Source organism: Alligator mississippiensis, chromosome 10 (assembly GCF_030867095.1).
Source record: "Alligator mississippiensis isolate rAllMis1 chromosome 10, rAllMis1, whole genome shotgun sequence".
NCBI classification, from domain to species: domain Eukaryota; kingdom Metazoa; phylum Chordata; order Crocodylia; family Alligatoridae; genus Alligator; species Alligator mississippiensis.
Window position 1 is genome coordinate 49,147,043 of NC_081833.1, and position 72,089 is coordinate 49,219,131.

At 45.6% G+C, this 72,089-nt stretch overlaps 1 long non-coding RNA gene across 1 annotated transcript; it reads left to right on the forward strand.

Moving 5' to 3' along the window:
- Nucleotides 1-20,757: 20,757 nt before the first annotated feature.
- On the forward strand, nt 20,758-44,788 carry LOC109285680 (uncharacterized). The gene is made up of 3 exons (XR_009455263.1): nt 20,758-20,967; nt 39,896-39,975; nt 44,086-44,788. It is a non-coding gene; the product is annotated as an uncharacterized LOC109285680 (long non-coding RNA).
- The last annotated feature ends 27,301 nt before the right edge of the window (nt 44,789-72,089 follow it).

A 72,089-nucleotide genomic window follows, 5' to 3' on the forward strand; every position in this document is an offset into this window, starting at 1 on the left:
AATCTCAATCAAATACAGTCCATTTTGCACACCCCTACTGGGTACTAACTGGCTAAGGATCAGCTTTGCAGAAAAGGATCTGGGGCCTACAGTGGACATTAAGCTGAATATGAGCCAACAGTGTGCCCTTGTTGCAAAGAAAGCTAATGGCATACTGGGCTGCATTAGTAGGAGTATTGCCAGCAGTTCAAGGTGTAGTGGAGCTGGCTGTTGAGATCCGCTATTAGTGATCACCCAGAGAGTTACCCTCTCCAACTCATCTGCCACGCCTTTCATGTCAAAAGAAAAGGGGAGGGTCCAGTTGTCTAAGATCATTTCCTCTCTTATCGGGTCTACTCATGTCACAATGGGTTGATGGCCTGGGGTTCCACCTCCCCTACACCCCATCCAGGCACCAAACATGATGTTGTTTGGGAAACAGTTGTCACTCAAGCTGAGCCCCAGGGTCTTCTGAAATAAACTCTTCACATGGATTCTTACAATTCTTGGTGCATAGTCATCATGGGTGACTTCAAGTACCCTGGCATCTCATGGGAAGAGCATTCAGCCACATGTGATTGGTTATGAAATTTCCTCACATGTATTGATGAGCTGTATTTGACTCAAAAAGTCTACAGGCTGACAAGAGGTAAGGCACTGCTGGATCTGGTACTGGCCAAAGGGGATGATCTAGTCATTGAGGCTGAAGCTGAATTCAAACTGTTTATGGGAATCAAGGACAATAAAATGTCCTTCTTCAGATACATGGGAAATTGGAAAAAAAAAGAGCAACATTGGACCCTTGCTGAACCAGATGGGGCAGCTGACAACTGACACCCAGGAGAAAGCTAATCTCCTTAATGATTACTTTGCATTGGTTTTCCACTAGCCCAAAGGGATCACCCTGCCTGACAGGATGCAGGATTACCAGGGTAAGGGTGATCATACACCTATAATTGGTGAAGATCTTGTGAAGGAACAGGTTGAGAAGCTGGACATCCACAAGTCAGGTGGCCCAGATGAAATGCACCCAAGAGTGCTAAAAGTTGGCTGAGATCATAGCATGACCATAGTGAGGATATTTGAGAACTTGTGGTGCTTGAGAGAGGTTCCTGAAGATTGGAAAAGGACCAATGTGGTGCCTATCTTCAAGAAAGGAAGGAAGGAAGATCCAGGGAACTACAGGCCAGTCAGTTTGGCCTCAATCCCTGGAAAGATCTTGGAAAAGATCGTCAAAGAAACCATCAACAGCAGGCTATCAGAAGTCAATGTTCTGAGAATTATCTAACATGGCTTCATTGTGGACAGGTCTTGCCTGATCAACCTCATTTCCTTCTATGACCAGGTGACACATTACTTGAACAAAGGAGAAGAGTTTGTCATATATTTAGATTTCAAAAAAGCCTTTGACTTGGTTTCCAACAATGTCCTTATGGTAAAATTGGGGAACTCCAGGCCTCAACAATCTTACTGTCTGTTGGCTGGGGAACTGGCTCCATGGTTGGATCCAGAGAGTGATAGTTGATGGAACTGAGTCAACATGGTACGTGGTGACCAGTGGTGTCCCCCAGGGCTTGGTACTTGGACCAGTACTCTCTAATATATTCATAAATGATCTGGATTTGGGTGTTAGAAGTGGACTGGCTAAGCTCACAGATGACACCAAATTATGGGGATGTGCGGTCATGCTAGAGGATAGCTTGGCAATTCAGGCCAATCTAGACAGGCTCGCAAGGTGGGCGGGTCAAAACCTGATGACATTCAACACAGAGAAATGCAAGGTGCTCCACCTCAGGAGAAAAAACCCCACATTACACTTATAGGTTTGGCAGTGCTATACTCACTAGCACCACAACTGAAAGATGCTTGGGGGTCATGATTGGCCACAAGATGAACGTGACCCATCAATGTGATGCTGCACTGAGCAAAGCAAATAAAACTCTGGCTTGAATCTACTGATGCATCTTGAGCAAGACCCAAGAAGTCATCCTCCTGCTTTATTTGGCCTTGGTGAGGTCACAGCTGGAGTACTACATCCAATTCTGGGCTCCACACTTAAGAAAGGATGTGGAGAAGCTTGAGAGAGTCCAGAGGAGAGCCATGCACATGATTACAGGTCAAGAGAATAGGCCTTATGAGGAGAGGCTGAGAGGCATGGGACTTTTCAGCCTGGAGAAGCAAAGGCAGAGGGGTGACTTGATGGTAACCTATAAGTATATAAAGGGTGTTCATCAGGAACTGGGAGAATGTCTGTTCACCAGGGCACCCCAAGGGAAGACAAGGTCTAATCGTCACAAACTGCTGTAAGACTGTGTCACAGGCGGGGTCCTACAGGAGGGCCGTGATCTTCTTAAGGCTCCTTCCCGTGCCAAGTTGGCCCAAGGGCATCCTCGGTTTCTCGCCCACCACGTCTTTGATGTTAAAATATGTTAGGGAGGCTGCCTTTTTATGGCCTTTTGGTCACTTTTTGTTGTAGTCTCTGCCTGTGGACTCCCGGACCTCTGGTGGGTCCAACTCTACAAATGGGTGCTTCCAGAGCACCCTACCACCCCAATACCATGTGTGGCTCCTACAACCCCAAAACCATGCCCCAAGCCTCGCAGGTGGAATGGACGTTGTTCTGTCCAGGTCTACAATCTCTCTGGCGCTCGGGCCCTCGGTGGCCCTATCTCTCTCCCCGCCCTCTCTCTGGGGCCTTCTCCACAATGCTGCGCCTCCTCAGTATTGCTGCCCTCCTCTGAGCCTTCACTATCGCGCCGCCCTCTCACAGGGCCTTCACTATCGCGCCGCCCTCTCACAGGGCCTTCACTATCGCGCCGCCCTCTCACAGGGCCTTCACTATCGCGCCGCCCTCTCACAGGGCCTTCACTATCGCGCCGCCCTCTCACAGGGCCTTCACTATCGCGCCGCCCTCTCACAGGGCCTTCACTATCGCGCCGCCCTCTCTCTGGGGCTTGTCTGCAGTGCTGCGCCTTCTCTCAGGGCTCCTAAGTAAAGCCGCCCCTTCTCTCTGGGGCCTCCTTAGTAATACTGTCCCCTTCTCCAGCGTTCGCTGCAACGCTACGCCCTTCCTCAGGGTTCACTGCAATGCTGCTCCCTTCTCCGGGGCTCACTGCATTGCTACCCCCTTCTCCGGGGCTCACCCTGCCCACGCTGGGGCTTCTCAACTGCCCCTCTCTGGGGCTGGGGTCAACGTACCCCAGATGCTGCGCCTTTACTGGCGCTGGGGTCCCCACTCGACTGTGAGTCCCCGATGCGGCCTCCTACAACCCCTAATAGCCTCACCCAAACCACCGGTCATAAACGGCAACACAAAATACAAGCCAATCGGCTATAACTTAAACAGAAGCCACCTGGCCATAACAATGCTTAAGCCTACCAGGAAATACTCCATCCCTTCCGTGAGCGAGCTCCTTCCTCTTTGACAGCTGGCAGAGAACTGCTAGCCTGGCCTCAGCCCCTGGGCTTTATAAGGACCAGGCCCTGCCCCTTCCGGTCAGCTGACCTTCCCTGGTTGCCCCGGCAACCCACAGCTGGGCTCCTTATTCACTCACTGCTAGGGTCCCTTCCCTAGCAGTTTCTCCTCCTTAGGAGCAGGGCACCTCAGTGCTCTGCGACAGACTGTTTTAGGCTGGACATAAGGAAAAACTTCTTTACCACCTGAGTCTCCAGAGTCTGGAATAGATTTCCCCCAGAAGTGGTGCAAGCACCTACTCTGGATACCTTTAAGAAATGCTTAGATGCTTATCTTCCTGGCGTGATCTGACCCCTGCTGACTTCCTGCCCCTTGGGCCAGGTGCTGGACCCAATGATATTACAAGTTCCCTTCCAGCCCTAATATCTATGAAATCTATTCTTTGACTTATACTGAAATAGAGTGCTGGCAAAATAGGCTTTTCTGTCTTGGCTCTTCAGCTCAGTGCTGGGTCCTTTCTCTTGGCTCTTCAGTCCTGCCGCTGTACCCAGCAGCCATCCTTTTTAAGCTCCCAGCATGGTGTATCTTTTTTACATCAGCCAGTGTGTCCTCTTCAAGCTGAAAGGAGCAGGAGCTCAAAAATTGTTGCGGCGGCACCACTGCACTGCCACCTCCTGGAGTAGGCAGCGTGTCTCCAGGTAAGTTTCCCAGGCACTCAGTCCATTTTGAGGTGGGTTTTATGTAACTGTGACTTCCAGCTGCAGTTACAGTTTTGCAGGTTGATGTCTCACTGCCACAAAGTGAAGTGATTCTTCCCTTCTATTCAGTAGTGGTGAGGCCACATTTGGAGTATTATGTCCGGTTTTGTTAGTAATATTTTGAAATGCTGTAACAGAATGGTAGACTAGACACAACACCTGTTTGAAAACTAAGCAGGTATTTAGGTGTCCTGTATCTTGAGCTTTAAACAAGTGAAGTATTGCAAGAGAGCCATCACTGGCAGTGGCAGCAATCCCTGATGGTTGAGGATGATCACTCCCATGGATCAAGTTAAGGGTTGTAAATGAGTCTGCTGGTGGCTAGGAAGGCCAATCCTAGACTGTAGACTCTCTGGCAAACACCACAGGTTGTGGTTAAAGGGAGGGTCGGACCACAAATTTCTTGGTCTTGTTTGCTTTCCTTCCCTTTCTGTCATTTTCCTGCCCCTAGGGTGAGATGGTTTTCCTCAAAGTAAGATTTAACTTCTCTCACAAGGCGTCACCATGTAGCCTTGTTCTGGGCTATTTTTCCCAATTTGTGGTATCAATGCCATGCTTCGTAATATTTGCCCTGAGGGCATTCTGGAAACATTTCTTCTGGCCCCCATGTGTCCTTTGTCCTTGGCTGTATTGGGAATATAGTGCTTGTTTTGCTAAGTGTACATCAGGCATACGCACACAGTGCCCTGTCCACGATAGCTGATTTTGAATAATCAGCACTTCCACAGTGGTGGTGTTAGCATTGGTGAGGACACTGGCATTTGTGTGTTGATCCTCCCACTTTATGCCAAGGATCTTCTGGAGGTAGCACTGGTAATGGAGTTCCATCTTTTCAGGTGGTCCTTGTAGGTCACCCAAGCTTCACAGCCATAGAAAAGAGTTGGGGTTACTACAGCCTTATATAGTAGGAGCTTTGTTCAAGTCCTGACATCATGATAATTGAACACACAATGATTCAGTCTTCTGAAGGCAGAGCTGGCACATCAGATCTTATACTGGATCTTCTTATCAATGTTGGCCTTCTTAGAGAAAGAACAGGCTGAGCTAGAATTCACAAGAAAACTAGCAAGGTAGGGGGTTGTGGCCAAGATATATCTGCAGGGGTGAGATTTCTTACACCAAGAGTGATCTACAATCAGGGAAAGATCCAGGGGAGGCACAGTGGTACAGTTGCATCCTGCTTTGATTCCTGTTCCACCCAAACTTTAAAGCAAATGCCTGAAGGGGCAGCGGCATTTCTATTCAGGCAGTGCTGAGAGAGTCTATTGAGTCAATTGAAATGGTCCAGGTACCAGAAGACTGGAAAAAGGCCACCATTAGTGCCCTTCTTGAAAAAAAGTAAAAAGGAGGATGCGGGGAACTATAGACTGCTTAGTTTCACCTCAATACCTGGGAAATTACTGGAGCATATCCTACGGAAGTCCATTTGTGAGCATGTGGAGAAAGAAAGGTTGATCCCAAGCAGCCAGCATGGATTTATGAAGAACAAATCATGTCATCTAAACTTGATCTTCTTTGGTAAAGTAACTACTTGGATGGGTGAAAGGAATGCTGTAGATATTGTGTATCTAACCTTGAGCAAGGCTTTTGTCAAGGTACTGCACAACCTTCTCATAAACAAATTGGAGAAATGTGGGCTAGATAAAATTACTATAGGGTGGATAGATAACTGATTCAATAGCTGCAAGCAAAGTGTAATTATTAATACATGTCAGAATGACAAGATATTTCGATTGGAGTCCCATAGGGGTCTATTCTGGGCCCAGTGCTGTTCAACATGTTTATGAATGATTTGGATGCTGACACAGAAAGCTTCTTGAGCAAGTTTGCAGATGACACAAAACTGGGAAGGATTGTGAACATGAAGGAGGATGTGAGCACAATTCAGAAGGATCTCACTATATTTGAAATTTGGGCTAAAGCTAACAGAATGAAGTTCAACGTGGACAAACACAAGGTGCTACACCTCAAGGGGAATAATCAAAAACACAATTATGAAATGGGTGACATCTGGCCGGATAGTAGCACTATCTAAAAGGACTTGGGACTTGGGTCTTGGTAAACCATAGATTCAATATGAATCTGCAGTGTGATTTAGCCGCACAAAAAGTGAATGTGGTTTTGGGATGTATCAATAGAAGCATTAGGTGCAAGTCCTGAGAGATAATAATCTCTACTCTACCTCTCTACCTCTCTACTCGGCACTGATTACGCCTCATCTAGAGTACTGCATGAAGTTCTGGGCTCCACATTTTAAAAAGGACATGGAGAAGTTAAAAAGGACATGGAGGGTCCAGAGACGGGCACCATAAGATGATAAAGGGCTTGGAAAGCAAGTCATATGAGGAGAGTCTGAAGGAACTAGGAATGTTCAGTTTACAGAAAAGGTGCTTTAGAGGGGACATGATAGCAGTATACAAATACTTGAAGATAAAGAAGAGGGAAAGCACCTTTTCTCTCTTGCTGCAGGGAAGAGAATGCAAAGTAAGTCTAGACTGGATATCTAGAAAAACTTTTTCACTGTTAGGATAGTGAAGCAGTGGAATAGACTACCTAGGGAAGCTGTGGACTCTCCATCACTGGAGGTGTTCAAGAAAAGGTTGGACAGCCACTAGCTGGGGATGATCTAGGTGTAGATATGCCTATGTTCTACTAGGAGTATTTCCCATGTTTCTGGGCTTCGTTGGTTGCCCCTGCACCACCCCCATCCCTTTTCTGCTACATGAGTTTAAGCCTGGGGTGTTCCAATGCTTCTGCTGAGACAAAACCTGGAAGATCTTGTCCCTCTGCTCAGGCTCAGACCAATTGCCATATTTGAGCCCAGGAAGGAATTTTACCTCATGGTCAGATTGGAACAGACTTGGTTTTAATTTTGCTTTCCTCTGTAGCCAGGCATGTGGCCCTTGACTCAGGATTTCTTGAAGACATATTGACACCATTTCATAAAAGCAGGCCATTGGCTACCATGGTTCCCTTGCTTTATCTGTGGCAGGTTAGGGTGTTATGTCTGTGTTGTGTCAGGGTTGATTGTAGATTTATAAAAGTTTAGATTATGGATTGTATAGGATGGTTTGAATAAGTATCATCCTGCCTCAGGCAGAGGGTTGGACTAGATGGCTTCTGGAGGTCCCTTCCAGCTCTACTTCTCTGTTTCATGGCTCATTATCTCCCTGATTCCTGCTTATCTCTCCACTCCAGAGGTGTCAACGACCCTCTATTCTTTTTTAATGGTCTTGATATTTCACTATTCAAAATATCCTTTCTTCTGCAGTGATGCTCTCTGTTAGCCCTTCCTGGTAATGTCTTGCTTATATTTCACAGCACAGCAGATTGCTTTTAACTGTACCTAAAAACCTTAACTCAGGTATGGTAATATTAACTCAGGTATAGACCTGACTAACAATGAAGTATTGGAGGTAGCATCAAGGCACTCAAGAAGGCTAGATTTTATTGTATATACTTGAATAAAAGACATATGTTTAATTATAATAACTATAGGACTAGTGACAGAATGACTATTTTAACTTCTTTTTACCTAATTTCTTGGGTTTTTTAAACTTAATATATAATCTAGCAAATTAATGCACATTCCAATAGTTATCGGTTATTGCTTTGATCTTAAACTGAATAATATAGCATTAGCCTTAGCATATTATTAAATCATCTAGTTTATGTTTTAACCGTGTGACCGCCTGGCCTCGAACATCCAGTCACATGTGGCCTTGGCCCAAGTGGCTGGTAGTGATCACACTACGGTCTCCTGTAGGTCGTTGAGTAAATGTTTATTCCCGGAGCAGCCTCCCCCAGTCTCACCTGCCACGACTTTGAATGTTATACCAGTGGGGGGGCTGACCACACGGGGTTCCTCTGTGGCATGGCGTCCATCCGACGGTCGTCTGTGGGGCTTCACCTCCCCTACACTCCAGCCTCACGCCAACCCTTGGCGGATCACTGCGTCTTCTCGGCTGTACTCCCAATACAGTCGTACTCCTGGTTTCAGTAGCCTTTGTAACTCTCTCCCCTCCTAAGTACTACTCCCCAAGGGTGACTCACTTAGTTAGCCTTGAGTTCCCCATGATCCCCTACTCCGGTCCTGAGCCAGACTCCACCTGGGTCGCAACACCTAGCCAGTGCCCCCAAGACAAAGATGGAGTACAAAAAGAGCTCCAATGCAGCTATCTAGTCTGCATTGCCTTGCCCTACTCCTCAACCCTTCCAAAAGGGGGAAACACAAGAAACAAAAACACAACTATATCACGGGGAACCCATACGGTCCCCTCCCTGGTCCTTCTGCTAGTGGAACAGGGCACCTTTGCTCGCTATGAACCTCCCTAGGGGTTAGGCCCTATGTGTGGCTGGGGTAGCCCATGGCCTCTCGCCCCGGGTTGTCTCCCCCTTTACTCTGCCCTGTGAGGTCTGTGGCACCACTCCTTTTCTCCCCTGTTAGGGATGTCTCTTTTCCAGTGCCTCATGGTACCTCCCGAAAAGACTGGCTGCTTCTTGCATTTAAAGGTCAGCACCCAGCCTCTTGCTGTCTTGCTTCACAGCCCCTCTTGCTGCTCTCATCTGGTATGTCCCAGAGGGAGAGCCTCCTCCACCTCCTGGGTGCCCCCCGATGCTCCCACCTTCAATGGTGTAGAAAGCCTCTTCCAGCTCTCCCATCCCTTTGGTGCTGCCGCCTTCGCTGGTGCCAAGAGCCTCTTCTGACTCCTCGACCCTATCAGCGAGCTGTCCTCCGCTGGAGCAGAAAGCCCCTACAAGCTCTCTCTCTCCGAGAGAGTATCCTGGGCGGTGTCCCGTGCCGGTGCCTTCCCGGTTCCGCTTTCTCCTCCCCTCCCCTCCACCTTCCCAGGTGGTCCACTTTATCCCCGCCAGCTGGTGATTGACGATGAAGTCACCGGCCGGCTTCAGCTGGATGAAGGCGTGGCTTATGACCCGTGCAAGTTTTTTTCCTCGCTCCAGCTGTGCCACGGGTCCTGTTGCTGGTAAGTGTTTTTCTTGTGTTATTTTTGTGTTTACTTCCCTTTTTATGTGCGGTTCCCATCCCAGGGGTTCCCTGTTTATTGTTTGGGGTCCTTTCCACTGCTCTCCCCCAGGACAAACTGGATAAAAATGTGTTGTATGTGCCACATGGTCTGCATCCCCTTTTCAAAATCCTAGATCCGCCCATGTCTGCAATGAACAAGAACATGAAATCTGAGCTACTAAAGTAGGGAGAACCTCTGGGGTACCACATAAAGTAACAACATGTAAAAGATCAATATTTTAATGGTGGACCATGTATCCCAGATTTCCACTGGGATGTTGCTGGAACACAGTCAGCTACTAAAGGGCCTTCTATCGTAAGGTGAGCCATGCTCAGGGTGGGAGGCGCAAAATTCCTGAAGAGGAACAACACAAAAAAATCACTTTACAGGATATAATTTAATGAGTTCTAGTGAGAATCCTGTAGTTCCCCTATTAACTATGAAAGTATAAGCCTTGAGTGGCTAGTCTACTTAAGGTAAAGGGTGTTGTATCAAAACAATTTTAAATACAGGTAAAACTCACCAGCCCAGGCTCAAAGCACCATGTGGTTTTAGATTTATTTCTCCCTCTCTCACTCTCTCTCCTATCTCTCTGAGGCAATCATCTGAACCTAAAAGTTAAAGCTCAAGAGAACTGGAAAAAATGGACATTTCTCCTTTTTTCATTTTCTTTTCTCTTTTTTTAATTTTCTGATAGCGTCTATTTTTTGCTGGCTCTGAGAACCCTTTAGATCAGGTATGTAAGTGAACCCATCTGCTGTTTATTAACACAGCCTCCAGCATTTTTTATTTCTGCTTTCAATTTAATGAACATAAGTAAATAAAGGAAAATAGGGTACCAGAGATTCCATCCCTTCAAATACTTAAACTAGTTAAGACTCAAGGTGAATAAAGCTTTTCCTCTGTGTGTTTGACTAAAGAGCCATGTAAAATAGTAATGGTCTTTATGGCAAATATCTGTTGATCAGTATAACATAGTTCAGAAGTTTATAAGCTACAAGTGTAAATATTACTTATTGAGGGAAAATATTTGAATATTTTAAAAAGTATATATGGGAATGATTTTTAAAATTTGAACTGGCATAGAGGATATTAATATTGTGTGTGCATGTGAGAACATTTTATCATTATATTTTAATAATATAATAATTATATTATTGGGAGCCAATAACTTCTCTGTAATTAAGATTCCAACTAGAATTCATTATGAAGGGTGAGAACCAAAGGCTAATTTGAGGAAACTGATCAGCCTTTTAAATTGACTGTCTGACGTACAGCCATGTTCTCAAAGGGCAGATTTACACGTGCTCCGACGCATTCTGATTAGAATGTGTTGGAGCAGACTTGAGTCTTCAGGAGTGTTCTAATCAGAATGTTCCAGCATGCTGCAGTGTCTCATGTATTCAGCATCCTGTGTTTCAAAATGGCGGCAGGGGTGCTTTAACTAAAGCTTGTTGAATGAGCTTTAGTTAAAGCACTTCCACCACCATTTTGAAACATTGGGTGTTGAATACATGAGATGCTGTGGGAGTTTTAATTAGAGCAGTTCCCAAGACCCGCTCTAATTGAAATGTCCCTCCATCCTGGAGCACCTATATAGGTGTCCAAAGGTTCTAGGCCCATGTTGCTTATATTAAGAAATATTAATTTCAGTTTTATACATTGTATTATAAACATTATTAAACAGAAATGGAATAAAGAAAACACATTAACCCACCCAACCATTGTTAACAATGCTAATAATAAAAGCAGCACAACAACCAAATCAAGGCCAAATCAATATTTGTATGGATTTAGTTAAATCATCAGAATGACACCAAAAACAGGCAAGGTTTATAAAGGGTTATAGCTTTATAAAGGTGTATAATGGGCTCTATACATGTGGTTGGCCATTTTGGTACAAGCATCAGAATAAAATATAAAAAATAAATAAATTGGAGCTTGTTCAGTAATTTAATATTGAAACCAAAGTACTGTCTAATGTTTGAATTACAGCTCAAAGCAAATTCTAAAATGGTCTTCTTTGATTCTAGTTCTTCTGCCGTATCTAACCCTGCCATATCCAACCCTTTACTCCTTCCTCCATAACAAAGATAGTATAAGGTGTGCTTTAAACCCCCTCCACTTCCTCTATAAGCAAAGTTTGACAACTATCCTTGACTGAAAGTTATAGATGACAATTATCTTTCAGGACTTTTAGGTGTAGAACACATCTAAAGCTCTTGACCTGTGGAACTTTTCCTTCAGATACCTTTTTTTAATGGACATTACAGATGCTCACATATTCATGTATATACACAACCACCCTTTCTTTGAACTGTCTAATATAATGTCTAAATGTGTCTCCTCATTATTATTATTATTACTGATGAGAATAAAATGACAAAGGTCTTAACAAAGGTGTTAAACTCTTACAGCCTTCTGCTCTGGCAACATAGTCAAGGAAACAGATAGTGAGACTCAACTGGCACAGTACTCTGTCTCAGGGCACTAAGGTGCCTGCTCTTTTATGGGCAGAAACTGCCTAGAGACAGGGCCCTAGCAGTTAGGCAGGAACCCCACAGATGCAGGTTACTGTGGCAGCAGGCTAATGAAGGAATTAGCCTGCACTGCAGCTGGTCAGATGACCAGAAGAGGCAGGGCCCTGAGCGCACATAAACTCCAGGGCTGGGACTAGAAAGTCAGTTCTCTGTCAGCAGGCTAAGGGGGAAGGAGTTCTCATAGTAGATGCTAACTCGAGATGCTTGAGTGCCTGTTCTGCTTCAGGTAGGATTAAGGGGCTCCAGGAGTTCACCAGGGACCCTGGCCTACAAGGCATTTAGTGCTGGGGCGGGGCGGGGGGGGGTTGATTCTCTTAAAGGGACAGAGCACACCTGAACTACTTGCATTATGTTATAGCCCAGGGGCTCATATTTTGATTTCTGTGTATAAACTGGTGGATCGGGCTGAGGCTACTGGGAAAGGAGGAGGCCGCATTGGGGGGCCTACTACAGTGTGGGGACCCCAGCACCAGAGAGGGCGTAGTGATAGGAAGAGAGCAGGGCCCACTGACAAGAGGGTGCAGTGACAAGGGAGACAGCAGACCCCAGCACCAGAGATCTCAGTGATAGGGGGGAGAACAGACCCCAGTGCCAGAGGGTGTAGGTACTGAGGCCAGACTAAGCTGAGACCTCAACACAAGAACAGGGGGGAGCGGACCCCATCACCAGAGAGGGCACAGTGACAAGGGGGGGAGCAGACCCCAGTGCCAGAGAGGGCTCAGTGATAGGGGGAGAAGAGATCCCAGTGCCACAAGGTGCAGTGATATGGGGAGAGCAGACCCCAGTGCCAGAGGGCGTAGGTCTGGGGGATAGTGATCATCACCGGCTGGAATTCACCATTCAGCACAGGGTGTCAAAGGCCTGCAGCAAGGCAGCAGCCCTGGACTTTAGAAGGGCAGATTTCGATGAGGTAAGGAGACTAGTCAGGGAGACACTGAGGTCCCAGAGGGGAGGGGATTTGGGAGTCCAAGAAGAGTGGTTGTTCCTGAAGGAGACGATCCTCCAAGCCCAAAGGGTGACAATCCCCACGCGGATCAAAGGGGACAGGAATGCTCAAAAGCCCCCATGGCTCACCAAAAGCATCCAGGAATGTCTCAAAGACAAAAAAGAGGTGTACACCAAATGGAAGGGAGGGGCCATCACCAAGGAGGATTATACCTTCATTGCTCAAGATTTTAGGGGGGCTGTAAAGAAGGCTAAGGCAGAGATGGAACTGGGACTAGCGACCCAGATCAAGGATAACAAGAAGTCCTTTTTTTAAATACATAGGGGGTAAAAAGAAGGTACTGAGTAATGTGGGGCCTCTGCAGGATACACTTGGAAATCTGGTGGTCGCACCAGATGACAAAGCTAACCTCTTTAACAGATTCTTTGCTTCCATTTTTCTGAGCAGGGACAGGGACATTCCCCCCCCCCCCCCCCGGGATCCTGGAAGGACCCAGGGGAGGCACAGCCAGGCCCAGGGTAAGTGAGGACCTAGTCAGAGAACTTCTGAAGGAACTAGACGTGATCAAATCAGCAGATCCTGATGATCTCCACCCCAGAGTGCTGAGGGAGTTGGCAGAGGTCATTGTGGGACCCCTGGCACAGCTTTATGAGCACTCGTGGTGCTCTGGCAAGGTGCCAGAAGACTGGAAAAGGGCCAAGGTGGTCCCCATTTTCAAAAAAGGAAGGAAATAGGACCCAGGAAACTATAGGTCTGTTAGTCTTACCTTGGTCCTGGGAAAGCTCTTTGAGAAAATTATCCAGGAGCACATCTGCGAGGGCCCAGCAGGGGAGATTATGCTTAGGGGCAACCAACATGGGTTCATTAGAGGCAAGTCCTGTCAGACCAACCTGGTGGCCTTCTATGACCAAGTCACAAAAGCCTTGGACGCAGGTGTTGCGGTGGACTTAGTCTTTCTGGACTTTACGAAGGCCTTCAACACTGTCTCTCACCCCATCTTCATTAAAAAAATAGGCAACTGTGGTGTCAACATCTACACAGTCAGATGTGTCGCAAATGGCTGGAGGGCTGCACCCAGAGAGTGGTGGTGGATTGGTCATTTTTGACCTTGAGGGATGTGAGCAGTGGGGTTCCCCAGGGCTTGGTCCTCAGGCTTGCACTGTTCAACATCTTCATCAGTGACTTGGACAAGGGGGTGAAAAGCACCTTGTTCAAATTCATAGATGACACTAAAATGTGGGGAGAAGTGGGCATGCTGGAGGAAGGGGACAGGCTGCAACTAGATCTAGACAGGTTACAGAGGTGGGCAGATGAGAATAGGATGGGTTTCAATATGGACAATGCAAGGTACTACACCTGGGGAGGAAGAACCAGCAGCATACTTACAGGCTGGGGAACTCCCTTCTTGTCAGCACAGAGGCAGAAAAGGATCTCGGAGTCACTATTGATTCCAAGATGAAGACGGGCTGCCAATGTGGAGACGTGGTCAGGAAAGCTAACCGCACCTTGTCATACATCCATAGATGCATCATAAGCGGGTCCAAGGAGGTGATTCTCCCCCTCTGTGACGTTGGTCAGATTGCTGTTGGAGTATTGTGTCCAGTTCTGGGTGCTGCACTTCAGGAGGGTGAGGACAGCATCGAGAGGGTCCAGAGGAGGTGTCACGGTGGGGTCCTGCAGGAGAGCCGTGATCTCCTTAAGGCCCCCTCTCCGTGTCAAGTTGGCCCAAGGGCACCCTCTATTTCTCGCCCGCCACGTCTTTGATGGTCTAAATTGGTTGGGAGGCTGCCTTATGCCCTCTTGGACATGCCTCTATGTTTATTCGGACCCCTCGTGGGTCTTGTCGTGTAAACGGGTGCTTCGGAGCACCCTAGCGTTATGGGCTATGTGTGGCTCCAACCACCCCTGATACCACACCCCAAGCCTTGCAGATGGAATTGACGTTGTTCTGTCTCTCTGTCTATATTCACGCCCGTCTCCTGGGCCTTCTCTGGTGTGCGGCCCCCTTCTCTGGGGCCTTCTCTGAGTGCTGCCCCCTTCTCTGGGGCCTTCTCTAATAAGGCGCTCCCCTCTTTGGGGCTCGCCATGCCCACCTTGGGCTTCTTAAAATGCTGCCCTCCTCCTGGGGCTCACCACGCCCACACTAGGGCTTCTCAAAAGTGCGCACCCCTCTCTGGGGCTTGCCACACCCACGCCGGGCTTCTCAATAACGCCCCATCTCTGGGGCTCGTCATGCCTGCACTGGGCTTCCCAATCGTGCCCCTTCTCTGGGGCTGGGGTCTAAGCACCCTGTAAGCTGCGCCCTCCTGGGTGCCGGGGTCCTCACCCTCCGCTGTGAGGCCCCTTTAAGGATACTGCGCCCTCACTGGCGCCGGGGTCCTCACAGTCCGTTGTGAGTCCCCGATGAGGCCTCCTCCAACCCCTTATAGCCTCACCCAAACCACCGGTGTAATAACAAAACAAAACACAAGCCCCTAGGCTACAACATAACTATAAGCCGCCTGGCTGTAACCACATTGCTCCGACATCTTAGAGCTGCCTTCTGTTATCTGGCTTAGGCAGTACCTGCGGTTCCCACTGCTTCTTGTATCATGGCTGAGGGAGCTCCTGCCTCTCTGGCTGCTGGCAGGGAACTGCCAGCCTGGCCTTAGCCCTGGGCTTTATAAGAGCCAGGCTCTGCCTCCTACAGGCAGCTGACCGCTGGCAGGTGTGGGTCATTTGCTCCCTCCAGTTGCCCTGGCAACCCACAGGTGGGCTCCTATTCCCTGCTAGGGCTCTTTATGCACTGCCAGAGCTTTTCCTCTGGCAGTTTCTGCCCTCTAGGAGCAGGGCACCTCAGTGCTCTGCGACAGGAGGGCCACTCGTATGATCAGGGGGCAGCAGGGCAGGCCCTACGAGGAGAGGCTATGGGATCCGAACCTGTTCAGCCTCCACAAGAGAAGGCTGAGAGGGGATCTGGTGGCCATCTACAAACTTGCCAAGGAGGACCAGCAGGCAGTGGGAGAGTCACTGTTTCCCCGAGCACTACCGGGACTAACGAGTAATAATGGCCATAAGTTGACTGAGAGTAGATCCAGGCTAGACATCAGGAGGCACTACTTCACAGTCAGGGTGGCCAGGAGCTGGAACCAAATTCCAAGGGAAGTGGTGCACACTCCTACCCTGGGGGTCTTTAAAAGGAAGCTAGACATTCACCAACCCAGGGTCGTTTGACCCCTGCATTCTTTCCTGCCATGGCAGGGGGGTGGACTTGATGATCTGCTTAGGTCCCTTCTGACCCTACCAAGTATGAAACTAGGTTCTGAGGCTGGACTAAGCTGAGGGCTCAACACAAGAAGGCAACATCTGCATAACATCTGCAAGGCTTGGAGCGTGGTAAAGGGGTGGTTTTGGAGCCACGCATCTAGTCCATAAGGCTTAGGGGTATCGTAAGGCACCTCCTGTGCGTGGAACCCAATAAAGGGGTCTAGCTACCCACAGGGTTTAGAAGAGACTTTTAGAACTGTGTCCAAGCAGCAGCACGAGGGCAGCCTCCCAATCCATCATTTATAACAGCAAGACATGGCAGGTGAGATTAATAGGCACCCATAGGGTGGACCTGGCATGGTCATTGTACCCTAGGGACATCACAAGCATCCCAGGGGTGGCCATACCCTGGCATACTCCTCAATAGCAGGCTTCCTTTGAGTGCAAAGAGAATGTGGTCCAAAGAGGGAGGTAGCTTTTCTATTGTCATGACCCTTGTCTTGCATGATCAGTCATGAGGCTCTTAGAATACCAGTCTTGCCTCATTGCTGGATTGCTGGCCCAAAGACTAAGGCTTTTCAGTCTTCCTCTGGATTCTTATATCTTGCAAGCTTTGTTTATTTCACTCATGTCTCTTTTCAAGGCTTTGGACAAATAATCTGAAAGGCTTACCTTGCATACCTGCATCTTGATTCAAATTAGAACACTGATTTAGAAAAGTCTTGTTTAGAAAGCAATTTTACATACATTTAGGGTCAAATCCAAAAGTACATTTCAGTATGATTTTGGATCTGGGCCTTAGTGTTTTGTATACTATAAAAGTTAGGATTTTTTCCTAAAAGAAAATTAAATACAATATATTAAAAAAGACGCATGAGAGAGCTTGACCTTATTCAGAAGAAAAGCTTTTCATGACTGTTACTAAAAAAATTGAGACACAAGTCCTGCAAAAATAGCCAATTGGTAGGGTTGTTCTTCAACAGTGACTCGACCTAGAACCATCAGAAAAAATAAAATGTAATTGAAATACCTGATGACTGCTGTAGTCATTATTTCCATGAACAAGACAGTTTACAGTAATCTTGCTATTTGACAACTGTATGATATATTTTAATAGTTGATAGATGAGAAATCTTCTTTAGCTGGTATGTTAAAAGCCTGTCTTGCAGCTGGAGCCCAGAGATCTAGGTCCAGACCTGCAAGTATGGTACATGACAGTTAACAGTACACCCAGAATCCTATTTTAATGATATTTATACACCTTCATAAGTTTCAAAAATACCCTTCTTATTTATAATATGTTGTTGACATCTAGAAAGTGTTCTGAAACATGAGAGAAATGTAAAAACAGCACTTTTCTATACTTTTGCGAAGCGTAAATTTTCTTTGTGCTCAGTGAAACCATGTCACCCTGCAATACTTGAAGCAGGGAGATTTTGTTACCGGGCTTCTGCTGCAGCTTTTAAAGACAGGAAGGGTAAAATGTTTAAGAAATTATTTGAAAATGAAACATGATTCTCTATCATTGAAAATCCATCATTGAGGCTGACAAAGAAAAGGAAAAAGCCAACAGAGAATGTGTTTTGTTATAGCCCTTGTCAGCAATAAATCCTCACAATGACCAAAACAAAGGTAATGGGGTGTTCTACTGCTTGTACACAGCACGCTTGCATCAGTGACCATTACAGAGCTAGTGGGGTGCTTGTAACAGTGGGCTTCAGCAACGGGTTCTTTCCACAACATTTTAAAACTGTTAAGAAGATCTGGGTGTTGGTGCCTGCATCTCATCTCTTTATTTCAATAACTGGATTGCCCCTATTTCATTTACCTAATATGTAACATACTATACTGTTTGTTTGTTTGTTACATAAAAGAAAAAAAGACAGTTGTTCTAAAAATACCCACCTATGCCCTAGGGAGGTTATTTTGTTGTGATGAAACATGCATTTGTGTACACTAGATTAGAATAATGGTTTTATTATTGTGGCAGTATAGGATTTATGATTTTCCTACCTATTCATTTCCTTACTGGTAAAACATGGTTACTGGTTTTGTAAATGATGTGCTAGTTAGTACACTGTTGTAACTCAGTAACGTTAACTGATTTTTGAAATGTCTGATTGCTTATGGAACCTTTTATGCTTAGCACACAGAGAAACTGTTTTGTATCTTGCAGTGCATTATTCTACCTACATCATAGGTAAACTGTGTCTCCTTTTGTCCCTGAACCAAACTATTTTTATTTTAGTGCTGTTGGAATTATTTCCATATATTTTCCATCTATTGTTCTGAAATAATGGTGGGACAGACTTTATCCTAGTGCAGGGGTGGGCAATTATTTCAGGTGGAGGGCCATTTACTGAGTTTTGGCAAGCCATCAAGGGCACATGACAGGCAGCCAGGGGTAGATAAATATTTATTTTCTAAATTTTTTTAGGGCCTCGCAGGCCAGATAGAATGGCCTAGTGGGCCGCATCTAGCCCATGGGCTGCATTTTGCCCACCCCGTCCTAGCATATCTCCAATGCCTTTGACAGATTAACCTCATGCCATCGTTAATTCCAGCATTCAGAATTCCAGTGATGATATAGTCTTCTGTTTCTCTTTCTACCCCTTCCTCTTCTTCAGGCTTGCCTCAGGAGCAAGTTGCAGTTGCTTTCTGCCTGAACCAAGTTGTGGTATCAAGAGGACACCTACAATATCAGATGGTGGGATACAGAGGAAACTTTTTTAATATGAATATTGTCTGACTGTGGTGAGACCATGAGTTGTTTTTTTTTAGACTTTAAACTGCTTTCTTTGGAAGTGTATTTAAAATTCTCTTACTCTTCAGTTTTTCAGAAGCTGATTTGGTAGGGGTTTGGTAGTTTGACTCTAGGGTGATTCCCTTCCACAGGGCCAGCCCACAATTTTTGGGGGCCCCCTGCAAGACATAGTTTGGGGGCCCCCTGCTCCATTGGCAGAGATGACTGTAGCAGGGTGGCAGGCCCAGGGAAAATCAGCCTGTGCGGGGCCCCCTTTCCCATCCCACAGCACACTTATGCCGGTAAACGAATGTCCCAGCACACCAGACATGGGGGGAGGGGTTGTGGCCAGAATTTCTGGCTCGACTAGTTACACAAACATCCAACCTGTTGGGTGGGTGGGCAGGCTACACGGCAAGCACAGCAGCCACTGCCAAATGCAGGAGGGGCCATGGCCTCTCTGCCTGGCTATGTGGGGCCCCTTGGATGCGGGGCCCCCTGTGACCACAGGATAGGACAGTCTGGCCCTGCCCTTCCAATCAGCAGCATTTATTAGGAGGGCTTTATCTGCTGTTGGGGGTTCATATTTGGTATTTTACTTATTAGCACCATTGAAACTGAGGGAATTAATCTGGCTCATAATCTTTTGAGGAAACTGATCCTGCAAACATAGATGCACTTTTTTTTTATAACAAATGAGGCTATTTGCATGTTGAACTTTTAAAGCATATGCTTTAGGTTTTGCACTGCAAATGAGTAGCATGGAATTTTGATGCATTGGTGTGCATATTTTGTGTGTTGTTAATATATTAACAAGTAGAAAATGTTGTATTTTTATATAACATATCAAACCCACCATAAATTAAAACTTTGCTTTGCTGAGATGCTTACTGTTTTGCAGTCCTGAAGAATAATGCAGCTGCAAAAATGAACAGCAAATGATAAGTGCTTAAATGGTACCATAAATCACATTTTAGAAGACTGCCAATATGTTTTACAAAATGGATTTCTCTGGAAAAATGTAAAATACAAAAACACACTGTACAAATTTCAGTAATAGAACAGCATCTCTACTGCAGTACATATTGCAGCTTAAATTGGGGCAAACTATAAAATGAAGTTATCCTGAGAGCAGCAATGCTCTGTGATGCTGCTGCACTTCTTGAACCAAGTCAAAAAGGGCACGTCTGTAGAAACACAAATTTCTCGATCCAAACTGACACTTGCACAGAGAAACATGCAGTGATTAGCTTTTTATCTTGTGATTTATACATTTGCATATGCAAATAGAGAGCTTTGCTGATGTGATGGGTCTTCATTTATTTTTCATGAGTTCAGCTGGATTCTGATGCCACTCTCATAAGCATCCCTAAGGATTATAATGGTTAGAGCAAGAGACTCGGGAGCTAGGACTCTGGAGTCCTGTTTCCAACTCTGTTATTAGTCTGCCATATCGTCTTTGACACGCCATTAATCCTTCTGTGCCTGTTTCATTATCCCTGAATTGGGTTGCCAATACCTTCCTCATAGAATTGTGAAGTTTGACTAAATTTTTAAAGCCCTTTGAATGTATCAGATGAAAGGATCTGTATACATTCAGTGTGTTATGATCAGGCACACCTAAATGAGCTAATTGGCAAACATCATTAAAAATAAATGGGGAGCTATGTGCCTAGCTCCCTAAAACTCGAACATTACATCCTTAAGTCTACTCAACTAGCAGTTAATCAAGCATATCTAATTATTTATTAACATTACTAGAGGGCCAAAATTATTTCTTGGGGAAAGCATTTGTTTATACTGAGGCAACTGGATGGATAGGCAAGCTGCTGGGTATTTCACTCAGCTGACCTTCACTGTTCTGATTTGCTAGAAAAATCTGCCTCCTGAATACTTCTGGCAATAACATCACAACCTCAGGCAGGTGTGACTTAGTTGATGATTTTTTCTAACTCCCGCCTTCCAGAGGTGGGATTTACTAGGCAAGATGCCAAGAGGATTGTAGCCAAAATCCTTTTGTATAGAGCAGTTGGGCTCACTTCCTTTCTTATAAATACAAACCAGGGCTGTTCTGTTTATTGGATTTAACCTGATATATTTAAAGATCATGAACTTAACCTCCTTATTTATGTAAAGACTGGGTTTCAAAACTATTCATATTTCTTCTTATAATGAAAGCAGAGGGCTCCCATTCAGTCTAAAATGTACATTTGCTCACAGAAAAGCTACAGGAGATGTTTCTACCCTCTTGGGACTCTTGAACAGAATGCTGGTCTGTGTGCAGAAGATGCTGTTGGCTAGTTTCGAACAAAGGTGAGTATGTGCAATGAAGTTGGAACTAAGTCAGAACTTTGCCAGGGCTGAGCAGTGTCTGGAGCTGAAATGCTATTGAAAAAATCAAATCAGGATCAGAACTTCTTTCATGCTTAGTACTCTGTGATTTCAGCTTGGGCCTCTATCTTTTTATACAGAAGATTTGGATAGAGTTCAGGTAGATGCTTAGGTTCAGTAGAATATTTTGTCTTGTCAACTTTTCCAGGAGATTTTAGAAAAATTGTAGATCGAGGACAGATATAGTTAGGAGCAAAGCAAAATTGTCTTTGATAAAGAAGGCAGAAATATTTTTTTTTCTTCAAAGGATTTCTGTTGCTTTTTTATGTATAATAGTTTTAAAGTTCATATGGTGAGAACCTGAGGCACTTAACTATGTATTAGATAAACACAGTATATAGTGTTTATACAGAACTATTTGAAAATAATGTTTTTAATTACAGCTGGCATTTCTGAGCCTTAATTGCCTATTCATCCTGGTTTTACTGCAGCAGAATTCTAACAAGTAAACAAATATTTTGTTAAAGTATTACATGTGAAAGCTAATACATATGTATATGTCTATACTACATCAATAAGCATGTTTATACAGTGATGCAAACTCTATTCCGTGTGTAGTCATTCCAACTATAACAATATAATGACTACCTTGAGGAAAAAAAGAGACATAATGTCTCTTAATTTTGATATTTCGTAATTTTTCTTATTTTTAAATGGTATTAAAGCATCTTGGAAACTGTTTTGTATTTTTCTTAAAGTACACCTGGCTTTCAAGCTTTCCAGATCAGTGGAATCTTGAGTAGAGAGAGCTATAAAAATGGTTACATTTATGGGACAGGGACAAGGACAAGGTTTCCATATGAGATGAGGCAAGTTTCACAGATCCTCTTTTTTTTAACGGAAGTTCTGCCTAGGCACTCCACATAAAGCCTGTCCAGTCTCTCTTGCAGGACCCTCTTCATCCTGTCTTGGTGTGGCTTCTAGAGGAGTCTGATGCCTTTGAAACTCTGTCTGGCTCTCCCAGCTTTCCGTAGCACCTCCACCTCAGAGAGCATCTTTTTTGCTCAGGTCCTAGGAAGGGGCCAAGTCAGAATGCAGACATCCCAGACAGCATCACTTCACGCCAAAGAATCTTTATTGTACCACTGAAGGTCCCACCAGCCTCCAAGCACCCCGACATCAGCTCAGCTGTTCGCGTGTGTTACCTGGTCTTTCCCTGGACTCCTGCTTTTTCTCTTCCTCCAGCTTCTTCAGAGCCTCCTTTTCTTCTCTTCAAGCACAGTGTACTAAGGTTGTGCGAGGCTTTGGATTCGGAGAAGCTTTAGATGCTTTGGAGTCTGAAGCAGCATGTCTGGATCGAAGCACTGGCTTCCTTAGGCTTTCTAAAGTGCTTCAGAAAAGCTTTGGAGCCGCTTTGGAGATCCAGCCATAGGGTATAATGGGGAAACAATGAAATATTTATAACTTTGTTTTTTTTCGTCTGATTTGGATGAAATTTTCAGAGATTGTAGCCTCTGCTGTGAACATGAAGCCTGCCAAGTTTCAGGAAGTTTGGTGCAGGGGTTCAGGAAGAATTGCACCCCAATTTCTTGAAAGTAAAACTGATGTCACGTATATGTGTTACATCACAGCGGGGTGAAAACTTCAGGGGTGGTTGCCCTGGCTGAGGCCACAAAGTCTGCCAAGCTTCAAGAAGATTGGTGCAGAGGGTTGGGGGGAACTGCACCTCAAGCTGCGGACAAGCAAAACTCGTGCCATGGGTGACACTGTGTGTTCAGGTGCAGCGGGGTGAAACACCTGCCAGCTGTCGAGATGGGTGCAGGGGTTCTGGCTTCTGGGCCCTACACCTCTAGCTGCTGACAGACAAAACTCATGCCATGGGTGCTTGTGCAACTGACTGTCTCTGTTTTGGGGCATGGGAGACACTACTGCAGGCCTGGCTGCTAAATTACTGTGTTACCAGTTACCAATCGATCATGATTCACTCAGGGACCAGCTCAATACACAGTACCTAGCTAATTAACCAATTAATTACCATCAATTAACACCTACAAAAGCAGAGACTAAGGAGAGTAAATAATCAATACAGACAATCAGCTGTCCCAAGACAGACACAGTCAGTTGCACAAGCACCCATGTTGTGAGTTTTGTCTGTCAGCAGCTAGGGGTGCAGGGCCCCAGAACCCCCCTGCACCAATATCCTTGACAGCTGGCAGGCTTCATGGCTGCAGCAGGGGCCACCATCCCTTCAGCTTTCACCCTGCTGCACCTTAACACACACAGGGTCACCCTTGGCATGTTTTGCTTGTCCACAGCTTGAGATGCAGTTCCCCCCCAAGCCCCTGCACCAATCTTCTTGAAACTTGGCAGGCTTTTTGGCCTCACTAGCGGCCACCACCCCAGCAGTTCTCACCTCCTGTATTGTAACACATAGATGTGACATGGGTTTTTTGCTTTCAAGAATTTGAGGTATAGTTTCCCCAAAACCCCAGCACTGATCTTGAAACTTGGCAGAAGTCATACTGCATCAGGAGCTACCGCTCCTGCAAGTTTAATCTGAATCAGACAAAAAACTCCCAAAGTTATAGATCTTTCATTTATTTCCCCATTATACCCTATGGCCAGATCTCTGAGGTGGCTTCGGAGCCGCCTTGGCCAGATTGAAGCAGAAACCCTGTCTGGAGCTCCACATCAGATCCCTGGCATCCAAAGCGGTGGGATCAGATCGCTGATGACTGGCACAGGCCTACAGTGTACCACATTTCAGTTTTGTTATACTTTGTTGCTAATAGTTAACCTGGGGGTTAACAGTCACCCAGTACAATCAAACTTTGTCATGTACCAATTAGAAAGCAATCTACAGCACCTGCTGCTAGGCCCAAACTGTTATCTTCCCCTGTGGTGAAAGACATCTAGATGCCCTACTATGTAACTGTCTACAGCAGAAGATGCTCACAATGAGTTCTCCAAAGTGTTTACCACAAGAACCCTAGGCCAGAACTCAGCACACTTAACTTTTTTGGCAATCCAGGGTGTTAGCTAGATGTCTAGTGGCCTTTTAAACTGTTCAAACAACTTCATGTTTTGTAGCCAGGACTTAAAATCTGACAGGGTATTTATTGCTGCTATGCCTTTTGCCACCCCTACATAAACCTGCCTAATTTGGGTCAGGTTTTTTTTTCTTTTTTTTCTTTTCTTTAATTTAATCTTCTTAAAGACCCAGAAGTCATCATGCTTGGATAGCTCTCAGTTAGTGCTATGGTTTTTTAGGAGAAGAGAATTTTAATCTCAGAATTTTCTGTTAAGCATACAAAATGTGATTATTTTTTGGTAGTGTTTTTAATAATAGAGCAATTCCTTTGTTACAGAGTTTGAAAGAATACAACAAGTCAGAAATATTTTTGACACTAGATTCATAGTTGAAATTTCTGGGTTTATCTTGTGGATCATGGTTGCATATGTATCAGTGCTAATATTGCATGGTGCCCTTTGAAAAGGATCTTATAGCCTAAAACAGTGGTTGTCAACCACAGGGTATGAGTACCCCTAGGGGTACTTAAAAAGGTCATAGGGGGTACACAGAACTGATGCAGCTGATAATGTGGATGACAAATGCCATGTGCATTTGTGCAGCCACAGCACAGCATGCCAGCAGCCAGGAGCACAGCCCAACAGTGTGGAGAGCAGCTGGATCTAGCTGGTAAGTCTGTGTCACAGGGCACCTTGGCGCCCTACTCCTAGAGAGGGGAAACTGCCAGGGAAAGAGCCCTGGCAGGGAATAAGGAGCACAGCTGTGGGTTGCCTGGGGCAACCAGGAGGTCAGCTGACCGGAAGGGGCAGGGCCTGGCCCTCATAAAGCCCAGGGGCTGAGGCCAGGCTGGCAGTTTCCTGCCAGCAGCCAGAGAGGCAGGAGCTCCCAAAGCAAAGATGTGAGAAGCAGCCTGACTGCAGGTACAGCTTCAGCTGAGCAAAGGGTGGCAGCTCTAAGATGTCCAAGCAACCTTGTTATAGCCAGGCGACTTATGGTTAAGTTGTAGCCAAGAGGCTTGTGTTTTGCTTTGTTGTTATTTATTACACCGGTGGTTTGGGTGAGGCTATTAGGGGTTGGAGAAGGCCTCATAGGGACCCACAGTGGTGTGGGGGCCCCAGCGCCAGTAAGGGTGCGGCGTACAGGGTGCATAGGCCCCAGCCCCAGAGAGGGGGTACTACTGAGAAGCCCCAGTGCAGGTATGGCGTGCCCCTGAGGAAGGGCGTAGCATTGCAGTAAACCTCAGAGACGGGTGTGGCATTGCAGTAAACCCTGGAGAGAGGGGGTAGTAGTGCGGTGAGCCCCGGAGAAAAGGGGTAACTGTGCGGTGGGCCCGAGAGACAGGCAGCTTGACCGAGAAGCCCCAGAGTGCAGAAACAATTGGTGACAGACAGGGGGGACAAGGCTGAACTCCTCAATGAGTTCTTTGCCTCGGTGTTCCTAAGTGAGGGACAAGTCTCTCACTGGGGTTGTAGAGAGGCAGCAGCAAGGCACCAGACTTCCATGCGTAGACCCTGAAATGGTGCAGAGTCATTTGGAAGAACTGGATGCCTTTAAGTCGGCAGGCCTGGATGAGCTCCATCCAAGGGTGCTGAAGGCACTGGCCGACATCATTGCAGAGCCACTGGCGGGAATATTTGAAAGCTTGTGGTGCACGGGCCAAGTCCCGGAGGACTGGAAAAGGGCCAATGTGGTCCCCATTTTCAAGAAGGGGAGGAAGGAGGACCCAGGAAACTATAGACCTGTCAGTCTCACCTCCATCCTTGGCAAAGTCTTTGAAAAAATTATCAAGGCTCACATTTGTGAGAGCCCGGCAGGACAAATTATGCTGAGGGGAAATCAGCACGGGTTCGTGGCAGGCAGATCATGCCTGACCAATCTAGTTTCTTTTTATGACCAGGTTACGAAACGCCTGGACACAGGAGGAGGGGTGGATGTCGTATACTTAGACTTTAGGAAGGCCTTCGAGAGAGAGCTGCAAGAGAGGGGCAGTATTCTTGAGGAGGCTCAGAGTGGGCACGGAGGGGGCGGCAGCACTTAAGAAGGCCCGGAGAGAGGGCGGCAGTACCAAGAAGGCCCAGAGTAGGCATAGAGAGCCTCAGGAGGGGGCGGCAGTACAGAGAAGGCCCGGAGAGGGGGCGGCAGTACAGAGAAGGCCCGGAGAGGGGGCGGCAGTACAGAGAAGGCCCGGAGAGGGGGCGGCAGTACAGAGAAGGCCCGGAGAGGGGGCGGCAGTACAGAGAAGGCCCGGAGAGGGGCGTGAGAGGGGACCGAACAACGTCTAGTCCAACTGCGAGGCTTGGGGCATGGTATAAGGGGTGGTTGGAGCCACGCATAGCCCATAAGGCTAGGGTGCCTGGGAAGCACCCATCATACAGTGAGACCCACAGAGAGTCTGGGAAACCATGGGGATGGAGGTCCCAACGAACTGTGTCCAAGAGGGCATAAGGCAGCCTCCCAAACTTATATAAACATCAAAGACATGGCAGGCGAGAATCGGAGGGTGCCTTTGGACCGGCTTGGCATGGGGGAAGGGGCCTTAAGGAGATCACAGCCCTCCTGGAGGACCCCCGCCTGTGACAGTCTGTTATGAGGGAAGGGGCATGGGAGGGGTAGATCGAGGCCCCAGAAGTGGGGGAGGGAGTGGGACTGGGGTAGGGGCTGCCTGGCTGGGGCTGGGGTAGGGGCTGCCTGGCTGGGGTGGAGTGCAGGACTGAACCGCGTGTGGGGGGGGGGAGAAGGGGCTGGTTCCTGCTGCTATGTGCACCCCCAGGAGGGCATGGGGGGGTGTGCCCCTAGATCTGCACACGTGGCGGGGGCTGGCTCCTGTTGCAGGCTGGGGCAGTGCTAGGCTCTTCCCAGTGGGTGTGTTGGGCTGGGCTGTGCTCAGGGTGGGTGGTGGCAGTGCTGGGAAGGGGAACTGTGGGGAGGGCTATGGTGAATTCTGGAGTGGCTGCAGCCCCTCCCATAGCCCCCCCTCCCGTAGGCCCCCATGATGAGGGAGGGAGGGCATGGGGCTGGGTCTTGGGTTGGGGCAGCAGCAGGTGCTGCCCAGCCAGGGCAGAGCGTGGGATGGAGCCACAATCAGCTCCTCCAGGAGGGGGGTGGGGGGCATACACTCTGAGAGGGCACGTGTGGGGTGTGTGCCCCTGGACCTGTATGTGGGGGGCGGGTGGGCTGCAGGCTGCTGTGGGCTGGGGCTGGGGCAGTGCTAGGCTATTCTCGGTGGGGGTGTTGGCCTGGGCTGCAGTGGGAGGCGGGATGGGAGGGCTATGGCAAACTCTGGAGTAGCTGAAGCTCCTCCCAGCGCTGCTGCTGCCTGCCCTGTGCCCAGCCCAGCCCCATGTAAGGAAGAGCCTGGCACTGCTCCATCCACAGCCTGTAGTGGCAGCCTGCCCTCACCCTGTGCACAGCTCCAGGGGCACCCCACCCCATGCCCTCCTGTTGGTGTGCGTAGTGGTGGAAGCTGCCTTCCCCTCCCTGTATGGCTCAGTCCTGTGCTATGCCCCAGCTGGGGAGCCCCTGCCCCAGCCCCACTCCCTCCCCCACTGCTGGGGCCTTGATCTGCACCCCCTACAGCAGTAGCCTGCTCTCACTCTGCATGCAGATCTGGGACCACAGGCCTCCTATGCTCTCCTGGGGTGTGTACCCCTGCTGTGCCCCCCCCCCCCCCCCGATGAGCCACTTACAGCCCTGTCCCACGCCCCACCCCAGTTGTGCAGCACCTGCCCCAGCCCCACTCCCTCCCTCACTTAAGGGGCCTCAATCTGCCCCCCTGCCCCTTAAAAACAAGAAAAAATATAAAGGGATACATGGGCTGAAACTTTGAGACAGAAGGGGTACACTTGTTAAAAAAGTTTAAAACCCCTAGTCTAAAAGATTGTGTATCATGTTTAGCTTGATCATTTCCCCTGTACTTAAGGGACAAGACTAGAAGTAATGTGTTTGAACTGCAACAAAGGAAGTTTTGTTTGAATATTAGGACAAACTTTCTAACAAGGCAGGTGTCTATTGGAGCAGATTACCTATAGGAGTTATGAAATCTCCATTACTGGAAGTTTGTAAGTGCAGGTTAGGCAAATGTTTGGTGGGGTTGAGGTAGGGAGCAGGTAGATAATTTCTGGACTTGCTTCTAGCCCTGTTTTTCTGTGATTCTATATCTGCACCATGCTCAAAGTTATGAAGTAATAAACCTCCCCTAAAAAAGGGTCAGAGGACTTGACCTTTTGCCCAAGCTAGTTACTGCATGAGGCCACTGTGGTTGTTAAGATGCACCAATTTCTGTAACTAGCAACCTATCAGGGAGTGATGTGACTGGCTTTGACATCCTCAGCCTCTTTACATTTTGGTGACCTGAAGGCAGCTTTTGGGGTGAGTGCAAGTTGCAAAATGAAATTGTAGCTCTGATTTCTAGTAAAATGCCTTAACTGTTCTATCACTGCACTTCTCCTGAAGTACTAGCTACACATTAAATACCAAAATACAATTATTTTCATGTATATACATTTGGATTTTTGACTAACAGATTTGTCCAACATTTTGTATTACAAAGCAGTGCAGTTCAGAGTTGATGAATCTTAAACTCAATTTGCTTTTACACAAAATCTATTACAGTGAAAACCAATGGAATCTGAATAGTGTGGTTGGCTGGATGCATTTTACAAGTATTGAGTGAGATACTGTAGCAGAATGACATCATGTAAGTTCTACTGTATATTATTATATATAGAAGACTTAAATCAACTTGGCCATTGTCATTTTCCACTTTAGGGATGATAACTTAGAAAATATAAATACCTTTGTCTGGGCCTCTTTCTCAGTAAAATTTTTGAAAACTTATGATTTTAGAATATCGCAATTTAAATTATATCATAAAATCATCTTTAAAACTGCTCATTTGCTTCTTTAGACTTTTGTTCTGTTGCAAGTTCTATTGAAAGTTTATCACCATATAAAAAAAGGTCTTTTGCACATGATCTACCCCCCCATCCCCACACCCTTTCCCTCACAGACTTACCAGATGGACCCAGCTGCTCTCCACACTGCTGGGCTGTGCTCCTGGCTGCCTGCATGCTGCACTGTGGCTGTGTGCATCCACGTGGCATTTATTGGCCACATCAGTTCTGCATACCCCATATGACCTTTTTAAGTACCCCTAGGGGTACTCGTACACCCGCTTGACCACCACTGTTCCAGATCATTGAAGATATTGAACAAAACTGGTCCCAGGATCGATCCCTGGGACATTACACTTGATACCACCTGTCAACTAGATATTGAGCCATTGATTGCTGCTCTTTGAGCCTGATGATCCAGCCATTTTTCTATCCAACTTAAAGCCCATTCATCCAAACCTTACTTCTGTAGCTTGCTTGCAAGAGTGTTGTGGGAGACTGTATCAAAGCCTTGCTGTATCAAACGTCCAGGTACATCATTTCCACTGTTCTCCCCAGATTCACAGAGCCATCTCATCATAGAAGGCAGTCAGGTTGGTCAGACATGATTTATCCTTGGTGATTCCATGCTGATTGTTCCTAATCACCACCACCTCCTCCAAGTGCTTAAAAATGGATTCCCTGAGAAATCACATCCAGCTTTTCTAAATAGCTTGTAGTCTGTTCTTTCACCACTGTCAGCTGCCCACCTTCTCCCCAAACTGTCCTGCCAAATGCAGTAGTCTGGGAGCTGATTTTGCCTGTGAAGACTGAGGTGAAGAAGGCATTGAGCACTTCAGCCTTTTCCTCATCCGTCACTAGGGGCCCACACTTTCTCTGACCTTTCTCTTGTTGCTGACATACTTGTAAAAATCCTTCTTGTTACCCTTCACGTCCCTGCCTAGCTACAACTCCAATTGCCCTTTGGCCTGATTTCATCCCTGCAAGCCCAAGCAATGCTCTTATATTCCTGTGTAGTTGCCTGTCCATGTTTCCACTTCTTGCAAGATTCCTTTTTGTGTTTTAGTTCATTGAAGAATTCACTGCTAAGCCAAACTGGTCTTCTGCAATACTTGCTAGGCTTCCTGTTCATCAGAATTAGTTCTTTCCTGCACCCTCAATAAGGTTTCTTTAACATACAACCAGCTCTCCAGGACTCCTTTCCCCTCATACTGGCCTCCCAAGTGATCCTTCCCATCAGTTTCCTGAGTGAGTTGAAGTCTCCTTTTTTCTGAAGTATAGGGTCCTTACTTTGCAGCTCTCCCTCCTTCCTTTCCTCAGGATCCTGAACCCAATCATCTTGTGGTTGCTGCTGTCCAAGTTCCCATCCACTTCTACACTCTCCATCAATTCTTCCTTGTTTGTGAGCATTGGGTGAAGAAAAACTCCTACTTGGCTTGTCCCACACTTGCACCAGAAAGTTTTGTGGCCATATTTTGTTTTCTGGAATATTGCCAGATATACAAGATCAGGGTCTGCTTCCTGATCCAGACTCGGATCACTTTTACTTCCCTCCCCCAACAGGGGCTGTGCTTCTGCCACTGGAACTGGTGTCCAACCAGTAATATTTGGATGATGAGGAACAAACTGAACCAGGTGATTTTCACCCTCACTTTTCTTCATCCTGACTTGAATAATCTCTGGTTCTAGAAATTAATCACTCATCTTGGAGCACTTCAAACTTTCTAGGATTCGATATAAGGAACAACTTTAGCCCTTGATAGAGATAGTTCAGGAAAATCTGAGCTAGCTGCTGGACTTTCTCACACTGCATTTCCCAGTGCATCCCTGAAATACTGCTGGACACAGCCAGATTGTGAGCTGGCAAACCCTAGCTTCCTTCAAGCCTATTTCACAGAAGGCCTAATAGTTTCCCTCACAGATGAAAACAATTTTTCATGCTAGATTCTCTGGTAACACCTAAAGCCACTAGCCATGCTAACCAAGCTCTCCATAATTAACATTCAAAGACTGAGCGCTTTTGGAGAGCCAGTCTGCAAATGAGTAGTTCAGACCATATTACCTAAATATAATTTTATTAAATTGAAATCCACGTGCAAATTTGCAAGCAAACTGTCATGGGAATTCAAAGAACATCGTGCCAGAGGTCTAAGTAACTGTGAAAACTCACTTCCATGATTCTGCTGATCAGCTTCTTGGTTGATGGTAGCAGGTGTTTCTGTGTCTGCAAATCCTTGTGGCTTTGGGGCCTGGGGATACATAAAAAAAAAAAAAAAAAAAAAGTGCAGAGTACAATAGAAGGCTTATTTTTTTTATGACAATTTTTTCCCCTGAGATGTAACTCATGACTCATTGCAGACTGAAAGATTTTAGGGCTGTGCAATGATCTTTGGTGTATGCTTCAACCCCAAGAGGCAACATTATAAAAAGACTAAAAACAGGCAGCCCTCTTATTCTCCAGGACAGACCAATACTTCTAGGTGACGTGCTAGAGGTAATTTGGCATCATCATAGCTGTCAACTCCTTCCATCAGGGATGATCTTATTGAACAGTCATTTTGGCTGTCACATGTAATTGGTTGTACTGCTCTTTAGATATATTCTATACCCATGTTGGATTTCACTTGGCTCTTTCTAACTGCCTAGAACTCAGTAACAATAAACTAGTTCTAGGCTTTGAGGATCTAGGATATGCTGTACAGCTGCAATACACATGTTATTCTTGTACACCTTCTCATCCCTATTCAAGGATCTTGTCAGAAAGCTGTACTACTTTAAGAGGTATTAAATCTTGCACAACATAAGGGAAGGCTATATTCATGATACCTCTGTACATTTTTTTTTTTTTAAGTTAGTTTGAGGCCTGTTCTGGGGATAAAAAAATTAAACACATCAAAAGGTAAGGTTCACAACAGTCTTCTTAAGATCTCAGAGACTGATACAATGTTCTCTGCCTACAAAACAAACGTTTCTATGGTAGCTTCTTACTCTGACCTCAGGAAATATGTGAAGTTTTTGGTAAAAAAGCTGTTGTTACAATTATAGAGTACTTGTGTTGGCTTGTTTTTCTCCTCTGTCTTCTATGCAACTGAAAGTAGGTGCCTAGAACATGCTTTAGGCATTCTGAACTCGAGCATTTGTGGATGGTTGAGGAAATCTCACTCTATAAGCATCTTTTGAAATTTATACACCAAGCAGACAATACGGCCATTGTATTTTAGCTACCTTACACACCATCCTTTATGCTCTTATTTGCAAGCAGAGAGATATGCAGGGTGTATATATTGAGCCAGGTGTTCTAGTAAAAATCTTCAACTAGAGTGTATTGAGTGTCCATGCATCTGGGAATGTATTCTTGTAAATACAACAACTGTTAAGAAACTTGCCTGTCTTTTATACAGGTAAATACAGGTTTCCCTCAGTTTTTTTTATGTGGGTTTTTTTTATGCGACAAGCATATTTAGACACATATTTCATTATATATGAGGTAAATTCACTCTTTTGTGATCAGCATAGATGCCCTCCCCCCCAAGCAGGTAAGTCTGTCGGGGGAGGGAAAAGGGCTGTGGCCCCACTCACACAAGCCCCAGCTGTAGCAGCCTCGGGAGTGGCCAGTGCCGGCAGCTGCTGGGCTGCACCGTGCTCTGCCTGTCCTCTTGTATCTGGGCTCACCCCAGCTCCTGGGGTGTGCTGTGCTGTGGTGCAGGCAGCTGGTGTCAGCTGTTCTTGGGGCTGCTCCGGCATGGGCTGGGGTGATTGCAGACAAGTGGAGCCCTGGGCAGTGTGGGGCGTGGCACTCACCCCAGCCCCAGATGCAGCAGCCTTGGGAGCAGCCAACACCAGCTGCCTGTGCCAGAGCACAGTGCAGCCCAGAAGCAGAAGTGAGTGGGGACAGGCAAAGCACGGTGCAGCCCAGTGGCTGCAGGCAGCTGGTGCTGGCCACTCCTGGGGCCACTGCAGCTGGGGCTGGGGTGAGTACCACTCCAGTCCCTTTGCTTTAATGCCTTGTGCAGCCCTGGGATCAGCACCCCTTCTCCCCGCTCCTTTCCTAGTCCCAGCCTCATAGATTCATAGATGTTAGGGTCGGAAGGGACCTCAATAGATCATCGAGTCCGACCCCCTGCATAAGCAGGAAAGAGTGCTGGGTCTAGATGACTCCAGCTAGATACTCGTCTAACCTCCTCTTGAAGACCCCCAGGGTAGGGGAGAGCACCACCTCCTTTGGGAGCCCGTTCCAGACCTTGGCCACTCGAACTGTGAAGAAGTTCTTCCTAATGTCCAATCTAAATCTGCTCTCTGCTAGCTTGTGGCCATTGTTTCTTGTAACCCCCGGGGGTGCCTTGGTGAATAAATCCTCACCAATTCCCTTCTGTGCCCCCGTGATGAACTTATAGGCAACCACAAGGTCGCCTCTCAACCTTCTCTTGCGGAGGCTGAAAAGGTCCAGTTTCTCAAGTCTCTCCTAGTAGGGCTTGGTCTGCAGGCCCTTGACCATACGAGTTGCCCTTCTCTGTACCCTCTCCAGGTTATCCGCATCCTTCTTGAAGTGTGGCGCCCAGAATTGCACGCAGTACTCCAACTGCGGTCTGACCAACGCCCTATAGAGGGGAAGTATCACCTCCTTGGACCTATTCGTCATGCATCTGCTGATGCACGATAAAGTGCCATTGGCTTTTCTGATGGCTTTGTCACACTGCCGGCTCATGTTCATCTTGGAGTCCACTAGGACTCCAAGATCCCTTTCCACCTCTGTGCCACCCAGCAGGTCATTCCCTAGGCTGTAGGTGTGCTGGACATTTTTCCTTCCTAGGTGCAGCACTTTGCATTTCTCCTTGTTGAACTGCATCCTGTTGTTTTCTGCCCACTTGTGCAACCTATCCAGGTCTGCCTGCAGCTGTTCCCTGCCCTCCAGCGTGTCCACTTCTCCCCATAGCTTTATGTCATCTGCAAACTTGGACAGAGTACATTTCACTCCCTCGTCCAAGTCGCTGATAAAGACATTAAAGAGTATCGGTCCAAGGACCAAACCCTGCGGGACCCCACTGCCCACACCCTTCCAGGTCGAGACCGACCCATCTACCACGACTCTTTGGGTGCGACCCTCTAGCCAATTCGCTACCCACCGGACTGTGCAGTCATCCACAACACAGCCTCTTAACTTGTTCACCAGTATGGGGTGGGATACCGTATCGAAGGCCTTCCTGAAGTCTAAGTATACGACATCCACCCCTCCTCCTGTGTCCAGGCATTTCGTAACCTGGTCATAGAAAGAGACTAGGTTGGTCAGGCACGATCTGCCCGCCACAAACCCATGCTGGTTTCCCCTCAGCATAATTTGCCCTGCCGGGCTCTCACAAATGTGAGCCTTGATAATTTTTTCAAAGACTTTACCAAGGATGGAGGTGAGACTGACTGGCCTATAGTTGCCCGGGTCCTCCTTCCTCCCCTTTTTGAAAATGGGGACCACGTTAGCCCTTTTCCAGCCCTCCGGGACTTGGCCCGTACGCCACGAGCGTTCGAATATTCCCGCCAGTGGCCCTGCAATGATGTCGGCCAGTGCCTTCAGCACCCTCGGATGGAGCCCATCCGGGCCTGCCGACTTAAAGGCATTCAGTTCTTCCAAGTGACTCTGCACCACCACAGGATCTACGTATGGAAGTCTGGCGCCTTGCTGCTGCCTCTCTACAACCCCAGTGAGAGACTTGTCGTGCCCCTCACTTAGGAACACTGAGGCAAAGAACTCATTGAGGAGTTCAGCCTTGTCCCCCCTATCTGTCACCAATTGTTTCTGCCCATTTAGCAGCGGTCCTATTCCTCCCTGGGCCTTCCTTTTACTCCCAATATATCTAAAAAACAATTTCTTGTTGTCCTTTACTTGGGTTGCCATCCTCAGCTCCATGGTAGCTTTGGCCCGCCTAACAGCCTCACTCCTTCCCTCACCACCGTGGGAACCTATCCTTATTTGTTACAATGTAAAGTGGGTTCTCTTTATGCAAATTCAATTTATGCACCGTTCTCCAGAAATACATGTACAGCATAAATCAAGGGAAACCTGCAGTTGCATTAAGGTCAATGAGTGTTCACATGTGTAAAAGTTGCAGGACATTGCATTGTATTCATTGTCATATTGCAAGGGTAATATTTTGGTTCTGGGTAATTGCTCTAGGCAAATCCTTGAATCTTTTTATTTCCTGTGACTTCATAATGAGTAAGGACTGCAGAATCTGGTTCTGTAGGAATCGCACTATAGCGTGCACATTCTCAACCATTAACAACTTTGTGGGATCAGAACAATATTTGCCTCAAGGCAGAGTAACTGTTTTTGCTGATTTGGATTATGACTGAATATTTCCAGAGGATCTATCTAAAATATACTCAGTTAAGCTATTAAGCTCTCAGTTAAGAGAATCATTTCCAATCTTTCTCAGGCCAGAACTGTTCCTGATTCTCATCCTATCATTAACTTAGGAGAACATTTTCATAGTGGATAAACATCTTTTGTTATCAAAACAAATGTAGCAAAACTATAATTGTATTTGTTGTTTTCCAATATGTATTTTGAAGTGCAGTCTTTCTTTCCTTTTCAAAAAATTGTAATCGATTCAGTCCAATCCAGAATAAAGAAGAACAAAAATCAGCTTTATTGCTTATATCTTGGCATTTGAATGTGCACACTGTAAAATACTCCATGAAGTTTGCTTGTGGCTTATTTAAATGTAAAAGAACACATATGGGTAGTTGGGAGACAGATTTTTGCAGACTATCTTTCTCTTCCCAATTCAGCAATCCCAAATACAAGAGTACTTGCCAGTCCCTAGGTGGCATTGATATATAATTGCCTTTTATGGTTATATTTGACATCAACATGAAAAACAAATCCATGAATTGTGTATATTAATTAGAATTTTCATAGAATCATTGTTAACGATCCATATATAAAAAATTTAGCTACTGTATCTTTGCATGAATATAATCATCTATATCAGAATCCTTGAGGAATTACAATAACAGTGATTCATTCATAATTCACGATTTCCATTATCTTCTTTCTACATTTAGTATGTGGCAAAATTTATGGTTTCATTTACATTGTGTTCTATGAATAATAGAAGAAATACAGTGAAGACCATGGGAAATGATCTTGTTGCTGCAGATGCACTCAGAATCAAATCTGCATCACAATACACTATATTGCCTCCTGCAACTACAGTATTTGCAGAGGCTGCAGCTGCAATGGGGACACTTCAAAAGGTCTTCATTAAATGTAACCTCTTTCTTCTTGAGCTTCAAAGCAGCATGATGATGGAAACTTGAATAAATTGCTGTAGGTAAATGATATAGTTACAGGCTTACTTATTCAACTGCAGTATAATATCTTCATTTAAGTGCACTCATACACAACAAGGGGAAGCAGGAATATTTAGATGAGCAACTACAATTTGTGAGATTGTTCTTGCTATAAATGATCCTGCACAAAAAATGGACACAGTCTTTGTTCTGAATGTATAAAAGAATATTTGAATAAGAAGACTGCTGTAAATAATAATAATAAAAATAGTAAAAAAAATCCTTTCACCAAAGACTTTAACTAAGAAGCAGAGGTCTGACTATCTATAAAAGTAATCAGTTGAGTTGATTTAAAAAAAAAAAAAAAAAAAAAAAAAAGAATTCTTATTAAAAGTATGGAAATCTTCCCAATTTTAGCAAAATGGGAGACTTGGAAACGTAACATGAATGTTCTTTTTCTTTTTTTAAGTCTTTTTAGATTCTTTATTAGGATTTTCAATATCCTTGTATTCAATTTTTGGTTTTGTACATATATTTTCATAGTTAAAAGTGACCTGTGCATATCAACTGCTACACTTTTAAGTTGCAATAGCTGCCTGGAGATGAACCTTCATATTTTGCAAACTAATTCAATAAAGACAAGGCAGGTTTCCTATTTAGTCCAATGCAAATTTAGTTACAGCCCCTACATATATTAAAGGAAAATCCCATCTTCAAGTTAGTTTCTTACATAACAGATACATAGTCTATTATCATCCTAATTCACATTTCAGGTACTTCAGAAATCCTGATGCTATTTTTAAGTTATGGTTCATTACTTAACCTATGAAAAGCATTACAAGACATAGAGTTGTAAGAGAAGTTGTTTTTAAGTTGTTGCCAGAGAAGGGCTATAAAAAATGTAAAGTATATTGTTTTGAAGAAAGTGCATGTTTTTGGTCAGTTGATTTTATTCACTTTCCCTGCCTCTTAGGCAGACTTAATGAACAGCACCCTAAGCAAGAGCATACTTTTAGTTCCTTTGTAACTGACCAATTTCAAATCAAAACAAACAATGGTCATTAGGAATAGATTAGATCATTAGTGCTTAACGTTTTGGCCCCATGGGGTAGATGTGCAGCTGGTCTGTGACTGGATCTTATGTGAGGTTGACACCCAGGTGCCCAGATTGAGTCCCATGGTAGCCTGGTCCAGCCCCCAGATTGCACCCTGTTCATTTGGACTGGGCTCTGTGCCACCTTGGACCAGCCCCATGCTCCTAGATTTGGCTCCACACTGCCTCTGCCCAGCCCTGCATGTCTGCTCCGGCCTCATGACTCCCAGCCCCATATGCTCAATCTAGCATGGAGAACATGTTATCTATCCTTCAGGGCTCTCTATGGGTCTGGAAATACAGCCATAGGGGAGCAGCAATTAATGCTGCCACTGCTGCCTAATTTTTGGACACATGAGGAGCCCAGCAGGTTGAATGACATGGCTCTGCAGGCTTGATCTGGCTCAAGGGCTGGAGCTTAAGCACCCCTGGACTAGATTTTAATTTCATGGATCTAAGTTCTTTCATATTGTGCTTGACAATCTCACATGTACCACTTCATTCATTGTGATGTTTGATTCTCTCTTTTCCCCACCTTGTTTTTTCTGCTAACATTAAGTTCACATAACTGTAATTGCTTATTTCAGTCAGATATTCAAGGTTTCATCTTTAAACATGGCTAGAAATAGCTTCCTTTTGTTGCCTCTGATTATGGACCCAGTTCTTCTGCTAAACGTGTTCACGCCAGTTAGACTTTTGACTCATTGGGCAGAATCCTTGCTCCGTTGAAATCAGTGGGAGCTTTGACTTCAGTGAAACTCCCATTGACTTCAGTGAAAGTCATTAACTTCAGTTAAACCAGTGTCTCACCCATTGGTTTCATAAGAAAGAGAAATGACAGATTCAGTACCAAGCCACTTTCCTTTTTTTTGAGATCAACTTTTTTCTGCTCTTGTATTAGAGGAATCTAGGGCCCCTCTACACTAAAAGTAAAGGTGTGATGAGATCTAATGCATGATTCACATAAATGCACCTCCTGCCATGACCCACGTGCCTGATAGGAGGCGTGATTATGGGATCATGTATTGGAACCTATCATGCCTTACTGATAGTGCAGGGAGACCTTGGGATAAGGCTCCCTCTGCACTAGCAAGAATCATGCTCCTGTAGTTGGGAGCCCCATGCACCCAGTTTCCTACATCCTGGAGTCCCAGGGATCACAGTGGCTGTAATCCCAGGGCTCAGGAGTTTCATATACCCCTGAGCCCTAGGGATCATAGTAGCCACAATCCCCATGTTCTGGGGATTTTACACTGGGTATGGTGTACCCCTGCGGCTGAGAGCTCTGTCAGCTGACGGGATTCCCAGCCACAGGAGAGACCCTTCTACGTGTGCCAAGTAAAGCTTGATAACAATCAGCTATAAAGGTAGTACACATTTCTGAGTTCTAATTTTATAGCTGGTTGGAGCTTTTTATTGTGAAGGCTACTTTGGATGTGTAGCTGGTGTCAAGGTAACTGCACAATTAACTAGTTAATTGTGCGATACCTGGAATGTGTAGAGGGAGCCTGGGTGTTCTGCTGTGGCTTCTTATGCTTTCTTTATCAGGTTGTGGTTCGTCTCTTCAACTTATAAATTGTGCAACTTCCTAACTCCCTGGTTTTTATAAATGTTAATCTATTGTTTTAATATCATACTTAAACTGTTTCTAGCTTTAACTGATTCTTTTTCAACACACCTGTCCTTTTGACTCGCACGTCACAAGATATTTATAACCAAGTCACTTGGTTAATATTTAATTATTCAGTAACATTGCCCAGTCATTGAACTGAGATTTAAGTGCAAAATAGTGTATATGAATGCTACTTGTTTGTCATGTTATGATTTGTATTGGTTAGCTCATCATTTTAATTTATACATTTGGGATATAGTTTGAAATATATCCTTACTGGTGAAATTTGCTCTCTGCCTCACCTGATCATCATATAGAATCTAAGGATACACCTACACTGCTGTGACCACAGTTCATGTCAACTTACTTGAATTAGCCATACACCTTGCTTGGATATTGTTAGCAGTGTAGCTGCTGTAGCATAAGCTAGTTGTCTGATTTATTTGCTCAGTTTCTTGGACAGGTTTTGCAGCTCACACTGAGTGTTGTATGACCATGAGGTAGTCTGGTTATGTTTATATGAGCTGTCTTTTTTTGTTTTCTTCACTGCATATTTATAATTACCTATTGAACTTTTGTTTGATTGAATTTTAAGATACTCTAGGATACAGATACTTTCAACATTTGTCATTTCTATAATTATTTAATCAGAGCATGAGCCTACACCAAAATAACAACCATGTCCCAAGGAAGCCATTTCTGAGCAGGTCTTGCCTACCTACTCATTTGCTCCAAACCCACAAATATGCTAGTGAGATGCTCTGTCTGCAGCTGCTTCTGAGACCTTGCTCTCAAGTGTTCTTAAGATTTGCCTGTAGGGGACAACTGCAGAGAAATGCAGAACTATACTTTGGAACATGTGAGTAGCAGCAGTGGCTGGGGCACACTTCAGGCTCTACCCAGGCTTTATCTGTGTTCCTCCAGAGTGAAAAAACCTGGAGGAAGAAGTTCCTCTGTGAGGTTGTTCATGCAGAGTTTCCTTAATGTCATTCCAGATGTATGTGTGAATGTTTGTCCACCCAAGAGGATCAGCAGCAGTTCGGTTTCCAAAAGCAACTGGCTCTTGGAGGCAGAGGTACAGAAAGACATTTCTCTGCAAGGTGTCATATACCCTTGCACTTCTGCTCCCTAGAAAATGCATCTCAAGATCTAGTAGCAAATAACATTAGTACCTTTTGTTCCTCAGCATAGGGGAAGTCTCATACCAGAATTATTTTAGCCCATCAATAATTTATTTTGGGTAGAGTTACTCTGCTTGCTGTGAAGATGATTCTCAGCCTGCCCCATGACTTCACCTCCAAAATCTCACTGAATGCTGTGAATGGTTTGACATGGAGGGGAAAATATTTTGGCAGTAAAGGAAGTGATTTCTGTAACTGGAAAGAAAGAGCCTTAACATCCCAGGTGAAAAGCAATGCCCACCCTGTTTTTAGCAGCTTCCCAGAATCTTCCCAGAAGATACACAAAAGTTCTTTGAGATGCTAGAAGTGCAGCTATATAATGCTTTATAACTAACTCAGGATTTAGAATAGGGGGTGGTCCATCTGGCCTCTTTGCATGCATAAATAAGTTTTGATGAGGTTCAAAGTTTTGGACCTTAAGCTGTTTAGGCTTGACTTCATGCCAGGATTTACAAGAGGAAAAGCTCCAAAGTACAAAAAAGCTGTCAGAAGTACCCTATCAAAATTAAAACAATGGGAGTGCAGAAGCAAGAGCCTATAGAGTTTTGTTTAAAAGAGCCTATTCACTGAATGTTGAAGAAGGTACTGAATTTGCCCATGGAAGCTGGGATTATCTCCCTATAGAGGCTGACATTCCCAATAAGGAAACTTTTGGGAAAATTATTAAAAGGATCCATATCTAAATGCTAGAACAGGGAATATTAATACCTTTTTGGAGACTTCCACATCTCTAGTTTCTTTTTTCAAATGACTTTAGTTGAGGGCAACTCATTTTAGCCTGCCTAGGTAGACCCCTGTGACAATATTTACTCATCTGAGCATATGTCCAGACTGGTAAGGAGCTCATGAGGTATATGCTTATGGCTACTTAAAGTAGTCCTGAAAAGCAATAATTGACACAATATGATGGTTTAAGTCAATGGGGAAGAGAAGACTGAGTGGGGACTTGGTGGCCATCTGTAAGTATGTAAGGAGTGAATATCGGGAACTAGGATAAAAGCTGTTCACTAGGGCACCCCAGGGGAGGAGCAACGGCCATAAACTGTTAGAAGATGGTTTCAGGTTAGATGTAAGGAGGAATTCCTTTATGGTAAGGGTGACCAGAATCTGGAATAGACTCCCCAAGGAGCTGGTGCAGTTCCCAACCTTGGAAGCCTTCAAGAGGAGAACGGATAGACACTTTGCTGGGATCATTTGATCTTAGAATTATTCCTGCCCAGAGTGGGGGGAGGGGGGGGTGTTGGACTCAGTGATCTTTTGAGTTCCCGTCCAGCCATTAATTTCTATGATTCTATGGATGGGGTTTGGAGGATACAATAAGGGTGATATAGTGTGAGTTAAGCCTTGTATTTCAAGTTATCTTTCAGGGATCATTGCATGTACTGAAACTGAAGCAATTCAGAACATATGCAGCAGTTCGGAGATGGAATGGGGGGGAGGGTAACAGGACTATCTCACCCCCCTTTCAGGCCACGCTGCAGAAACAGCAGCTGGGGACTTTTTGGAGTCCCCAAAGCATTTGAGAATCTCACCCGACTCTGAACCATCCTCTCCATGCTCACTGCCTCTCCCTGCACCCACTGCTGCTGCTGTCCCTGGCTGAGCTTGGGTCTCTGCAACTCTAGCTGGAGTGGAGCATGCATGGGTCTGGAGCTCCCCCAGCATCCATGGAAGTGAGAGACAGTAGTAGTGGCAAGCAGGGAGGAGGGAATGGGAATGGAGGGAGTGCTGAGAGTGCCTGATTTGGGGATTTTAAAAGTCCCTGGCTGCTGCTTCCACAGCATGGTCTGCCCACCATGTGTGGGGGTGTGGTTTGGGAGTGGGGCTATTGCCATTTCTGTAGTGTTGGATGCTGTTCCTGTGGCTCCCCTCCCCACCCCTTCTGCAAAATCCTAAGTTCACGTGTGCATTAGTATAGGGTAATTTTTTTATATTACCACTTGGCTCTGTATTAACTTGGGTTCAGAGACTGAGTTTTAGAAAAGAACTTTGGATCACCCTACATTTTCTCCTCTTGTGTAATTAGAAGGGAACCTTATTTTCTCTGTGTAAAAATTGCAAATTCTCTGATTAAGAAAAACAAGGATTTGGGTTTTTTATGATTAAAATGAAACACCATTATAGGTATCAGTTGAACTCATGTTCTATTGATATATTTACAATTCTAAAGCAATTTGGAATCTTACCAATGCCTCAACCATTATAATAAAATAAATTATAAATACCTATTTATTTTGGTGTTTCATTTTGATTTTTAATATTATGTAAAATCAGAGCTCTCCCTGCTCCCTTTGCTCACCAGGACTCAGGTCCAGCTGCAGCTACCTACCCTGCTGCTTTGTGGCACTGAGTAACTCTGATATGCCAGTGCTCTGCCTCTGCCCATGCTGTTGCCCCTCACTCCCAAGTCACAGCACCTCCCAGCCTGCTGGTGTCCCTCCTGACCCACAGTCCCCTACCCCACGATGCCCTTCACTCCCAACCTGCAGCCCCCTGTCCCTGCTGGTGCCTTTCACTCCATACAATCAGCCCCCTGGCCCTGCCAGTGCTCTGCACTCCTGACCCACAGTTCCCTATACCTCAGTGCCCCTAGCCCCTCTCCCAAGCCACGGCTTTCCTAGTTCTGATGGTCCCCCTCACTCCTAGCCTTATGCCCCCTCCAGCCACCCCTGCCCTGCCTGGCCCTGCACAAACTACAGGATAGTGATCTGCAGGGACAAAGCAGGGATCACCTCCAGAACAAGATGAATGCACTGCACCTTATGCAGAACCACAGACAGTAGCTGGGGTACCATGTGCTGCCCTGTGCTGCCATCAGGGGCTGGGGCTGAGGCTGCAGTGTGGTGTGGAGGACCAGTGCCTCACTCCACAGCAGCAGCATGAAGCAGAATGCAGTTCTGGCTCAGCCACACTGCAGACAGCAGGAGGAGGGTGAGGGACTCCAGGCCCCATTCCACCTGGGATGAAGCATGGCAGCTGTGGTGGGGCAAGTCTGGTCCTGGCATAGGCAGGAGGTAGGAAGAGGGGAGGCCTGTGGCACTCTCTGCCCTGGGGCTTCCATGCCACACTAGGCAGCCTGGCCATGGCTCCTCCCTCCCAGGCAGTATCTTGTGGCCACCCCACCCCTACCCCTGAGAGCATGGTCACTGTCCCCAGTGCCACTTGCTTAGCCATGCAGCTCCCTGCTGTCTCTGAGGGGCCCCCTGCCTCCACTGGAGGGGCAGGTCTCTCCAGGCAGGCCCCACTGGCAACAGCACTGAGCTGGGCTAGCTGGCAGCACTGAGCACTGCCTCAGATCCCCCTGTCCCACCATAGTCCCAGTGCTTGGACACCTTCCCCCAGTGCTAGCAGGCACCCACCTCTCTCTTCCCCCAAGTCCTGGCAGTCTAACCCCGACCCCCATAGACTTACCTGAATCTAGCTGCTGTGGCTGCTCCCATCACCCTGCCTGGCTGTACAAATGTGGCACCCTGTAACAGAGAACCCTAGCCCTGTTACTAAGAGGCAGGGCTGCCCCTTTATGACCCAAGTCTACAGGAACACCAAGCACCAGGAGGGTAGGGGTTAACAGCCCAACTACCCAGGCTGGTCAGCTGACAGGCATGGGATAGGCCTCTGGGCATGTAGCAAACCCCCCAGTTTTTCTTTTTATATATACACAATAGATATACATTCCCTTCCCTTTCCCAATTATTTCTGGCTTTTCTTTCTCTCCCTCTCTATTCCCTATAGACAAGCATAAGTGAGCTCAGATTCAGGATAAGCTTTAACATTTTTCTTTTAGTAGCAAGTTTTTGGTTTTGGATAACCACTGTTTTATATTGTATTATTATTAGGTGTGTATTGATTCTTACTGTTGTATATTGTATTATTATCATTTTCTTATTGATTTTTATTGTTTCATATGGAAATTGTATGGTTTAGGCCTGTGTTTGTAAGTGAACCAAAGTAATGTCAAGTTTCCATTTTGTATGTCAAGTCTCCATCTTGTGTCCTCTGCTCAGGCATCCCCTGTGTTGCAACTGTATGAGCCACATACCCCTCCCATGTAAATTGGTTCCCGGATAAATGAGAGTGAGTGGGAATGATTGAAATACAATGGTAGCAGGCCTCTACTGAATGGCCTGTAATGACTGGGCCATCACCTCGCATTGATTCATCCATGAACCATGGACCTCACCCAGAAACAGAGACAAGAACCCAGCATTTGAAAGACAAAGCCCTGCAGAACCAGCCACTCTACCATTGTACCCCACCATTACAGACACCCGAAACTGCACATCCCTGCATGAAGCACACATGCTCAGTACACCAGGGGCTGACCCTTGCCTGGGCATGCCTCCTGTCACTAGGGTCACACAAGGTCTGCCCCTATAAAAAGGGGCAGTGAAGACAGACCCAGTGGGATGCCCTCTCTATCTGGACCAGCACCATGCCACACCAGCTATCCACCCAGAGGCCCTGCTGGAGACGCCCCTCTGGACAACACCTACTGGACAAGGACCTCTTTCCAGCCTGGATAGGTGGCTATCACCCCCCACCCCCTCTTCAACCAAGGACTTGGACTCTGCTTCTCCTCCCTACCTGGACTCCAGCCCTTCAACTGAGTCTTTCTCTTGCTGCCATTGTGAGTGCTTTTCTTTGTGTGTGTAAACAAGAAACTTTATGGGGCTGTGTAGTGTGTTGTCTGTGTAATAAAACTGTTATTTGGACCCCTAAGTTGGGTTTGCTTTACTATGGTTTGGCCCTGCTCCTCGTCCCTCTAATTTCTGTCTCATTTCTCCCTCTCCTGCTTCTGGCTCACTGCCACCTTCAATACCTGTCCTGAGCTCCTCTCTGCCTCCAAACCCCCTGTTTCTTTGCCACTGTCTTTTCCCCACTGTCTTTTCCCCTGAGCAACCAGGTTTTTGCCTCCAGTTTTTTTCCTGACTGTCTCCTCCTCACCACCACTTATCTGCCCCTACCAATATCTCAGCTGTCTGCCTCAATTTCCAGCCCCAGTCTACCTTCAGTAAACCCAAGCCTCATTTCCTCAACCAGCTTTTCTGTAGCTCACCAGTTCTAATCCTGGTTCTGGCAACTTTCACTCCCTACACTTTAACTCTTTTTCTCTCTCTCACCTGAACCTTCCCCCAAGTATCCCAAGCACACACATACACACTGTACTATCCAAGTTAGGAACTTACCTGTGTGTATGTGTAGGTGGGTTGTATGTGTGTGAATTGGTGAGTGTGTGTGAGTGTATATACATATACGTCATTGTGTGCATGATATATGAATTAGTGATCTGTGTCTAACTTTTGGGGTGTATAGTGTATGTGCTTGAATTGGTGATAGGTATGCATGTGCCTAGGCTGGTTTGGATGTGTATGTGCCTGAGCTGGTAGTGTGTGTGTGTGTGTGTGTGTGTACCTAATTGATTCATGTGTTTGTATATGTGCAATTGTGTCACACCCTCCTGTCTAACAGCGCAGTATTGAGATTCTGAGAATTGGCCTGACCCCACAGGGCAACAGGCACATATAAACCCCAGGGCCAAGGCTGGCAGGAGGAGGCCTCTGGCAAGTGCCCAGGGGAAGGGAGCTCCTGCATGGTAGTACTACCCAGGAGTGCTGTGGCTTCTGGCCAGACTGTTGCTGCAGCTAATGAGTCTCCAGGAGTCTAAGAGGTACCCGGAGCTGGGGGTGTTCAATATGCGAGGAGCAGTTTGGGGTTTTTAAGGAGCCAGAGTGTATGACTCCATTTGTATGACTTGTATTATGTTATAGCCCAGGGGCTCATTTATGTTATTGTTTTATCCAGTGGACCAGGCCGAGGCTATTTGGGGAGGAGGAGGCCTCATTGGGGCATGCTACTGTGAAAGCCCCAGCACCAGGGGGGCACAGTGCCAGGGAGTGATCAGACCCCAGCACCGAGGGGTGCAGTGCCAGGAGGCACAGAGACAGGGGGAAGACCCCAGTGCCAAGAGGCACAGTGACAGGGAGTGAGCCAACCCATTGCCCTAGGGCATGGGTCAACATCTATATCTCATCTGCGAGGCGTGGGCTACTGTGTAGGGGAGGTTTGGAGTGGTGGATAGTGACCCCTAGCATTGGGGTAGAGAATGGGCAGCCTCCCACCTGAGTAACGCCATAATTATTGTTTCATCAAGGCATGGCAGGAAAGATAGGTGGGTGGGTGGCCCAGAGACAAAGGGTCAGGCCTACATTAGACAGGCTGGGGCCCTGTCTCACACCCTCTGCCTCCAATCACCCTCCTTGTGCTCCCTCCAGCCTCAAGCAGCTCCTTGCAGGCTGGAAGCCTGTCCGGCTGCAGGGGAAACCCATGGCTTCCTGTGGTTTTCTCCTTTAATGAGGAAAATCCATGCTTTTCTCCTTCAAATGAGAATATCCACATTTTTCATCAGGAAGCAGAAAACCTGGATCCCTGGTAATTAGCTGAAACTGGAACTTACAAACTTACAATAAGAAGCTTACAATTACATATTGTATTTTTAAACATATAGGACCACAACTTCAGTTGGTATAAATCCATATAGCTGACTGACTTGGCTATTGCAGATATAAAGCAAATGTCAGTAAAGTATCAATATTTTAGTCTGCTATTAAGTACTGTTCATGAAATGTTCTCAGCTAACTTCTATATGTGTGTTGACTTTATATCTAAATTACACAAATCCAGTGGCAAAAGAAGAGATGCACTGCCACTTTTGTTTCCATAATTATAGGTCCTACATTTCTTTTCAAGTATTGTAGAGAAAATCCTGTTTAAAATCTTGTGTTTAAATCACATTCTGCTTATTTTCACCCTCCTCTAAATGGGATGAGATATTTATTTATTTGTTTATTTATTTATTTGTTTATTTATTTATTACTATGATTAAATAGATTCTTGCTCATCTCATTCCCCCAAAAGATAGACTGACATTAACTGAAACTTAAATTATTGTGCATATGACCATAAACGATTTTAAAAGTCCACTAGACACTTTTTATCTTGCATCCTGGTCTCTTGCATGGTGTTTTTTCATGCAGTTTTTCTTGGATCAGAAAAATATGGATGTAATTTGCTTTTTCTGAAACTGAACTTCTTGGAAGAATATACAAGCCCACATCAAAGCATAAACTGAACCACTTCAGTAATCATTATATGTCAATAAACACTTATATTTCAGTTTGTAATAACTTCATGTATTTTTAGATTTGCAATTGGTTTTAAAAACATTCTAAGTGTTCTGAAATATGTTAAGATATCTAATGGAATATACTTGGTGGGTGGGGGGAGGGGAGTGAGGAAAGGTTACCAAGGTAAAATGTAACCTTAAAACTGGGAAGATTTACCCATTGTGCTTTTGTCAGCTAAGATTCTGCCCCTCGCAGAATGATTTTTAAAATTAGCTCTGGAGCTCAGGAAAGATACCAATTCATGTCTAGAAACAGAAATTTGTGGTCCTGGCAGAAACAATGTGTGCCTTCCAACATCAATCAGTCTCAGGCCTTCTTCCCTGGAGGGACTATCTGCAAAAGGAGAATCTAGAACATGGTTGCTTTGTCACTTTAAGCTTTTGTGCCTTTCCTGCATTTGGCAAAAGATTTCTAGCTGCAGCAGTGGCTTTTGTGATTTAGACAGTTGTTAAATATAGGGAGATCTGAGCCACCAACTCGCTTCAGTTGAGGCAAGCAGCCAGTAATATTTTTTTCAGTGTTAGTTTGTGACTGGATTAGAACCTGTGGCTTAGTAGAAATCTATCATTCCTTATTCTGTTCCACTCAGTTTCCTTAACAAGACTGCTTAAAGAGGTGGGTTTTATGTGAACATTTAATTAGTACACTGGCTAGCAGATGAGTTTTATATACTGGTTTGCATTTGATTACCAAAGAACTGAAAGTGCCTGTTGTTTAATTTTATAACTATAAAAGCACCATATTTGGTTTAGAGGTACAAGTGCTTGAACATTATATTGAATGTCTGTAGACATTCAATATAAGAAGAAGAGAACATTGGGTGGGGGAGGTGGAGCAAGAAGGAGGAATTTGCTCATAGTCTTTAGATACCAGAGCTGGTTTGAATAGGATGGTGACTGACTATTCTCTATCGCCATATGGGACAGGACAAGAAATAATAGCCCTAAATGTCAAAAAAGGGATTTTTAAGGTGGATATTAGAGCCTTCTATTTATGAGGGTAGTTAAGTACTAAAACTGTTTACCCAGAGCAGTGGTTTTCCATCTCTTTTGGATATGATTGACTAGTGCCTCCTGAATCTGGGGGACACCCGCAGAAGCCACCGATGGCGGCGGCGGCCCTCTCAGTGGGGGCACCAGCCCTACCAACAGCATCAGTGTCAGCCATCAGGGGGGCATTGGCACCCCCTACCAGTCACCTGCATACGGGAACGTCTCCTAGCTAAAAGGGAGGCGTACACCCAATGGAAGGGAGGAGCCATCACCAGGGAGAGCTATACCTCGGTTGCTCGGGGCTGCAGGGGGGCAGTCAGGAAGGCCAAGGCAGAGATGGAACTGGGACTAGCTACCTGGATCAAGTTCAACAAGAAATCCTTTTTTAAATACATAGGGGGAAAAAAGAAGGTGCCGGGTAACGTGGGGCCTCTGCAAAACACGCTAGGAAATCTGGTTGACACACCAGATGACAAAGCTAACCTATTTAACAATATCTTTGCCTCTATTTTCCTGAGCAGGGACCGGATCAGCCCACCTGCTGGGACCCCCTCAGGCCCCAGGGGAGGTGCACCCAGGCCTAGGGTCAGTGAGGGTCTAGTCAGGGAACTTCTGGAGGGACTGGACATATTTAAATCGGCTGGTCCTGACGATCTCCACCTCAGAGTGCTGAGGGAATTAGCAGAGGTCATTGTGGGACCCCTGGCATGGCTTTACGAGCACTCGTGGTGCTCTGGTGTGGTGCCAGATGACTGGAAAAGGGCCGATGTGGTTCCCATTTTCAAAAAAGGGAGGAAGGAGGACCCAGGAAACTATAGGCCAGTCAGTCTTACCTTGATCCTGGGTAAGGTTTTTGAGAGAATTATCCTGGCGCATGTCCATGAGGGGCCAGCAGGGGAGGTTATGCTCCGGGGCAATCAACATGGGTTCATTAGAGGCAGGTCCTGTCAGACCAACCTGGTGGCCTTCTATGACCAAGTCACAAAATCCTTAGATGCAGGGGTAGCAGTGGACGTAGTCTTTCTGGACTTTAGGAAGGCTTTCGAGACTGTCTCTCACCCCATTCTCATTAAAAAAACTAGGGGACTGTGGCATCGACACCTACACAGTCAAATGGGTCGCTAACTGGCTGGAGGGCCACACCTAGAGAGTGGTGGTGGATGGGTCATTTTTGACCTGGAGGGATGTGGGCAATGCGGTCCCCCAGAGCTCGGTCCTCAGACCCGCGGTGTTCAACATCCTCATCAGTGACTTGGACGAGGGGGTAAAAAGCTCCCTGTTCAAATTTGCTGATGACACTAAGATGTGGGGGTATGTGGGCATGCTAGAAGGGAGGAATAGGCTGCAATCAGACCTAGACAGGTTACAGGGGTGGGTGGATGAGAACAGGATGGGTTTCAACACTGACAAATGCAAGGTACTGCACCTGGGGAGGAAGAGCCAGCAGCATACCTACAGGCTGGGGAACTCCCTTCTCATCAGTGCAGAGGCAGAAAAGGGTCTTGGAGTCATTATTGATGCCAAAATGAACATGGGCTGGCAGTGTAGGGACGCGGTCAGGAAGGCGTGAACTTCAGACACTTAACCCAATGAGCAATAATGGGACATTAGGAAACTATTTTTGCCACAAGGATCCCACAGGGATCATTTTTCTCTCTGGTCATTGTTTAATATTTACCTGCAGTTCTAGTTGAACTAATTAGACAAATGGAATTGAGTGATGATGACACACAGCTATACCTGTCTTTTACCACATTCAGCTACTTCACTGTCATGCAAGATGGCCCAGTGCATGGATATAAGGTCATTGTGAAAGGACAGCTAGCTGAACCTGAACCTGAGGAAGATGGAGATAATGCTGGTGGTGGGATAAAAGGCTGGTGATAATATGGAAAACCTCACTACTTTCACTCCAAGTGTAAGGCATGCTTCTATATCTTCTGTAACATAAATACCTAGCAACACATATATTTGTAATAAAACCACATATGCGTGCATGTGTGTGCACACGCACAACACCCCCATTGTAAGAAAACAAGTTACTCTGCTGGGAGAAAGGATGAGAACAACATATTACAGATGTTAATTGCATTGCTTGATATGCTACAGATACTACAGTAATGAGCACCAATATAGATCAGGATGTTTCTGTTGAAAGTTTACAGTAGTTAATAGGAGACTAGAGACCACCTTTTTCCAGAACTTTTGCTTTTGTAGTTTCTGGGTTTGTTATTGTTGTACTTGCTGTCATGACCCAAAGGGTATGATTTTGTGTGTGCTTTGGCACTGCAAAATTATTTCCCGCCACGAGGAGCTTTCTTTTCATGGTGCAATTCTCAGTTGCATAGAGAAAACCCTGGTGCAAAGGAGTTCCCGCCATTTGCATGCAAATTTGTGTCCCGCTATTGGCTGTTTCTAAATTATTCCCACGTGGCGGCTAGCGATTGGCTTGCTAGCCACGTAAGAGGCTTGAGCAGTTTCCGCCCAAGTTGGAGGACTCCACAACCATCTCGTGGAGGAGAAGGAGGAGAACTTCACATCCATCTCGTGAAGAACTCTAAGCGCTGTGGAGCCTAACAAACCCAGCGTGTGCCTTAAGAAGGATATAGGGACCTGATCAACCTCTAGCCTCTCCCTGTCACCGCCTGATCCCTCGACGTACCCTTCCCTGCGTGCTCAGTCCACGGAGTCTAGCAAACTTCGTGTGTGTGTGTGTGTGTGTGTGTGTGTGTGTGTGTGTGTATCCAGAGGTCTTTCCGGGTTTAAGAGGTTCGAGTTTTCTACGGGTCTTGTTCGAGTGAGTTTTCTTTTCGTTTGTAACTGCAACTTAAGCGAAGTTTTTCCTGCCTGCACCGCAACCATCTACGGTGTAAGTAAAATAATCTTTAATCAACCTCTACGCGTCTGTGCCTAATTCTAGTTCACCGTGCCGAATTCCCCGACCCACGTACCAGGGCTGCTGGCCACAGCCCGCCGCACGCCCCCGAAAGCCTCGGACCACTCCCGGCCTGCACACTTGCCTGTAGCAGGACACTGTGGGATGCCTGCCACTTTAAAGGGAGAAGCTGCTTGAGAGGCAGCTTTTGGTGGTGGGGGGCTGCCTGCAGGCTCACTTCAGGGCAGAGGGCCAGGCTTGGGCTAGATGAGCCCAGTGCCTGAGCTGGGCAGGGAGCCCAGCCCTGGGAGCCTGAGGAGAGGAGTTCTTTGCAGCAGGGCAGAAGGACTCCTGTAGGGCCCAAGAAGGTAGAGAAGGAGAACAACTCTTCAGGCCTGGAAACCAGAGAAGCTCCCTGGGGCAGAGAAGAAAGAGTTTATGTAGGCAAGGGGCCTTTGTTTTCTGTTGGTATTATTGTTTGAGTTACAAGCCTTGACCGCTGCCAGAGATGGGTTCAAGGCCTACAGAGAATTCCCCAGGCCAGAGAAGGGGCTGAACTGGGTACAGAGGGTCTGCAGTCCAGAGAAAGGGCTGAGTGGGATATAAAGAGCAAGGGACTAGAGCCCAGCAGTCCTCAGATAAGGGGGTTGAGTGGGCACAGAGTGTTCCCCAGTCCAGAGGAAGGGCTGAACAAGGGAACCAGGCCCACCAGCCCAGTGAAGGGTTTGGGGCAGGGTACAGAAGGGTCCTCAGCCCGAAGAAGGGACTGAACCAGGAAGCCTAGTATAGGACTCACAGACCAGGGGGAGTCAGAGCGAGGGATTAGAGGGCTTGCAGTCTCTGAGAGGGATGGTGTGAGGGGCTAGGGGCATGAGGACCTGGAGAAAGAGAGCAGAGAGACCCAGAAGGTCTGCGAGTCCCAAGAGCAGCTTAGAGAAGCTAACATCTGAATTAATTACACCTGTGAGGCTTGGGGTATGGTGTAGGGGAGGAATGGAGCCACACAATTTGCCTGTAAGGCAATAGGTGCCCTCAGAGACACTGCCAGGCTGAAAGGGTCTATTTTAGTGTAAGGGATGGATTGAGACTAGTGGGGTCCAGGAGGGACCCACTAAGGAATTGATTGGACTTATGCTGTCTGTAAGGCCTGTGGGTAGCTTCCTTTATTTAACATCAGTAACAACAAGGTGTAGCAGGTGAGTCATTAAGGAAGGGCAACATTAGAGACAGAGCTGGGTAGGAGCCACACAACCACCAGGAGGTGTCATAGCTATCCCCTGTGGCTTTCACCTGCTACAATGTCCTTAGAGTATGAAAAGATAGATTTTATAAATATAGAAGAACCACATTATGTTCTCCCTTTGCCAGATTATTTTCTCACAACCAAATAGACTTTGTTTTTTGATTGTTTCTTTTCCTCATCAGTGGTTTGAAGGCTAGCAGTACAAATGTAGGCAAATCAGTAGAGCACTGCTATATAATTTTACCATGCTTATTTCCTCTATTGTAATAAATAGAAGTGAAAGGTTCAAGGAGAATTTTACTTACTCCATTTTACATATACACTCAGGATATCACCATAAACTGACTTCTAAAGGAAAATGATCTCTGTCATGAATTCATGGGGGATAAAAGCAAACACGCTTCTTTTGATTTGCAAGAATTTACATGGAAAGCCATTATTTTATAGTGTCAGGAACACTCAGCTGCTCTATAGGAACACAAAGCATATAATGCTAAATAAATCATGTACAAGAAAATAAAAGTGCATAATAAATTGTGTAAAACAATATATCAGTGGAGCTGGAACCTATCTTGAATTATTATAGTATACAAATGTTGATTTGATAAAATATTAAAATCCATTTTTAGAAACAGAATTGTTCTAACATAAGTATTTAATGTTTGGATTTGAAATATGGTTATTGATCTAGTTTCATATCTAGATGCTTGAAATATTTCTTTTCTGCCCTGTCAGACATGAATTTCCATACTTTATAGTTGAAAATGAAACTAAGATCCTCCCCACATTTATCTCCTACCTCTATCTGATGTCCGGCATGTAAGACAGTTCTTCCATTATGCAGCAAATGGATGAGAAAGATCATGACTTGTTCAAGTCACTCCTTATTGAACAAAATTATAAACACAGAAAAGACTTATCTAGGGTATTACAGGCTCACAACTTTTAGCAGAATTCTGGAAGAGGATTGACTGAGTCATTTGTCAGATATTTATTAGATAACTGATGGAAACAGTAGTTTACTAGGAAATAATTTGAATTTTTCTTATCCCCATGAAAAAGTACGACCATTTGCTATTCATGTTTTCTGTATATTTATTGTGACTTCAAACATGCCATAAATATCCCATACATAGTTAGAGTCTGGTCCACATATTTGATTCTCATTGTCTTAAGTCAGAATCTTCCACAAATCTAAGGGTAAAATTTTGGTCATGTGTTTTCCATTAAAAGTTGCATTGAGTTGTGATCTGATTTCAGATCCTTTTATTAATAAAAGTTATATGTATTTCCAAAATTTCCCTAGGCCCAAGCCTTGTTAATTATTTTAATTCTGTCTTTTCTAATCAGTAGATTTAATCATGAATCTACTTAAACCTTCATTTGCATCAGTAGTAGATGTGGGTTGAAATTGCTGGTTTGGGATCTTGCTCTGAAATTCAGTTGGAATGGGGCAGGGTCTCTAATCCCAACGTAATGGACTGAACAATGTTCAGTTAATGGATTTACTGTGAAAGAGAAAAAGGTAATATTCCTCTAAACTCAATTCATCTCCTGCAACTTGCTACTATCTTTCATAGTGATTTCTAAATTACTTTGTTTGGCTGTAAAAAGATAACTCTTTCTTAATAAATGTGGAGCTTTTACAATTTTTTCAGGGATTGAGGACTATAAAATCTCTAAACTTATTTAGGCATACAAGGATCCTTGAGTGAATTTGATATCTTTTATTAGACCAACCCAAATAGTTGGAGAATAGTTATTAAGCAAGATTTCAGGTTCAAAAACCCTTCATCAGGCTAAGGAAGTTTCAGCAGTTGGTGTGTGCTCTTCCTGGATGGAATGAAAAGTAAAGAAGCCAGAGGCTGGGCTGGGGAGTCAGTTGCCAAGCAGATTATAATGTGTCAAAAATCCAATGTCTATGTTTAGTCCATGATCTCTAGTATCCAGGAGGTTGATGAAATGGTGTTCATAGGCTTGTCTCTGGGAAGTGCTGTGTAAGTTTCCCTTGAGGATCAGAACTGAGAGATTGGAGAGAGAGTGGCCCTCCTGTGAGAAATGTGTCCCCACTGGTAATTGGGTATTTTTGTCTTTGATGGATTTCCGGTGTGCGTTCATTCTGGTGCACAGTTGTTGTTTGGTCTCTCCTACATATTTTCCATCAGGGCATTTGTTGCATTGGATGAGGTATATTACATTTCTGGAGGTGCAACTGTAAGATCCTGGGATGCTGATGGCTCTGTTATGGGGTGTAGTAATAGTGGAGGTGGTGGAAATGTGTTGGCAGGTTTTGCATTTCTTGTCCTGGCACGGTCTGGATCCTTTTGGAGTGTTCTGGGCTTGAGGAAGTTTGCTTCTGGTGATGAGGTTGGCGAGGTTCGGTGCTTGTTTGAAGGCTAGGATGGGTGGCTCTGGGAAGATCTTTTTAAGAATAGGGTCTCTTTCTAGTATGGGTTGCAGTTTTTGAGGATTTTTCGTAGAGGTTCAAGGGAGGGGTGATACATCATAACTAGCGGTGTGCGATTTGTGTGTGTGTGTGGGTGGGGGGTGGTTCTGTACTGCAGCAGTTCTTCATGTGGTATCTGGGTGGCTCTTTCAAATGTGCGATCTACCTCTCTGGAAGAGTGTCCTTGTTGGGTGAAAGCCTTTTTAAGATTGGTGAGGTGGCAATCCCAGGTGATCTCTTCAGTGCAAATGCGGTGGTATCTGAGGGCTTGGCTGTATATCACAGCTTTTTTGGTGTGTTTAGGGTGATTGCTGGTTCTGTGCAGATATGTATGTTGGTCTGTGGGTTTCTTGTATAACGTGATCTGTATTTTATCATTTTGGATACTGATCATTGTGTCTAAAAAGGAGATGTTGGTGCTGGAGTATTCTAGAGAAAGTTGGATGGAGGGGTGGTGATTGTTGAGTTTCTGATTGAACTCAATCAGAGAATGTAGGTTTTCAGTCTAAATGATGAAGATGTCATCCATGTATCTTAAGTATAGCAAGGGTTTGATGGTGCAGTTCTTGAGGAAGTCTTCTTTCAGGTGGCTCATAAAAAGGTTGGCATACTGTGGAGCCATTTTAGTGTCCATAGCTGTTTCCATCATCTGGAGGAAGTGTTGATTATTAAAAGTGAAATTGTTGTGTGTGAGGATGAAGTATATTAGATCAGTAATATCTTTGGGTCTGTAATCTGTGTTGTAATCTTGTTCCTGTAGATATGTAAGGCAGGCTTGGATGTCATCCTGGTGTGGGATGTTGGTATATAGGCTGGTAACATCCATTGTGGCTAGGAGTGTGTTGCTGGGAAGGTGGTCTATGTGTTTAAGTTTCCGTAGAAAGTCTGTAGTATCTTGTACAAAACTTGCTCTGTGGGTGACCAGCGGTTTTAGGATTGATTCAACGAAACCTGATATTTCCTCAGTTAGTGTCCCATGGTTGGATATGATAGGTCTGCTAGGGTTCCCTTGTTTGTGGATTTTAGGGAGCATGTAAAAAGGACAAGAAATGCAAAACCTGCCAACACATCTCCACCACCCCCACTATTACTACACCCCACAACAGAGCCATCAGCATCCCAGGATCTTACAGCTGCACCTCCAGAAATGTAATATACCTCATCCAATGCAACAAATGCCCTGATGGAAAATATGTAGGAGAGACCAAACAACAACTGTGCACCAGAATGAACGCACATTGGAAATCTATCAAAGACAAAAATACCCAATTACCAGTGGGGACACCATTTCTCACAGGAGGGCCACTCTCTCTCCAATCTCTCAGTTCTGATCCTCAAGGGAAACTTACACAGCACTTCCCAGAGACAAGCCTATGAACTCCATTTCATCAACCTCCTGGATACTAGAGATCATGGACTAAATATAGACATTGGATTTTTGACACATTATAATCTGCTTGGCAACTGACTCCCCAGCCCAGCCTCTGGCTTCTTTACTTTTCATTCCATCCAGGAAGAGCACACACCAACTGCTGAAACCCTGGGCTTGGTGGCAGTTAGAGGCAGCGGCCAAAGGGAAAGGAGGTTGTGCAAGAGAGCTCCACAGAGAGCCTTAGCTGCCAGTCTGGCTGCTGTGAGAAGGGAACTCCTGATGACTCTCAGAGAAGTGGTGACCATGCCACAGGGAGTAGCATCACAGACACCAGGGAAGCAGAAGCACCAAGCCATAAAGAAAATGTAAGGTGGCATGATGCCTTCTTTAATTTCTATTTTATTTGTGGTTATGGTGCCAAGGTTCATTCTGAGCCAGGAGAGGAACAGCCCACACTAATGGTGGATGTGAGGCTTGAGGGACAGAAGAAATGTGCTATGTTGGATTTGGGCTCATCGCACACAATAGTGCAGAGAGATGTTACCCGGAAGAGAGAGGGAAGTAGCAGATCAGATAATTATTCAATGCTGGTCCAGCAAGACCCAAAGACTTGACAGAATATGGGTTAGTCTGCAAGTGGGCAAGAGTACATGCCAGATGCTAGTCGGAGTAGCTGAGCACTTACCCTATCCAATGATGTTGGGATGTGACTGGCCAGAGCTGTTGACGGTAATAGCCCATGAGAAAAGGAAAGAGGAAGCTGCGACACATAGTTTGAGATGGGTGAGAGAAACTAGAGGGGCCCCACAGCCCTATCCCACTTGGACTAGAGGGAAAACCTCTGAAGAGGATTCAGAGGTAGGAGAAGGCCCCAGCTGGAGGTCACTGGAAGTAGGAATAAGAGGAGGTAAAACAGTAGAGTCTGAGGCGGTACTTGAGGATGATCTTATGGCTGAGGTATTAGCTGGTGAGGCTGAACAACCTCCATCAGGTGAAGAAGTAGAACAGGAGGTGGATGTTGTAGACTTGTGGGAGGATGAGCATTTCCAATTGGAACAGAGCCGAGAGGAAGGGTTTTGGTATGCCTCCCAAGAACATCTAGCTCAGTGAAATGGGGAGGTGCTACGATCAGAACTGATGAAGACAACTCCGCGATTTGAGGTGAGGAACGATTTCCTATATAGAGTCAAGCATGGAAAAGCTGGAAGAGAAGAAGTAGTACAATTGTTGGTGCCGCGGCAATACTGAAGGGCCCTATTGAAAGTAACTCATGGACTACCAATGGGCAGACATTTGGGCCTGGACAAGACAGAAGCTCGCATTTGGGAAAGGTTTTTCTGGCCAGGGTTAATACGGGAAGTAGCAAAGTACTGTACATCTTGTCCCGTGTGCCAAAAATTAAACCATAGTCATCCTCCTAGAGCTCCATTAGTACCACTGCCCTCGGTGGAAGTTCCCTTTGAGCATGTGCCAGTGGATATTGTGGGGCCACTGCCAAGAAGCAGTGCTGGGCACCAATTTATTTTGGTCCTCCTGGACTATGCAATGAGGTATCTGGAGGCCGTGCCTATGCAGATGGTGTCTGTCCCAAAGGTGGCAGAGGAGTTATTGAAGATATTCTCCTAAGTGGGACTCCCTAAAGAACTGCTGACTGATCAAGGAATGAACTTTACATCTTGCATGTTTGAGGGAGTGAGTAAAACTCTGGGAATTAAACACCTAAAGACCACGGTATATCATTCCCAAACTGATGGGCTAGTGGAGCGGTTTAACCAGACTTTGAAACAGATGTTGAAGAAGTTCGTGATAGAGAGCCCACAGAAATGATATCAACTGTTACCACCCTTGTTATTCACAGTAAGAGAGGCACCCCAAGCCTCAACAGGGTTTTCCCCTTTCCAACTATTACATGGACGGCAACCAAGAGGTCTTGTGTGGTGGATCTGGAGTCCCAATCACCCAGAAAAGTCTGGGGGAATGTCTACATGTGATGTTATGTCACTGTAGCAATGCACTACAGTGACGTAGTGTATGTGGGCAAAAACTATGACACCACAGCTATGTCACTGTAGTGATATGCTCCCTCAGAACAGCAGGTCAGTATGGCAATGCAGGAGCTAAAAATAACCATGTGCCACGTGCAGTATGGGCTGTTACTGTGCCATCATTTAGTATTTCCAAAAGGAAGTTCTAAATGATGGCTGTAGCAGGGCACTAAGACGTGCCGGCTCTTTAAGGCTGAAGAAGGCTGGCCAGGGACCTCTGCAGGCCAAACAGAGCTCCTCAGCTGCAGGTTACTGGGGTAATAGCCTAAGGGATTAATTGGCCACACCTGCTGACTTCATCTCGCTGGCAGGAGGCAGGGTTCTGGGACATATAAGCCCAGGCTATAGCTAACAGACACACACTGTCTCCCTGGCAACTGATTGGGAAGGAGCTCCAGCCTGCTGAAGCTACTTGAGACCTGGTGCTGCCTGCCTAGCTCTCTCAGTACTGCCTGCTCTGCTATCTAGGTGCTACATGACTACAGGGAGTCTCCCAGGTACATAGAATAGGGGCATGTTACTCTGAGTGGAAGTTTGTCCCCTTAAAGGGGCACAGCACTGTTGTTGTTGCTAGTATTTAAGTTATAGCTTAGGGGCTTGTGTTTGTGTTCATGTTTAGCCCCGGAGGATTGGGATGAGGCACTCATAATGCTAGAGGGGTGCAGCTAAGGGGACATAGAGTCAGGCTCTTGAGAGAAAGGTGCGGAAAGCCAGTCACTAGAAAACTTGCTGCCTGTGGGTTGCAGAGAGACAGGAGCCAGAGGGCTCAATGCCAGGGACATATTATATTAAATCATCCCTTTATATTATCAACTCTATAAGATCACTCAGTTACATAACTGTCAGAAATTTGGTGCGTGCTAGCCTCAAGGTCACAGCAGATCTTTTAATTAAGGTTTCACTTAGCACATCCACCCTACCTTGCCTGCCATGGGTTGTATAAAAAAAAAAAATGAGGGAGGCTTTCTAGCTTAAATTGCTACTGGCTGTGAAAAAGACTTACCAGGAGAGATGGGGAGGTAGTGGGACGCTGCGCCAGAAGGCTATCATGGCAAAAGGGAAACCGTGGCTGCCGGAGCCACCACGGGAAAAAATCAAAAGGAAAAAAACAAGCAGTTGAGCTGAGAGGAGCTGGGAACAGCTCCCATGTCCCCATGGGCATGCTTTATAAAAGCATGCCGGGGCTGATTGGCCAGCCAGACAGCCAGAGCCAGGATAAAAGACCCGGTGGAAGACAAGCCTGGGGGACCGGAAGCAGAGTCCCCAGCCGGCCCAGAGGGGGCAGAGTTCTTGAGCAGTCCCAGCAAGGGGACCTGGTGGGTACCCCAGAAAGGGGTCACAGTGAGAGTGCAGGGCCAGAGAGGGCCCAAGGATCTATTCACAGGGTTGTCGTGGACTGAGGAAGTGGACAGCGGTGACTGGAATACAGCAAGACCCAGTGGGATCAGGATTTGGATGCAACAGACAGACGGCAGGTACTGATCCTGGGGAAAAGTCGACACACCGAAAGATGGAATGGTGCTGAGACCAGACACCGTGTAAGCAGAGAGAAGCGGGGGAGGGCCGTAGGAGATGCTTGGCATAGAAGTATCACCATTATCCTGCAGCTGAAGATCCCAAGAGACCGAGTACCAAGAAGGTTCAGAACATCAACCTTGATGACACAGGTGACAACATCAAGGTTGGTGTTAGGTGGGGTGTAGGGGAGGTGGAGTCCCACAAATAAGGAACAGTGGGAATGACCAAGAGAAGGCGTTGGGGGACGTGGGACCAAACATCGTCCTTCCGATACAAACAGAGCCATCATCAAAGACATGGCAGGTGAGGCCCCTGGGGAACCAACCCAAAGTCACCCCAATAACCAGGCTGTTCAGCCCAAGGTGCCACAATGAAGTTTGAGAAGAACCCACACTCGTGACACTCAGGGGAAAGACACGGGAGATTACACTAACCTATAGCTGGCTATGATATTTCTATATGCCCTGTTCCATTTGAAGGTTAGACCAAGACAATGAGCTGACTGGCTCCATTTCACTCCTGTGTCTATTATCATTAATAGTATTCTAGATGGGCTGCAGGACAGTGGGTCCCAGGTTCCTCACAGATACCCTAGTCTTGTACCCCCACCACTCATGGTTAGCTGTTTTCTAGCTATGCCGATTCCTGAGGTTGAGTAACTGGTAATCTTCCAAGCTCAGCCACCTCATTTCTTTCTTTCTGGGTTCAGGTAAGTATGGAGACTCTTCCAAGCCTCAAAAGGAGAGAGTTCTCTATTCTCCTCCTTCGCCTCTGCCAGGGCATTGTCTATGCATTTTTTCTTTTTGTTTCAGTTTGCTCCTTCTGATTCTCTCCCATGTCTATCTCCTCTCCCCTGCTGTTGTTGTTGGGGGTGTTTTTAAGCTGCTCTCACCCATGCCCGGCCAACTGGAACTGACAGGAGCTAATAAATCTTGGTGTCTTTGATCTCCCCACGTCTTGTTCTCTTCCTCCTTGTCTGTTGTGAGATAAGGTTTTATGCTTGGAATAACATCTCTGGCACTCTTCATAGTCTTTGGGTCTGTTTTCCCAGGTCCCTGGAACATCTTTAGAGTCAGCAGCCTGATCCTGGCTGCCACAGGTTATAACACCTCTGAGGCATGAGACACATGTAGGGAAGGTCAGAGCATGTATGTACCGCCTGATATATCTGGATGCACAAAGGGCAGCCTCCCACATAGTAAACAATTTAATTATTTACTAACAAGGCATGGCAGATGAGATAGGTGGGTGGACTGCCCAAGACAGATGGGTAGGCTGACACAGAGGTCAGCCTCAGGATGGCCCCCTGTCACAATGGCACAGTAACAACAGTGCCATAGGGGTATGTGTAGATGTGCCCTGTATGTTGGAACTATCTAATAATTTGATCATGTACTATTCATTTCTAGCAGGATGGACCTGTTCTTAGGGATGTACAATAAAGTAGAAAGTTGTCTTAAGAACTTCCTCTGCCTAACTTGTATAAGAAGCTAAGAAGTGCAGAGTAAATGAGAAAGTAAAAGGAAAGAGCAGTCTCTTCCAAAAACTCTGAAAATTGGTTTCAGGTATCTCAAACTGGGCATCAAAAAGTAAAAGAAACTTGTGACTTCCTATTCTGTAGTACTCCATTTGTACAATTTCATTGGCTTATAGGAATTTATGATTTGAAGCACTTGATACTAGAGTGATAAGAGCTATACAAAAGTCCACAGGGGAATTTTATCTGCAGAATAGTCTTTAAAATGTATTCAGTAAATAAGGCAGGGGCCAGACATTGTTACATTCATATTAGAATAAAACAATGAATAGCTGCTCATTGATAGATGTTCAGCTTTGAACTCTTTCTGTAATACTTGGATTTGAAGGTCATGCAGCTGATATTCAGAAAGTAAATTTTCTTAGAGTTTGCTATATGCTAAATATGTTAGGAGAGCAACTTGAACAACTCGAAGGAAAGGTTAACTGTTGATTAATACAAATTTTTATTTTTCTTTGTATATGAAGTTATTTTTAACAAAAAAAAAAAATCCCCAAATCTAAATATATTTCTTCCATTGTTTGGTCTCTTGTTTTTTCTTTAAACTGGAGCCATATCTCTAAGTAACACATCATCAGAATGACATCTTGGTAGTGATTTAATGTCCTGACAGCTCATTAGAGCATTACTAATGTATGGATGTATTAGAGTAACACATCATCAGCATGTTATTGCTTGGATGATATACTGTTCGGAGCGATTGCATTGGTTTAAAGGAAGTACCAGGGAACCATAGATCCTTTTATATTCTAAAATTTTATTTATTTTTTGGGATATCAAGAACAAATAGGTAGCTTATGTATAGGTTTGGATCAGTAGGTTTAAATGTTGCATATAATAACAGAAATCCCTATTAAAAAAAAGGATTTTCTCCAAAGTTCACCAGTACAAAAGTTGAAGCATACCAAAAAATAATAGCTTGTAAATGGAGGTGATTCAAATCTAAGACCAGCTGATCTAAAATGGTGTCTGGATGGCTACACAATACTTCTACTTCTCACAGGTATATAGACAAAAGAGGAATATGTTAAGAGTATGTACTTTCTTTTCTTTAGAGTGATTAGTGAATGTGCATACTATCACTCTTTTCCAGTATTTGTCCAGAAAAAATACAAGCAGTACTCAAGGCAGTTGGTTATTTGTATAAAATTATCCAAAAATATTTATGAAACTTAATATCATTAATAACTGGTATAATATTGTATGAGGAGTGAATGAGAGAAAAAATGAAAAGAGTTAAGACAATGATATTCAAGAGAGCAAAAATCAATCCCGGAGCCTTTCAGAACCACATTCCAGAAATCTGTCTGCATCAGATGGAAGTTTTGATGTCACTGAATATATCTTAATTGTTCTAGTTTTTAATGCAGAAGGTTCATAGATGATGAGCCAGTGTGAATAACAAGAAAAGCATAGTCTGTCAGGGTCAGTATCCTTTTAAAACTCTGGGTTTTGTTTTGTGTCTGGTTATCTGCTAATTATGCCATAGGCTTATGGTCTCTGTAGACTAAATTTTGGTGAAGAACAGGCAAACACAACATTATGAATTCAAAGGAGTTTTCTCTGCTGCTCCCAAGGCTGTATTTACTCCTGTGTTCCAACACAGCCATTTTAACCCATTCTCTCTTAGACTAATTAGTATGGGCATTTGTACACACCATGGCGTTTGATCCTCATTAAGTTACTGCACCTTAAAAATTTTAACCTGGGTTATTTTGGTGTGTTGCATTTGTGTTTGCATGCCACAGGCTTTCAAATGACTTAAGTCCTGTCTAATTCCTTGCAGCAGGGGGAACCAAATACCAATTTAGCTCAGATCACCTTCCCCCTTCTCCCACCAGCCGAGTAAAGTGAAATCCCTGACATTTGGTCAAGGTGTTGGGGGGGGGGGCAGAGGGTGGAGGCTGGGGCTGCTACAGGGCAGGAGGGGTGGGGGTTGCCTCAGAGGGCAGCAGGGAACTCCATGGCCAGGTGGGCAGCACAGGGGCCAGTGCCTGTGCTCACAGGGGCTGAGCAGCCAGGAGATGCTGCCTGAGGGGGAAGGAGGGGGGAAGGGAGTTGTGGCCAGGCTACCTAGTGCAGTGCAGCAACCCCATTCCTGTGCTGCATCTGGATGGGTATTTTAAATGCAAGCCAAATGTCTGGGATTTCCTCCTCTGGTCCATTTTCAATATGGCCACTGCTAGGTAGAACTCGAGTTCCCAGAATATGTAGCGTGGCATGTGTTTGATTGGTGAGCTGAGTTTGAGATTTTCCTTTGTTCTGCTGGCAGGAGCAGGGGTGACCTCCTATCAGAATCCTAAGGCAGGACTGGGGGTATAGCAGGCTGCGGGCTGGGGGTGAGGGGCACCAGCAGGGCTGGGGGAGGCAAGGGGCTGTGGATCAGGATTGTATGTGTGTTCCTAGAAATCTCTCCAATGCAATAAAGTTGCATGTTCATCTCTGGGTGGGATGGGGGGTGAGGGGGAGGGGAAGAAAATCTTTTAGATGATAATTGCCCTCTTTGAAGTGCAAACAGTGCACCCCCTGCTTTTTTGACATGAAAAAGACTGGAGAATTATTTCTCCAAGACAGGAAGGGACTGTCTGGCCATCAAATCCAGTCTGTTCCTAAAATAAAAAACAATATCGGATGATACCTATCCCAGGGGTTTTTAAAAATGTAATAGTCATATGCATTTGCCTTTCTGATGTGAAGGTTATGCACTGTAATTAATGTCATTACATCATGTGGTGAAACTTCCTGGAATAGATTCAAACACAGTTGGCAACCCTATGATTTGTGAAGGTCCTAGGACAAAAATAAGACCCAGGAATCAAACCTGTGACCCTGTCTAGAGCACAAAGCACAAGCTGTTACTGCTCAAGAGTGACTTTGGAGCATTCCTCTGCCCCTTCCTCCTGACTGAATGCAGCACCTAGCCCTGGCTTTATTTTCCTTTTCCTGGAAAGTTTTTACATTTCAAAGAGGGCAATTATCACCTTTCTCAGGCTGAGATGTATCTCTTTTGTTCTTCTCTCTCAGTAGAGAGGCTAAGAGATTTTCTTCTCCCCCGCCCCGCACCCAGAGGCAGGCATTTTTGCTCCTTCCCAACAAAGCATGCAAACAAACAGACTAAGAAACATGCAGCTTTATTGCACTGGAGAGATTTCTAGGAACACACGCACAAATGTCAAGAAACTCTCCACTGCTTGACTTGATGGAGAAAAGACAGCAGATGAGACAGTGATCCATGGGTCCCCATGGACACTGTACCAAGCCCAGACAGCTGGGGGATGTGGGGAAATGTAGTTCTGTCATACAAGGGGAGGCTTGTGGCACTCCCCGCCCTGGAATGGGGCTGCTGCACTGTGCCAGGCAGCCTGGCCACAGCCCCACTTCCCCCTCCTTTCCCTGGTCAGTGCCTCATGGCAAAAGAAGGTAATTACAAGTCTTTGAGATGGTCAGTGTTTACACACCATGAATCCATAGATAGGGTGATGTAAGCAGCCATGACACAAACTAAAACATATCTGAGGAGCTTTAGTTTAACGTGCTGGAAAGACTTTTAAAGCAGCCGGAAATCCTGCTCACGCACACACAAACGCAGTTGTGGTAGTGTAAACAGGAAATCTCATGGCATGTATGAACACCCTATGGCATCAGTATTTGGATGCGATTAAGAAAACAAAACCAAAAATTATTATATAGATAATGGCATTTTAACTTGGGATGATGTTCTTTTTTCTAGGACTAGGTACAGATTTTTGGGGAGGTTAGCTCACATTAAAAATGGCCACCAGAGCTAACTTGGTTCACCCAGGTAGAGACCTTACACTAGTTAGATGGATCCAAGTGTGAACTGTACAGAAGTTCAGGACTGTTAGAACAAGTCAGCCATTTTTAGACCATTCTAGGTTAACTTGACCTCTGAGGTATGCCTAACTTTGATTGGGTTGGGCATTTTTATATAGATCTAATGGTTCTGAACTTCTGTAGTTCCCAGTGTAGTTCCCAGGGCTATTTTTAACTCCCTGATTCCTCCCTGCAGACCCCGCCCCCCCTCCCCCCCGTCCAGGACCCTTGCCCACCAAACCTCCCATACTGCAAGCTGGTCCCAGCACTGGTTTTCCTGGCATTTGCCAGTGTCAGGGCTGAGGAGGTAAGCTGAGGTGAGGGGACTGTTTGGGGGTGAGTGGAGGGATTGGAGGGCTAAAAATAGCTCTAGGTCCTAGGGGGTGAGGGGAGAGAACCCCCATACTCCCTGAAGACCCCACAAACCCCCCTGATTCCCCTAATCCATCCTGTTGACTTTGATTGCCCCCCATATTCTCTGATCCTTCCTGTGGAACCTGCCTGCACCTCCAATCCTTGAGCTAACCTCCCCGAATGTCTGCAGGCACCCTAAATCAATAATAAATTTGTGCCATAGTACTGTGCTGGAAGGCTGAAAGCATTGTTTTGGGATAAGATTTAGAATCAGTAGCAAACGCATGGAATTTTTTGTAAGGTACTGACAACTTTCATATTTTGAGTGACTCCAGCTTTGGTAATTAAGTTCTGTAATTTCCTGCTGCAATTAAAAAACTAATGTGTACCGTTAAATAGATGCCATATTCTATTCCAAAGGTTGCTCCATTTATTGATGGGTGAATTTTTATCTCATCTGCCACATGTAGGAATTGTGAATGCCAGTTCCTGTTCGTAAAGTACACCAATTGTATCAAACAAAAAGATCTTGGGCATGTGTCCAATATTACTGATTGTTTTCAATGACACATTTTAGTTATAGTAGTCTTGAATGAGTGAGGTATACCATTGATAAGTGATGTGATGCCCAACTTGTCTTCTTTCCCTTCATCCTCTTAAGTACACCTCAAACTATCAGAGTTGTCTTGTCACTGTCTATAGTTCTTATCAACATAATCCTTTTATTTTGAAATAACTACAGGTCACTCATAGATAACAAAAACATAAATATGAAGTTATAAAAATAAAAACTGAGTAAAAAGATAGTAAAATATACATAATGAAGTGTTCCTTGTGCTTTAATGTAGTTTGTGACTACAGCTGAATATTAACTTCAGAATACTGACAAGTTTTGGAAACTCAATAAATACTGAGAAATACTCAGCTGCCTTTTCTTTGCATTACACAGCTTTTTTTTTTTCTGTTGAATGGGTTCCTTACTCCCTTCTGAACTCCTGCACTTTTTCAGATCCATTTTCTTCAAGTATAGCTATCTGCTTCATGGCTGGACCAAAATTATATTGGTGTGTTCATCTGTTACAGCTGTAATAATATTGCCACTGGAGTCCACCTTGGTAATAAATCTGACCGTTCCTTTTCCCTGCACAAAAATAATTAAAATAAAACTTGAATGTGTCAGTGTATCTGTATTACAAGCAGAATAGAATTGTGTGCTATAGTTCTCAGCATTTTAGCTGGGACACAGTTCTATACCTGGAGAGAAAGGACCTAATTATGAAAGCCTCTATTTCATGATGTGCTTTAAAAACAATTCTCAAAATTTAGCTGAAAAAAGAATAAAGTTCCACTTTGTACTAAAAGGCCAACACTGTGTGATTCTACTAAGACATAGCTAGGCTTTATCTTTAAAGTTTTAGACTATCCTAAGTGAATTTGGTGCCCATTGGTGACCTCCATCCATGGCTGCTGAAAGAACTGGCCAGTGTCATAGCTGAGCCACTGGCACAGCTGTTCGAGCACTCATGGTGCTCCAGCCAGATCACTGAGGACTGGAGAAGGGCCAATGTGGTGCCCATATTCAAGAAAGGGAGAAGGGATGAGCTGGGTAACTTTAGACCACTCAGTCTTACCTCTATTCCTGGGAAAATGCTAGAGAAAATAATCAAAGAACACATTTGTGCAGGCCCAGCAGGGGAAACGATGCTGAGGGGAAACCAGCATGGGTTTGTCACAGGTAGATCCTCCCTGACAAACCTTGTAGCCTTCTATGACCAGGTCACAGACTGCCTGGACGAGGGAGCCGAGGCTGATGTCATCTTCCTGGACTTTAGGAAGGCCTTTGACACAGTTTCGCACCCTATCCTTATTGGGAAGCTAGCAGACTGTGGAGAGGATGCCTACATGGTCAGGTGGGTGGCCAACTGGCTTAGGGACCACACCCAGAGAGTGGTGGTGGATGGTTCCTTCTCGACCTGGAGGGAGGTGGGCAGTGGGGTCCCGCAGGGTTTGGTCCTCGGACCGGTATTATTCAATATCTTCATCAGCGATTTGGACGAGGGTGTGGAGAGCACCCTCTCCAAGTTCACTGATGATACCAAGTTATGGGGCAAAGTTAGTACACCAGAGGGCAGGGAGCAGATTCAGGCTGACCTGGACAGGTTGGATCAATGGGCAGAGAGAAATGGGATGCAATTTAATGAAGATAAATGTAAGGTACTCCACCTGGGAAGGAGGAATCCCCAGCACACCTATAGGTTGAGGAGTGTCCTTCTCAGCAGCTCGGAGGCAGAGAGGGATCTTGGAGTCATAATTGACTCCAAGATGAACATGAGCTGGCAGTGTAACGAGGCCATCAACAAGGCCAATCGCACCTTGTCATGCATGAGCAGGTGCATGACTAATAGAACAAGGGAGGTGATGCTCCCCCTCTATGCGGCACTGGTCAAGCCTCAGTTGGAGTACTGTGTCCAGTTTTGGGTGTCGCACTTCAAGAGGGACACGGAGAATCTGGAGAAGGTCCAGAGGAGGGCCACTCGCATGATTAGTGGTCTTTGTGATAGACCCTACGGAGGGAGGTTGAGAGAGCTGAATCTCTTTAGCCTTCAGCAGAGACGGCTGAGGGGAGATCTTGTGGCTGCCTATAAATTTATTAGGGGAGGTCAATGGGGAATAGGGGAAGTGCTGCTTACTAAGGTGCCCCAGGGAGTGACTAGGAATAATGGGTGTAAACTAGTTGAGAGTGGATTTAGGTTAGATATCAGGAAGAAATTTTTCACAATAAGGGTGGCCAGGGTCTGGAATGGGCTTCCAAAAGAGGTGGTGCTATCACCTAGTTTGGAGGTCTTCAAGAGGAGGCTAGATAGTCACCTGGCTGGGGTCATCTGACCTCAGTCCTTTTTCCTGCCTGGGGCAGGGGGTCGGACACGATGATCCATTGTGGTCCCTTCCGACTCTACAATCTATGAATTGGGATAAATGAGTGCATGTGAGTCATACATATTGTGGGGACTTCTTCTCGTATCTCTCAGCACAGCTACCATATTTGCATTTTATGTCGCTGCTGTTACAATCACGTGTGTGAATTTCAACTTTGCTACCCTAATGAATGGGCAAGGATTCCCCCTTTCTATGTTTATCATTTTTATGATTTTTCTTGTAATGTTTTTCTCACAGACCATCAGATTGTTTAGTCATTATTGCGTGTTACTTCAGCAAGGAGTAGTAAGTAGTCAACATACATTGTCATGGTGGGTCGCTGAAGTATTTTAAAAGCTGTTTTTACAAAAACAGGTTTGGAGTGTTGTTGTAGGCATGATGATCTTGGAAATATGTTATAAGCTAGGATTTTTTGGGTAATATCTTTTATTGGGCCAACTGTATGGGAGAAATGTTAGATAAGCTTCCAGGCATGAAATGCCCTTTAGGTCAGTTGTTTTTAACTGTTGAAGTGTGAAGTGCCATAAAGTGTAATTGGTTAAGCCTGAAATCTCATTTACTCACATTATTTTTTTTTAAGGGAAAAAAGTCTCTTGTATGTTTCACACTAATCCGAGGCATTTACCTGATTCAATTGGATTTGTATTATTTATAATCTCTTGGATCTTGTATAAGTCTAATTTTTCAGGCTTCTTTTCCTAACAGTATAATAAGCTTTCTAAATATTAACCCAAACTTAAATGAATAATGCCTGTTGAAATACTAGCAGCGTTGTAACAGGACCAGTGTTCTAGCAGCAGCCATGATGGCCCCTGGTGACCATACAGGTCCTGTCCTGCTCTGGCTTTAGGGTACTTTTTCTTCCTTATTGCTTGCCATGCTTTTTATGTTCTTAATTGTGGAAGGGAGACTGCCCAGGGGTCCTAAAGAAAGCTCCACTTCATCCTTCTGCCAGTGGATTCCTTCCTATACCCCCCACTATGTTGGCCCCCCTGGCCTATATGTGGCCAGGCCACCTCTTGCCTTGTGGGCTATTCATAGTTTTTGAACTCACCTACAGCCATGCCAATGCCTCACAGATTTTTCTTGATACTGTTCTGTCTTTTGTAGAGGCCTCGGCCTTCTCAGCTTCAGCCTCCCTTTTCTCTGGCTTCAAGCCTTCAGCCTTGGATCTGGGTCTGGCCCACTCAGCTTCAGCCCCATTGGACACCAGTATCTCTTGGCCCCTGGCCCTTGTATATCTCACCTTGGAACCTTGGTCCCCTGCCTTTCTCTGGGCTCTGGTACTGCTTTTTCAGCTCTCAGGCTGTGGGCCCTAACCCTGGTTCTCACCCTGCTCAGGCACTGGGCCCCTGGCCCTGTATCTGTGACTCCAAACTTGAGCCTCACCCCTGCCTCCTAGACTCAAGGCTGTTGTGTGCCCTTCAAGCATAGCTGGGACATCTACCCTGCCAGTAGTCCCAAACCACTGGGACAAACTCAAACTAAAAACATAAGTCCTCTAGCTATAACTAAAACTTTAGCATCTAAGCTGTACAACAAACTCCTACCCAGCTGTGGGCCCTAGTCTCCTGGTAGCCCTCAACCCTTTACTTGCTGTCTGTAGGCATAGCAGAATCTTAATCAGTCTCCCAGTAACAGGTGTTTTACTGCAGAGCTTTCCCACCTTCAGCCTCCAGGGCCAGGTCTGACCACCTGACTTTGGCCCTGAGTTTATATGCTTCCCAGGCCCTGCTCTCTGGTCAGGTGGTTTCCTCCAGTTACCTGCAAGTGTTTCCTAGTGAGGCTTGTTGTCTTGTATCCAAGGCAGCCTGCTGCTGTTGGCCTAACTGCTACAGTAGTGCCTGGTCTCCTACACCAGGTTCTGTCTTACAGTACTATTACCAAACAGCTAGCACTGCAATAGGCACTCTGTTGCCCCTGTAGACTCAGCTTTATTATACTGCTACAGAGCAACTCCCTCTGCAGTAGCCACTCCTAGCTTATAAATCCCTGGGGACCTGTTCTCCAGCAACCCATAACAAACAGTCTTCCCCACCTGAGATTCTTCTTGCTACTATTCCTTCCTTAAAGTAACAGGAACTCTAGGCTTCCTGTTATGCTTCCCTCCTTTATATAAACCTATAGTTAGGGAGGGTTTGGCTGCTTGCAGTTTTCCTGAATTTCACACCAAGACTCTAGGCATAGGCCATAAGCTCTTTGACCTGGCAGCTGCCACCTCTCTGGTTCTCTCCTGACCCTAGCTGTGGATTCATTTCTATTCATGGTTGGGCTCCTCTCAACCTTGGGATGCTTGTCTCTTTCTGTGACCCAGTGCTGTGATCTACTTATCTTCTATGCCATGCCCCATCGTCTAATATTAGGGCCCTGCTCTCTATCACACTGGATAACTCCTTGAACGTTTCTCCATTGTGGGCTTTCTTTCAAGTCCAACCATCTTCCTCCAATTTTCCACTGGTTTTGAGTACTTAGTGCTTCTTGAGCACACTCCCCATCCCAAAACTCTACTTTCCCACAGCCAGTGAGTTTTCTTCCAGTGGCTGTATACAGTTCTATGTAAGCAACACCTCTCACATTTTCTGTGAACAGTCTCTTAACTGTCCACCAACCTATATTCTCTGGGAGGGTGTTAATAAATATTTTTCCGCTTTTTCCCATCCTTTCATTTGTGACACCCCTTTACCTTAAAAATTGGTGGGTACTTCTTCTCCTCTTGGGTTTAATCAGTTTTATCTTATTGAACCCCCAGTTCTTTCCTTGAAGTCCCTTTCTCCTGTTCCAGTTCTGCAGCTTTCACACTGGGCTCTTTAGGATCTTTGCTGCTCTCCTCCCCTCTGGTTCCCATCACCAGTCCCTCATCTTTGCCCTGTTGCTTCCTGTAGCACTTGCATGTGAAGTTGGCTTCTCCTCTTACCTGGAGCTCCTAGCAGTCCTATCCCATGAGTACAATTCTAGTGAGGAACCTTGGTCCAAGTAACTCTCTACCCTTGCCCTGAACTTCCCATCATAGGGTCTTCACCTCTCAGCATATTCTTTGCCAGGGCTATGGTTGTTGTCACTGCCTTATCTTTATGCAGCCTTTCAACTTGAGGCTATAAATGAGTTTGGCTCATCACAGCCCATTTGTCTCCCCTTGTTGCCATCTGGGGCACTCCTGTTGCAGCCTTCCTGCTGTTGTGGTAAGGCTGGTCCTTGTTCTCTCCTGATGCCTTAGTCTGATATAACCTCTGCTGAGATGTGATCTTTCCCTCCTGACCCTGTCCCAGTTCAGTCTCTACTTGCTGTACCCGACTCTTCACTGCCTCCATCTCTGGTTGGTACTGGCTAGCTGTGCCAGCTCCTTACTTAATCCTTCAATCTTTATCAATTATCACATCCTGTTGTTTCACTTTGGGATTGAGGCATTTGATCTCTGGCTGTTCTCACTCCTCCAGTTGATCAGTCTGTACCTTGCACTCTACAAACTCCCAGTCCACATGTTCTGACAGTTCTCAGACCACTTTGGCCTGCTGAGCTTTTAATTCAGCTGCATCTAGCTGTTCCCGGGTTTCTGCTAAGAGTTGTTTCAATCCTTCAACTTCTTTTCTGAGTCTCTGGCATTCTAAGCTGGCAGTCTCCAATTGATCTTTCATCTGTGCTTCCATCAGGGAGGAATATTCTGTTACCCAGTT